General features: G+C 34.5%; 4 protein-coding genes and 1 long non-coding RNA gene across 7 annotated transcripts; 1 reads left to right on the forward strand and 4 right to left on the reverse strand.

Moving 5' to 3' along the window:
* Window positions 1–9564: 9564 nt before the first annotated feature.
* LOC108483124 (uncharacterized) lies at window positions 9565–14986 on the reverse strand. The gene is made up of 2 exons (XR_001871013.2): window positions 14196–14986; window positions 9565–9942 (listed from the first exon to the last, which is right to left on the reverse strand). It is a non-coding gene; the product is annotated as an uncharacterized LOC108483124 (long non-coding RNA).
* A 2321-nt stretch (window positions 14987–17307) lies between these two features.
* On the forward strand, window positions 17308–20149 carry LOC108483123 (uncharacterized). The gene is made up of 2 exons (XM_017786344.2): window positions 17308–19864; window positions 19942–20149. Exons 1-2 carry the CDS (start codon window positions 19543–19545, stop codon window positions 19989–19991), a joined length of 372 nt encoding a protein of 123 aa, XP_017641833.1. The 5' UTR covers window positions 17308–19542; the 3' UTR covers window positions 19992–20149.
* A 21-nt stretch (window positions 20150–20170) lies between these two features.
* On the reverse strand, window positions 20171–25753 carry LOC108483122 (transcription factor TGA2.3-like). Of its 2 annotated transcripts, none has more exons than XM_017786342.2 (12): window positions 25207–25753; window positions 24411–24522; window positions 24094–24200; window positions 23899–23972; window positions 23592–23786; window positions 23309–23383; window positions 23167–23226; window positions 22388–22465; window positions 22136–22193; window positions 21068–21339; window positions 20722–20967; window positions 20171–20648 (listed from the first exon to the last, which is right to left on the reverse strand). In XM_017786342.2, exons 2-12 carry the CDS (start codon window positions 24476–24478, stop codon window positions 20502–20504), a joined length of 1380 nt encoding a protein of 459 aa, XP_017641831.1. In that variant the 5' UTR covers window positions 24479–24522; window positions 25207–25753; the 3' UTR covers window positions 20171–20501. The 2 variants fall into 2 exon arrangements, with proteins under 2 accessions (XP_017641831.1, XP_052878638.1); XM_053022678.1 differs by having other exon boundaries at window positions 20171–20449; window positions 20524–20648; window positions 24411–25753.
* A 1436-nt stretch (window positions 25754–27189) lies between these two features.
* Window positions 27190–31513, reverse strand: LOC108483121 (uncharacterized). 2 transcript variants are annotated; one of them, XM_053022677.1, is made up of 7 exons: window positions 30979–31513; window positions 30063–30520; window positions 29369–29552; window positions 29030–29254; window positions 28807–28854; window positions 28115–28348; window positions 27190–27635 (listed from the first exon to the last, which is right to left on the reverse strand). In XM_053022677.1, the coding sequence occupies exons 1-7, from the start codon at window positions 31039–31041 to the stop codon at window positions 27420–27422; spliced, it is 1428 nt and encodes a 475-aa protein (XP_052878637.1). In that variant the 5' UTR covers window positions 31042–31513; the 3' UTR covers window positions 27190–27419. The 2 variants fall into 2 exon arrangements, with proteins under 2 accessions (XP_052878637.1, XP_017641830.1); XM_017786341.2 differs by having other exon boundaries at window positions 28807–28923; window positions 30979–31512.
* Window positions 31514–46737: 15224 nt separating this feature from the next.
* Window positions 46738–48921, reverse strand: LOC108465753 (protein ASPARTIC PROTEASE IN GUARD CELL 1). Its single transcript, XM_017766138.2, has one exon. The coding sequence runs from the start codon at window positions 48645–48647 to the stop codon at window positions 47160–47162; it is 1488 nt and encodes a 495-aa protein (XP_017621627.1). The 5' UTR covers window positions 48648–48921; the 3' UTR covers window positions 46738–47159.
* Window positions 48922–72089: the final 23168 nt, after the last annotated feature.

The raw sequence follows: 72089 nt of genomic DNA on the forward strand, positions 1-72089 counted from the left end.
AAGAATATACGTAAGTCTAGTTTCATATAAAATTAGTGGATCTTAATTTCGAAATCTGTAGCTCAAGATATAAATAATTTAGTGACTATGACGCAAATAGACAGTTTTGAATATACATATAAATAAATAGTGAAATTATTGATAATGTTACCTATAGCATGTTATATAAATATAGGATGTGGAATGGAGAGGAGGAGGAGAAAAATATGTATGAATATTCAGCTAACATGGCTAATTTGCATGTTTTAGGCTCAGGAACTAAATTGAATAAAGTAAAACTTTATGGGAAATTTTGTAAAAATGTTAGAAATGACCAATTTGCATGAAATGGATTATTTTATTATTTAAAATTACAAAATTGAATGAAATTATTAACTTAGTTCAAGATCGGGGAAAAACATGTTTTAAGGATTAAATTGAAAAGTGTTGAAATTATGGAAAATGCTGATATTTTATAGAATTCATGGGTTGTTATCAATTTGTATGAGAATAATGGCTGGAAAAAAGGATTAAATTGCAAGAATTTTATTTTTTTGAGCCTAAGGATGAAATCGTCATTAATTTAAAAGTTTAGGGACAAAATGATAATTTTGTTTAGAGCATTAATTGAATGTATTAGAACATGAAATAAATGAAAACGACGATCAAATTTATTTATAAAGATCCGGATGACTCGAATACGAGACTTGAACGTAAAAAAGAAAAGATATCGGATTAATGAAATTATAAACATGAATAAGCAACGAGGTAAGTTAGTGTAACTTGAATTACATTTTTAAATGCATGAAATATCGATATAATGAATTATCTGATTTATGTTTATGAAGAAATGGTAAGAGAATGATATTTATCATGACATGTAAATATGTGATTATCTTTGATAGTTGATATAAGGAAATTAAGTATATTGAGACGAGTAATAAATTCAAGTAAAACATGTCGAGAAAAATAAGCAGGTTTAAGGGACAATATGTTTGATTTTAATTGGTTTTAAATATGAACGTTAGATGAAATAAAATATCTGATAAATAAATCGATAACTCCGGTAATGCTCCATAACTCTATTCCGATGATAGATTCGGGTTAGGGGCGTTACATTTAGTGGTATCAGAGCTAAGGTTTAGTCGGTTCTCGGGCCTAATGTAGCACATGTGAAGTCTGGAAATACATTATATAACTTTGTGATAGTGTGATATCTTCCGACTACGATGAGATTTGTATTACTATAATTCAATTTTATTTATTATTAATTGTTATATTTTAATTAAAATGCATGGTAAGTAAAATTAGATAAGCAATTGAAATGATAATATTGATTTGAATGAAATTGATTCAAAAATGTTTATGGCTATTGAAATTGAATTGAACAAATTGGAAATTAAAAGTTATTTAAATTACGTAATTGAATTATAAATTATGTGAATATTTTAAAGCATATTGATTGGAAACTAAAAGTGATTTGAATTGAATCAAATTTAATTAAATAAAGAAAATATGTGAATATTTGAAATGTATATTGATTGAAAAGTAATTAGTGATTTTAAATTTGATTGGACAATAAATTAAAATACGAATTGAATAAAAATAAAATTAAATTATGAATATGTGTAAATATGTGAATTGTGTATTGATTGAAAAGTGGTTGGAATTGAATCGAAGTATGATTATATGTGAATATCTGAAATATGTATTGGTATTGAATTGTATACTGATTAGAAAGAGGAAAAGTGAATTTGAATTGAATTGAATTGAATTGAATGGAATGGAATTATGATTAATTGAAATGTGTATTGGTTGGATATTGAAATATGAGAAATTGTGATTAAATTGAAAGTGAATTTGAAATAGAAAAATGATTTGAATACCCTATTAACTAGTCGGACTGAGTCGGATATAGTTGGCATGTCATAGGATTTGGAAGTGTTCAGGCACTGAGTACCATACTTGTGTGTTTAGTTGGAATCCGTATATCCGCCAAAACCCAAGTCTTGTTAATAGGGGTAAATATGAATATTATGTAAAATTGAAATAAGAATTGAATTCCCTATTAACTTGTCGGGCTAGTCGGATATAATTGGCATGCCATAGGATTGGAAGAGTACGGGATTTATCGGCTTTACCGATCAAGCACTTTATGTGCCGTATTTTAGGCACTTATGTGCGATTCTTTATTACGCTTCGCTATCATTATTCGATTCGGCACTTTGTGTGTCGAATATTGTTACTGTTACCGTTACCGATTCGGCACTTTGTGTGTCGAATATTGTTACTGTTACAGTTACTAATTCGGCACTTTGTGTGTTGAATATTGTTACTGTTACCGTTACCGATTCAACACTTTGTGAGTCGAATATTGTTACTGTTACCGTTACTGTTACCGATTCGACGCTTTGTGTGTCGAATACTATTACCGTTACTATTACAGATTCAACAATTTATATGTTGAATACTGTTACTGTTACTACTACTGTTACTGATTACTTTTTAGGTACTGTGTACCGTTAAGGCACAATGTACCGTACTGGTGTGTTGGTTGGAATCCGTGTATCCATCAAAGTCCGGGTTTGTTAATAGGGTGAATAACTGAAACGAGAAAATTAAATAAATTTGATTGATCGTACTAAATATATATATACATATAAGAAATAAATTATGAGTTAAATTGTGAATTGAATTGAAATGTGAGATTTGAAGCTTGAACTTAAGGTTCATGAATTTGTTAAAATATCGAATTATTGATATTGAAATCAGTTGAATAAATGAAATGAGAAAATCAAATGAATTTGATCGATTGAACTATTGAAAGTATGAAAAAGTGAAATTATGAATTGAAATGTGAATTGAAATTGAGATATCGAAATAAAAAGTGAAAATCGAACGAATTGGAAATAATGAAATAGTGTATGAGTTATTTGCATATAAACTTATGAATTAATTATAAATTATTTAAATTCTTTCCGTTTATGTTCTAGTATATTAGTGATTGACCAAGAATTACTTTGGCACCAAATGTAATATTCCTATATCAATTTCCTTGAGTCGAACATGGTATAGGGGTGTTACATGGTATATGAGATTGAAAGCTTGAACCAAAGGTTCATGATTTGATTAAAGATAATATAGATGATATATTGTAACGCCCTAAATTTCGGTAATTTCGGCTTTTGTGATTGTTGAGCACGAAAATATCGAAACTTTTGTTTTGATTCTTTTTGGTATATATATATACATATATATATGTGTGTGTGTGTGTGGTTTAAGAGGTTATGTGCTTTGGGGTGTGTTTGGGAGGTCCCAAGTTCAAGTTTTAACTTGGGCTAAATTTTGGTTTTATTTGAGTAAAGCCTGACTTTAGGTCAGTGGGCTTATAAGAAATTGATGGTAAAAACCTAACAGAATGGGCATGCTGGTCTAGTGGTTAAGATATGTGTTGGTGTGTTGGAGGTCTGGAGTTTGATTCCCTGCAGTAGCGATGGGATTATTTTTGCTGCAAGTTTCAGTAAAGTGTTGGGTTTTATTAAAATTCTAAGTTGAGGGTTTTAGGAAAAATTAGGGGTTCTCTTATTTCTTTCTTTTTGGTAAAATATTTTCTCTGCCGTTCTTCCTTTTCCAAACCCTAGCTACCGAACTTATCTTCTTCTTTTTCCCTTCTTCTCTGAACTTTTCTTCTCCTTCATTTTCTTCTTTTTCGATTAGTTGTGGCGTGTTGCTAGTGATTTCGTCGGTTCGGTAAGTTTGGTTTTTAGTAAAAGTTAAGGGATTTCCTTAGAGATTGTTTAAGAGGGATTTTGGTTGTTATTTAGGGAATATTCTAGGGTTTGTAGATCATTAATCGAGCTCATAACAGCGACTAATCACCGTTATTCGTTGAAGGTAAGTAGATCTCTCGTTTTAGGATTTGCCTATTCTTAACAATTTGACTTAAGAGACTGATTTTGGGCTCGATAATGTCGATTTTAGCTTTGGAGTGCTCGTGGTTGGATTAGCAGCGAAAACGAACTAGGTGCGTACTCCAATTACGCAGAAAATGAGTTTCAATGAAAGCCTAAAAAGTGACCTGTCGACGCCACACGGGCGTGAGGTCTGCCCGTGTGGAAGCCTGCGTCATGAGACACGGGTGTGTCATTGATAAGCCAGGCCATGCATGCGCCACACGAGCACGACAGACACGGGCGTGTGATGGCTTGTAAGCCGTGTACGAGGCACGGGCTCAGGCAAATGGGCTGTGTGGGCCACAGGGCGTGTTGGCCCATACGGGTGTGTGGGAATCTGGACAGGCTGTGTGATCCATACGGGTAAGGCCAATTTGGGCCGTATGACCCACACGGGCGTGTAGGCCCACACGGGCAAGGCGTACGGGTGTATAAGGCCCTTTAATCTGAAATGTTTTGTAAGGTTGCATGGGTCACCCAAGTTGACTATGACCTGTAGTAGGGTCGGTAAGCCTTATCTAGACTCTTAATTCTGTGATGTATGGGTATGCATGATATACTTAGCATGATTATCTGATCTGTTTTGTTCTGTAAATAAATGTATGATCTGTTTGTCTGCATTATAGCATGCCATACTTGCATGATGCATTGCATCGGGGTGGGTTTGACGAAGTGAAGGGAGTACCTAAAGGGCTTCATAAGCCCGTTATCTGGCAACTAAGCTGCATACTTATGATATGTGATGCATTGCAGTACTTTATGGTGTGTAGGGTTGGATGGGTCGATTATATCCTCAAATACGGTGTGCAGGGATGGGTGGGTCGATTTTATCCTAACATGGTGTGTTAGGTTGGACGGAGATGGTGTGCAAGGTTGGAGGGCATGATATTTCTGTTATCCAATCTTTTATTCATGCGATATTTGTATGGCTAAGGCCGAATAACTGTATTCTGTTATATATTTGTATGCATATTGTTTGTGGGGGTGTACACACTGAGTTGCAAAAACTCACCCCTTTATTTATTTATCTGTTCAGGTAATGCCCAGCATTAGATGGATCGGTGTGACGGAGGGCTCGCTAGTGACCACTGGTAGACATTTACGGATTTTTGAGTAACACATTACGTTGTCTGCTTTATTTAAGTATTTATTTAGGGTTAATTTTGGGGATTTATTTAATTTTTTAAATTATTGATTTATGAATTAATGATGTTTTAGTTTTCGTGTTAATGAAATGTTTTCACTTAATATTTGGAATAGAGATTTCACGACTTAAGTAAAGATAACAAATTGGACGACTTTTAACTTGCTAAGGTTTTTCTAAAAAGCACTCACATGTGACGCCGCCAGATTCGGTCATAGCATCTAGGCCGGGTTTGAGGGTATTACATTCTGTCAATTTCAAGTACCAAAAGAACATTTGAAATGAGTTTGTTACCTGTAGGAGTCCAAATCAGGACATCTCCTTTACCTTTAGCCTTAATAAAATGACCATTTCCAACTTTAACTTTGGTTTTGCAGCTTCTGTCCAATGACTTAAAAATGGCAGCATCTAGTGTCATGTGGTTGGTGCAGGCACTGTCTATAAGCCACCCATTTGAGACCTTCTCTTGAGCAGCTAAGCAAGAGACTGCAAAGCCCTGCTCCTCATGGTCACTGCCTTCTTCAGCTACTCGAGCTTCAGCCCTTGGTTGGTGTTGGTTCTTCCTTGGTCTTCCCTTCTCTTTGTAAAACTTTTCAACATGGTCAATCTTTTTGCAGGTTTGGCACTACAAATCTGGTTTAAACCAGCATTTGGCCTCTGGATGACCAAGCCTCTTGCAATGCCTGCATGGTCTATCCGATCTTCTTGAAGAATCTAACTTTGGCTTGTCTCTCCAAGTCTTCTTGCCTTTGTTGACAGAAGAGCTTGAGGCAGGCTTGGTTTTGACTTGGAAGGCACCTCCTTGGTGCTCCTCAAGCCTACTGGCTCTTCTTTGCTCTTGTGCATAGAGTGCATTGATCAGCTCTGTCAAAGAGATGCTGGTCAGGTCCCTTGAGTCCTTGAGGGAGGATATTTTTGCCTCATACCTCTTAGGTAAGGTAGAGATCACTTTATCCATTATCCTTGCTTCATTGAACTGCTCTCCAAGGAGCCTTATGCTGTTAACCACAGACATAATTCTGTCTGAATACTGCTTCACTGTCTATTCTTCCTTCATCTTTAAATTTTCAAAATCTCTTCTCAAGTTCAACAACTGTTGTTGCCTTGTCCTCTCTATGCCTTGGAACTCCTCTTTGAGCTTGTCCTAGGCTTGCTTTGGAGTCTCACAAGCCATGATTCTGGTGAAGATGACATCTGACACACAGTTTTGGATACAAGACATGGCTTTGTGCCTCTTGGTCCTCTCATCTACGTGTTGCCTGATTTGAGCCACTGTGGGATTGGGTCTGAGTGGAGCTGGCTTAGCATCAGTGTTCACTACTTCCCACAGATCAAATGCTTGCAGGTAAGTCCTCATCTTAACCACCTATATGTGGAACCCTTCACCATTAAAGACTGGTGGTGCTACTAGAGAAAATCTTGAAGAAGCCATTCGATTTAAGGTTCAACTGCAACAGGTCCTCTAAGACAAAAGCTCTAGATACCAATTGTTGGTGTTGGGAGCAAAGAACAAGCAAAGTTTAGCAAAAAAAACTTGAGCAGCAAGGCTTGATACTTGCTGAAGAAACAAGTAGACTTAAAGAAAAGAATTTTAAAGTGAGCAAAGAAAAATGGAGAGATTTTTGATGAAATTTTTTGAAAATTTCATTAACATGAACAATGGAATAAAGCCAATACAAATACCAAATATTTTTTTATCAAAGTAAGGCTAACACCACCTAAACACTACCTAACACCACTAATTACATTGAAAACACAAAGATAAAACTTGCACAACAAAACAAAGCTGATTTTCAGCTCAAACTCTACCTAATTACATCACATATCATACCAACTTGGTTCAAAATAAACTAAATTACAAAATGAAAACTTAAAGTAACTAAATGGAATAGAAACAGCAACAGCAGCAAGGTTCCTCATCTGGTACATGCATGACTCAACAGCATGTGCTGCTTCCTTAGTTGCATGAGCTGCATGGAAGCCAACTTCAACAGTTTCATTTGTACCGTCTAGTTCCCGTCTACATCTTTTGGATTGATGTTTGGTTACAATGTTGTTGGTGATTGTATAAAATTTGAGATTTGGTTAGTTAAAATCCAATCCTCCTTATTTTTTCAATTTCTAAATTATTGTTCAATTATTATTGTCGTTGATAGTTTTTGACAAAATTTATCAATTTAACATATTTATTTTATATCAATCATATGTCACGTCAAATTTGAATAGATTTAATTATAATTTTAAAGATTAGATTGAGATTTTTAAATAAAAAAGTAAAACTTAATTTTTAACCCTTTTAAATATAGAAACTAAATTTTAAATTTTATCCAAGTGTAAGGACTAACGACATGTCTTAACCTCGATATTTCCTTGGTTGAATTAGAAAATTCATTTATTTATTAGAAAATGATTGCATCAAATGAATACTAAAACCGACCTTTGAGGACTCTTTCTAAATATAAGATGTAGTAACAAGTAAGGTCATGCAAATTCTTCGCATTACCTCATGAGGCTCTCAAACTCTAAAGAATGTTTTCGTATATAGCCTAATTAAGGTCACTTAATACACCCCCTTTAACTCCATCCACATTCCACAAAACACATCGAATTGCTTTCACATCATATTTGCCCAGCCATCACAAACACAAATCCTTCAATATTTCAACACCCAAGTCTAATAATAATAATTAAAGAGGCTTTCCTCAATAGGGTCTAATTGATAATTAAGGCGTTCCGAAGCATCATTTGAAAGTGAAGTTTGGAGGTGAAAAGGAAACAGGCAACGCTGATCACTTTTCAGGCCAAGGAAAAAGTTGAAGGTATGAATATTAATTTAAATGCCTCTCATATGCAAATGCAGCAGATTCCAGTAATTAGTATTTGCAAATAATCTCAAATGTGAGATTCATCAATTCACTAATATACCCACAATTAGTCATGCATACAATGACTTGCTGTCGTTTAAGTTTTTGTTGACAGTATGTCTCGGTTCAAAATTAGGCAACTCCTTCCTTTATCTTCGATAAAAAACTTATTAATAAACCAATTAGTGGGTAAATTATAGTAATAAATTATTAATTATCATGTAGGAAAATAGTATTAATAAATTCATCCCTTAATATTTATATATTTTTTAATTTGATTTTTATTATTTTTGAAATTTTAAAAGAGTTAAATTCTGTTGTTAGTCAATATTGCAAAAGCTGTGGGTTTAGTCCATCTACTTTAATTTGATCAATTTTAATATTTCTACATTTTAAATTGATCAATATTAGTTCATGTATTTTTCGAATTTTGAAATCTTAGTCTTAACTTAAACAATAGTAGTTAAATTCATTTGATTAATTCAAATTACTAGTCATATACTATGCATACAATTGTGAATTTAGTCTATATTATCTAATTAAATCATTCCAAGCTCTTATACTTTTCAAATTTTGAAATTTCAGTCTTGACGCAAGGGACAATCATTAATCCATTAATTGTAATTTTAGTGAATAATATGTGAAAAGCTAACTGGCATCACACATATGATAATATATTTTCCACATTAGATCTTGAAAACAATATAATTTAATGAGTTTAACTATTATTATTTGGAGAGGACTGAAATTTTAAAATTTGAGAAGTATAAGGACTAAAATGACCAAATTAAAATATAGAGACTAAATCCACAACTTTTGTAAGATATAAAGAGTAATAGTAGAATTTAACCATTTTAAGAAAAATCGAATTTGACTATCAATCTTTCGAAAAGAGCCGAATTGCTTTTTGGACCAAAAACACGGGCTAAAATATTAAATTTTGGGTTATATATAGTTTAGTATCTAAACTATATCTCATTTCTTAATGTGGTACTTACGATTTTTTTCATTCTCGATTTGGTACCTATAGAATCAATTTACCAACCAATTTATCCCAAACAGTCACAGAAATCCGACGTGACACTAATGAATCAGCCTATATTTGACACGTGTCAACATTTAAAAATAAATAAACCGTGTCATTTTATAATTCCATGTAACATTGTATGTGGATTTTATGGAAATAACATTAAATAAAAAAATATAAATAACATTTTATTAGATAAAAATCAAAACTTTCTCTTCAAAATTATCAAACTTTTTTGAAAGCCAAACACCCTTTCTTCATAATTTTCGTAAAAATTTCATGAATTCTCAAACCAAAAAACGAAATCCACGTGTTCCTTTCCACTTCATTTTCATTTTCTCTTTGTTCTACTTTGTTTTATTAGGTTTTCTTTATTTTATTTTCACTTTGTTCTTGAGTTTCAAAAAGAAAAAAATGATGTGAGAAGAAGAAGGAATTCCACAGAAAAGAAAGAAAAAAAAGCTTAGAGAAGAAAGAAGACTGAGAAATTAGTTCTGAAATTCCATAACCAACAACCAGCATTGATTGGTGCTTAAAAATGGAAAATAACAACCATCTGACAACTGGCATCTATTAGCCTTAGGATAAAACGCACCGTTTCACTAAACGATTTCCCCTCCCCAAAACACAACGTTTTCATTAATTCTAGCAAATTTAAAATGTAGCATTTCACAAGCAAAAATTAAACTAACAACATTAACAGAAATAAAAGAAAAGACACCCTTGCTCCTAATATATTGATGCTCGACCCCTACCAACTTTCATACCAGAACAAATACTCCTCACTTAAAGCAGATCATTGTCCTCAAAGATCAAAAGAAGGATATTGCTGTTGAAACTCTGTCCAAACCTCCCAATTCGAGTCCTCTGGAAAGGTGTCTACCCATTCCACTAACACTTCAGTGTTGGTCTGATTGCCCTTTTTGGTCATCATTCTCTCAAGAATTCTCATTGATTCCTTCAATAATGATCTATCTATAACAACAAGAAGTAGTGTAAGAGAGGTTGTGGTTGTTCCAATGTAGTTTTTCAACTGTTAGACATGAAAGGTAGAATGAATGCAAGCCCCTTCATGTAATCTCAATCTGTAAGCCACCTGTCCAACCTTTGCTTCCACTAGATAAGGTCCAAAGTACCTTGGAAAAAGCTTTTGATTTATCAATTTGCTCAATAAATTTTGTTTGTAAGGTTGAAGTCTTAGATACACCAAATCCCCCACCCACTATATCTAACCTTCTTTTGTTTGCCAATTGCTTCATTCTTTCTTGTGCTCTCTTTAAATGGAACCTAAGTAGCTTCCTGAATTCCTCCCTATGTTGGAGACTTCTGTCAACCTTAGCTACCAACGATGACCCTACTAGATAAGGTAAATGAACTGGAGGGTCATGTCTATATAAATTTGCATTGGGAGTGGTGTTAATAGCTGAATGATAAGTGGTGTTATACCATAATTTTGCAAATAGTAACTAGTTAGCCCATTCAGTAGGTTTATTCCCTGTCAAACATCTTAGATAACCTTTTAAACACTTTTTCAAAACCTTTGTTTGCCCATCTATTTAGGGGTGATAGGTAGTAAACAAATGTAGCTTGGTGCCTAGACATTTGAACAATTCCTGCCAAAATCGACTAAGAAAAACTTTATCCTTGTCAAAAACAATGGACTTGGGGACTCCATGCAACTTGTACACTTGGTCCAAGTAAACCTGAGCCATAGTTGTAGCAGTATAAGGATGTGCCAATGCAAAGAAGTGTTCATGCTTACTCAATCTATCTACTACCACCAAGATAGTGTTTTTACCCTTGAACAATGGTAAACCTTCCACAAAGTCCATACGAACAGCTGCCCAAGCTCTATCAAGTATGGGAAGTGGTTGCAACAATCCTGGATATGCAGCATTATCATTCTTACACTGTTGGCAGATGCTACACTCCCTAACCCAAGCCTTGAAATCTTTGGTAAACCCTTCCAGTAAAGCATACTTGCTATTCGATGCTTGGTAGCATGGACCCCAAAGTAGCCACCAATTGCTTCTCCATGGAACAGAGCAAATATGGTTTTCCTCAATACCAACTTACTCCCCACTACCACTTGTCCTTTTCTTCTGAGAAATTTCCCATCCTACAAATCCTTGGAATGCAATTGTGGCTGCTACTAAAGTTCCTTACACAACTGCTGGATCTTTGAATCCTCTAGCCAAACTACTACAATTTGGTCCCAAAGTTCAAACCAAGTTAATGTCACACTCCTTAAACACTGAAGAAACTAACCTACCTGCTCATGAGCCCTCCTAGACAGGGTATTAGCAACACTGTTCTGCAACCCTCTTCTGTAAACAATAGAGTTGTCATACCCTAGCATCTTAGACACCCATTTCTGCTGGTAAGGTGTGATAGCCTGTTGTTCAGACAAGAACTTCAAACTCTGATGATCAATTTTGATTATGAAATTTTTTCCGATAAGATAGAGGTGTCATTTTTTTACTGTTAACATATCCTTGTCATAGATAGACAAGGCTTGGTGTTTGGCCCCTAGAGCCTTGCTAAAAAATGTCACTGGCTTGCCTCTCTACTGCAGCACGGCCCCAATGCCCAAACCACAAGCACCAGTTTCCACATAAAACATTTTTTAGAAGTCAGGTAAAACCAATACAGGTGCTTGACAGATAGCTTCCTTGAGGTTTTCAAAAGCTCTTTGTACTTCATTAGACTATTGCCACTGAGCTTCATTCTTCAACAATATTCTGAGTGATCGAGCCATGACACCATACCCTTGAATAAACCTCCTATAATAACCTGACAATCCCAAAAACCCCCTTAACTCCTTGGTGGATTGTGGAGTTGGCCAAGACAGAACTTCCTCCACCTTTGATGGGTCTATGCTAACTATACCAACAGAAATGACATGTCCAAGTACTCCACTTGGTTGGTGCCAAAATTACATTTGCTTCTTTTTGAATATAATTGGTTATCTCTTAAGAGCTGAAGAACCTCCTTAAAGTGCTCCAAGTGTTCAGACTAACCCTTAGAGTATACTAAAATGTCAACAAAGAACACTAAAATAAACCTTTTCACCAGTGGCTTAAAAACAACATTAATCAAAGATTGGAATCTAAATGGGCCATTGGTTAAGCCCAAAGGCATGACTAGGAACTCATACTACCCCTCATAAGTCCTAAATGTTGTTTTGTGCACATCATTATCCCACATCTTAATTTGATGATAGCTTGACCTCAAGTCCAATTGGAGAATAAGGTAACTTGGCCTAACTCATCCAACAATTCTTCAGTGACAGGAATAGGGAACTTATCTTTAATAGTCATGTGGTTAAGTTGTCTATAGTCAACGCATAGTCTCCATCTGTCATCCTTCTTCACTATCACAATAGGTGATGCAAATGGATTGTTACTGTCCCTAATGATCCCTACTTGCATCATTTGTTACACAAACTTTTCAATCATCGCCTTCTGAACTGTAGGATTTCTGTAGGGTATCATTTTCACTACCTTTTGTTTCATCAATTAGGGAAATCCTGCGATCTTGTAGTCTAGTAGGTGATAGGCCTGATGGGGCTTGAAATACATCTTCAAATACAACTAACAGTCTTTGCAGCTTTGGATTATCTATGGTAGCTGGCATGGTCAAAATTATCTATTGGCTAGAAGAGAGTAACATGGAGTGATGTCCATAACCCATCATGCTAAAGTATTTGATCAACTGATCACCTGATAGCAACTGTAGACTTTCAGGTACAATTCCTTGAAGGACATGAGTCTGACCAATGTAGTCAAACTGCATGGTTAAGGAAGAGAAGTTCCAAATGATGGAACCAAGAGATAGTAGTCACTAGATTCTCAAAACCAAGTCACAATCTTTCATTGATAAGACTAAAAAGTCAATGATGAACTTTGACCCTTATGCCTCCTATTGAACACCTCTACACAACCCTTGGGTGGATAACTTGACCCCATTAGCCACCATAACCTTCAATGTGCTATCTTGTTCCACTGGTAGGCTCAATCTTCGCACTAATTTGGAGTCTAAGAAGTTATGGGTACTTCATGAGTCCATTAAGATAATCACCTTAACTTGGCCTATCTAAGTTGAAAGTTTCATAGTATTGTGCCATTGAGATCATTAGAGGGTATGCAAGGACAACACTGGTGAAGTAGAGTCTGGTTCCTAATTCCCTAGCTCCAATTGCTCATTACAGTCCTGAAACTCCCCAGAATTGAAGCTTTTAGGTTCAACTTATGGTTCGGCTTGTGCTTCAGTCACCAACTGAAACATCTATGATTTAGCACATTTGTGGCTTAGTGTGTACTTAGTTGCACACCAGAAACATAAACTTTTCCTCATTTTGTTATCTGTCTCTACTTGAGAAAATGATTTAACATGACCTTTTTGACCTCCAGCAGCACTCGAATGACCTCCACTGACAGGTTGAACACTAGAAGATAGTGGTACCTTGGCACTAGGCAAGAGGGATTTAAGTTGCCCCACTAACTTTTATCCAGTGACTTCTTTCCTTGTTGGCCTCAGAAGAATACCTTCCACCTGTCTAGCCAAGAAATAACCCTCTACCAAGGTCAGAGGTTTAAACAACTGTAGGTATTGGCCAATGTCAGGTTTGAGGTTACTTATAAAAACACTCAATGCGTACACCTTAGGTAAGTGAAGTTGATTCAACAAGTTGACAAAACAGTCATGAAAGTAATCTAATAACCCTGTTGCTTAAGGGAAACCAACTCGAACATAGGATCGAGAAAGGTATCCTATCCAAGTCGTTCCTTCAAGCCCCGAGCATACACTTCCCACATCAGCTATTGTAGTCCCCCTTGTCTTTGAACAAAAAAGTGATGCCAATCAAGGGCCTTGCCATCTAAATATAGCATCACCACCCTAACCTTAAACACCATCTCCCACACACTCCGCCTTAAAAATCTCTTCCAACTTAGACCACCAACCCCTAAAATCCACTTCATCAAAACGTAGGCAGTTGAGTCTAAAAGGTTTACTAGTTATGTCCAACGGTGTCTTTCGAGCAGTGGCTCCCACATGCCTTAGATCTGGTATGGAAGATATTGCAAGTTGCTCCTTGAGCAAAAATCCAAAACGCGGACTCCCCAAAATCCCCTTGCCCTTATCCACTCCCACCCTAATGGTACTAGTGGACAATGAGTGGCCAAAATATTTTTCAAACAATTAGTGAAGTTCAGATCTAATCTCACCTTTGATAGTGTCATTGAAGTCCTTCAAACATGAGTCAATCTTTTAGTCAAGGTTTGGTTGCAATTGGGTGAACTGCTGCTACAACAGTCTCATTTTCTTTTGAAGCCTGGTGGTAACTCCTTTGTTGGCCATGAGAATTGAGAGGCTCCGATACCTTTGATGCAAGAAAAAGAAGAAATTCCACAGAAAAGAGAGAAAGAAAGCTTAGAGAAGAAAGAAGACTGAAAAATTAATTCTGAAATTCCATAACCAACAACCAGCACTGATTGATGCTTAAAAATGGAAAATAATGCCCATCTGACAACTGGCACATGTGCACCATTTTACTAAAAGGTTTCCCCTCTCCAAAACATAACATTTTCATTAATTCTAACAAATCTAAAACACAGCGTTTCACAAGCAAAAGTTAAACTAACAGAATTAACAGAAATAAAAGAAAAGACACCCTCACTCCTAATATACTGATGCTCGACCCTTGCCAACTTTTATACCATAACAAAAAATTGCTTTGTTCTTTCTGTAGCCTTCTACTGCACTCAAACTCTCTTTCTTTCTCCTTAGACTTTAGTAAACCCACCCTCAATTTAGCCCCTTTCTCTCTTTCCCTCCCTATCAAGTTGGTGGGTTTTGGTTAGGAAAGTGAAAAGATCAACATGGGGTTTAAAAATGAAAACTATCATCATTGAAATTTGAAAATAGTCGCTGACAAGGGTAAATATAAAAAGAACTTAAGAGAATCAAAATTTAGTATAAATTTTTAAATGTCAAAATATAATTTTAGATTAACATGGAGTTTAAAAATGAAAACTATCATTATTGGAATTTGAGAATAGCCGCCACAAGGGCAAATTTTAGAAAAAAATTAAAATGGGCCAAAATTTAATTATAAATTTTTAAAGGTTAAAATATAATTTTATCATATATTAATTTATGATTTCATCATTTTTTTTAAAATAAATAATTTTTTTTATTTTTGGGGCCAAAATACAATATTGTAATATAAATTTATAAATTAATAATTTATAATGAAGCAAAAATATAATTATAAATTTTAAAGGCTCACCTGTACCATTTATATTCCCCTAGTTTTATTGTCTGAGTTAATGATTTTAAGAACATGAGTAAAAAATAAGAGATTTTTTTGTGTTTTTGAATCAACAAACAGTTAACCGATAATTAAAAATCATGATTTTAGAGAGAGAGATTGGTGTTTCTCTGTAACTTAAACAAGGAAAAAAATTAACAAAAGATGTTGGGAAGAAATGAACAAGAACATAACAAACGGAAATTGAGAAAAAAAAAACTATTCACCTGTAATTAAAAAAGAAATAAAGGGAAAATAAAAAAAAATTAAAATATGATGTCATGTGTCAAACCGGACTACTCCATTAGTTCCACATCAGATTTCTATAACGATTTGAGGTTAATTGGTTGAGGGAATGATTTTACAATGAGAATGAAAAAAATTATAAGTACCACCTTGAGGAATGAAGTATAGTTTAAGTATCAAATTTTATATTAAATTTATAAATTTTTAAATATAGTAGTCAAATAAATAATTCACGATATTTTATATTAATTTTCTAAAAAATTATGAAATTTTTATGATTTTTTAAACTTTTTATAAGTTTTAAATTATTTGTTGATGTATCATATAAAAGAAATAATATAATGTCCGCATGAAGTACACGTGAATTTCTATACAACTTGTCATACCAACATTGTTAAAAGATTTAACTCACAAATTGATACCTGAACTATATTCATTTTCCCATCTTAGTTCATAAAATTTTTCTTTTTTTTTTTTGTCACAAGTAGTACATAAATTGCTTTTCCCCCCAAGTTGGTGTCTCATTTAGTCAAATTGTTAATTCTATTTTTAAAAAAAGGCTTAATTCATAAATTGGTATATAAACTATGTCATTTTTTCCCATTTGGTACCTAAACTATTATTTTCCCAAGTTGATTCATCTATCGTTAGTCAAACAGATAAGCCTATTTTATATATAAAAATGTAACCAATTAAAATTACCATGTAACAAAAAAGACAAAAAGTATTATTTTCTTTATATATTTAAAATTATTAAAATTCATAAATTTCTTCCTTTTTTAAAAATAGAAAGAACTAATTCAATTGGCTCAATTGGTTTTTTTAGCTCTATTCAACTAATTTTTATTGGTTCACGAGTTAATCAGTTCAACCATAATTTCGGTTTGATTTCCAAATACAACCGGTCAAACCAGTCTAGTGCCAAAAACATTGATTTTGATCGAGGAAAGAACTTTTTCGATCCCGTCAAGTCGAGCAAGTAAGTGGTGAAGTTTAAAAAAAAAATTAATCACCAATGTCTCAATCTCGGGAGGGCCAATTTTGAGCATTTTTGGCATTACCAATCATTATAAAGGAAGAAGAAAAAAAATAGAAAAAATATAAATAGGGGGAAATAATGTAAAATAAAATAAAAGAACTAAAAATATTTTTTAAAGTTTATATGTTGTGACAGCCTATTATTGGCTGAATTTTTTTTAGCAAATATAACATTTTTGTGTAAAATGGGTAAAGGAATAATAGTTTAAGTATCACTTGTGACCAAAAAAAAATTAGGTCTTAACTTGATAAAAAAGTATTGTTTAGATACTAATTTGTGAGTTAAGTCTTTTTTTTTAAATAGACTTAATGGTTTGCTATCAACTTGGGGAGAAAATGTAGTTTAAGTACTACTTGTAACAAAAAAAAAAAGTTTAACTAACAAGATGGAAAAAGGACATATTTTAGGTATTAATTTGTGGATTAAGTCTTGTTAAAATATTAATGTTTTTAGTTAGCATTTCTATTTTTTTAAAATTAATTATTTTTAAAGATTAATGATCAAATTAACTTTAAAAATAAAAACAAAAATAATGACCAAATTGATAAAAATATATAAAGATTTTGGGTTGCATATAAAAATGTAGTAATAAATTATTAATTATCCGAATTTCTATCACTCAAACATGCGTCTCTCCGTATTAAAAGGGCCGCATTCATCGGTATAAGCTACAACCCAGGGCCTCCAATGGAACGGTCCACCGAAGCAATCATAAACTATATACATGCAATATATTCAGGGAGTAAATTAAGAAGGGTGTTTTCCTTTCTGCTAATTGGTTGCATTTTAATTTAGCCTTTCGTTAAATCATGTTTCTGTTTGTAGTTTACAATGTAGATATCTGCAGTTGCATCGCCATTGATGATAAGAATAATAAAAAAAACAAACATTTCAATGGAATCAGTTATTCAATTTCTTGATTAAAAGGAGGGTCCGGGTTTTGAGACAAAGAAAAGAACCCAGATTTTGGAACGGAAGAAAACATTGCAATAATGCTTTTGAGAATCCAGTTTTTAATGTGATGTAAGTGATTGGTTTGTACCGATTTATGTTATTGTTTGGAGCAGAGAGCAGCAATGTTTCTTCATAAACCCGAAACTGCAATCCCAGTGTTCAGACCAGACACTGAAGATTCGCCATTTCGAGCATACATGACGACGCAGTTGCCGGAAGGGTTGTGGACAACCGGTCTTTGCGAGTGTTACGGAGATGTTCCTAATTGTAATCGAAAAAGGAATTCGTAAAATCTCTTTATTCCTTTTTTTTTTTTTTTAAATTTATCTTCTGTATTTAATGTCTGGGTTGTATTTGGTTTGTTGAAGGTTTGTTTACAAGTATATGTCCGTGCATCACCATGGGACGCAATTCCGAGATTATCAATAGAGGAGAAATATGTAAGCCAACTCTTGTTTCTATCAAATTTGGTTCTGGTGTAATTTTACTTTAGTTCGATAATTAGCAGATTGAGTTGGAATTTCAAAGTGTTGATGCAATAATCTAATATGCGATCATTTTCCTTATTATAAGTTGCATGAGCAGCCTGCAGATCGGCCAGCCTCCTCCACCTTGCTACAGGGGTTGTGCTTTTCGGATGGATATTTGGGTCGAAAAACCGGACCAAGTTGAGGCAACATTTTTCATTGCCAGAGTCACCCTTACCAGATTGGTGCGCTCACCTGTTGTGCATGTGGTGCACTCTTTGTCAAGAACACCGCGAACTCCGAACCCGCGGAGCCGACCCCTCCTTAGGTAAATGATATAATATCAAGATTGGAAGATTTCAACCCTATTCTTTGAATCAGGGATCATAAACCAATCACCACAAATCCTAATTGTTTTGAACAAATTGATGCAGAATTAGATCTAAATTAATTGTGGATGCAATTGTATCCCAAAACCTTATCAATTATATAAGTTGTATTTTTTGTTTAATAGGATGGGAGGGCAATTTGTCTAAGTGGCTTAAAGATGGACTCACTCCTCCAATTGTGGTACCACGCATGGTAACGTCAACATTAAAAATAATTGATTAATTTAGTATCATGAGTTAAATAAATGAATTTATCAAAATAAATTAAATTAAACATCTTTATTTTAGATCTATTAATGGAACTTCCTAATCACTGCTATGTTTTGTTGTGCGTGGTTTTTCAAACAAAAAATATTATATGCATTTCCATGTATTTAGTATATATGGTTTTGGTTGTTTTTATATTAAGGAGACCGAAGCTTGAAAATAAGAGAGGAGATTGAAGATATTGAGATTCAACTTCAAATGTGTTGAATGCCAGAGCAGCTACTAAAGCAGTTGGTGTAAACTATAAATTTGTATATGTATATTATTTTTATAAATCTCAAACAAGTTGAGCTTGTAAGAGACTATAAATCCTCGTTTTGTACCTTCATCTTCATCCAATCCATTATTTTGTGGTTTTTAACTTATATGCATTATTTTCTTCCTTGTAAAGGGGTAGGTTAATAGGGGTTGATCGACTTTGGGGTCCCAAATCTTCAGGTTTTTATGGTCTAACCACTCAACTGATAAGCAATCTAGTCTACTTAACCTGCTGGTATTTTGATACCCTTATTTATTGTTTACCTCTAATTTTAAGCAATAAAAAATGAATCCCATACACAATGTATGAACCTAAACTCATTTTTTCAGTAAAAAAAATGGATGTTTCTGAAAGAGAAATGCTTGAAAAATAAAGGTCCAAGTTGTTATTCTAATCCACTTTGTTCAACAAACCAATCCTTGAATATTAAATAAAATAAAATAAAGGCAATAAAGAGACAGACACGAACTAATGTACAAAAAGAGAGACAATTTGGTGGAGACAATTCAAGTGGTCTTTGGACCTCAAAAACATATATTGACCCTAAACAATGTAGTTTATCCTCCAGGTTCTACTTTAAATGTCCCACCCATGGAAATGGGAAACCAACCTTTTCCACTTCCTAAGTTTTTCTTATTACCATGGACATGAACAAAGACGACCACGTTTATGAACATGACGAGATTGATGAAGATGATGTTTTCTTTGCTGATATTCAAAGACAGATTCTACTTTTAACAGCAGATGACGACGATCATCAAGCTGCCGGAGCTGGTGTTAACAAACCGGGATCAAGAAGAAAAGCTGTTGAGAATCTCTCTTCTTCCTTCCACCATGGATGGTATTTCAGCTGTCCAGAAACCGACTCAGTACCAACTTGGCTTGCTAATCTATGGAGAACTGGCAATGGAACGGGTGTATTCATTCCCCACATCACCAAATCTACAAGACGCCACAGACCAGGTATCATTTCGAGTAAATCATTTATCTTCTATTTTTGTGCAGATTTCAGTGACTAACATTAACCCGATATCTTGCAGGAAGGAAGGATAGGCGAAAAGTTTACAGGCCAGTGGAGACCAAACATTAATGAACAATCCAGATGCAAAATCAACTGCCTGGGAGTTCAACATCGTGGTTCAAAATGTCTTGTTTCTTGTAAAAACTTTTGTGGATCATTTCCATCATTGATTACATTAGACATTGTAATATAGGGATATAGCCAATTCAGAGAAAAATTGATGCTAATATGATATGTGGATGGTTAAATACTTGGAAGCATTGAACTATCTAAGTTAGCATTGCACATAAGGTGATTACAAGATGGTCAAAGTTTTTGAAGATTTGCCTCACATGTGAGATTACTACACACAATCACAAACACATTCTGCTCAGATCCTACTTAATATACAGCAATCGTCTAAATTACTGCCATTTCCATAGGCCAGTGAGTGTAAACGACAGCAACCAAAATTTACATTTCACATTATGCTTCACCATCCAAGAATCGTCAATGGGTGTACCAAAAGGTGAAATAGGGAGTACACTCTGTGCAAAGCATTAATGCAGTCAAGTTGAGCTTTCATGAAATAAAATAATATCAGTTTCTAGGTCTGGCTAACCATAAGGAGCTAAGTGCCCGGAGCCGAGAAGTGTAATCACTAAAAACTAGAAGGGCTCGGGCTGCTTGGCGTGTGGTCAAAATCCGATGCATTTGTTGCAGAGTTTGCTGCCTCAAAAGGTCAGCCTGGAAATTGAAATGTGACCCTTGTAAGAACCTGTTAAGCACATAATTTCATAGTTACCGAATGGGCAAGTACCTGGTGAAGAAAGTTTTCCAATGTGGCAAGTTTGCCCATTGCAATTGCCATCTGGCCCATGTAGTCTGCAACATTTCCAGAGGCAGAAGGACCCAGAGATGCAGATGAAAGGGTGTCTACTAAAGATTGTTGCAAAGCTTCCATTCCTTGTGATAAGGCATCTTCAGCCTGTTGAGACGACTGCTGCAGATTACATATGCCCATTAATTGTTGGTCTGTCAAAGGCTCTAGGTGGTTTCCAAGGATCTAAGTTTGAAGATCAAAATGTCATCAACCAAAACAGATAATATTTTTCAAAACACATTAAATTATGATAATAGAATGAAAATATCCAATAATTGATCACCTTCAGAAGTTCAGATGAACGAAATCCTCCCAACCACATAAAGCACCTCTCTGCAGGTGTTTTCCACATACCAGATAGCATGTGAAATACATCTGCCTTGGCACCAATGCTTTTTAGCCTGAAAACCTCATCATAATGAGCCATGACACCCCCAACAAGAATGCACAATTCATTATCCCCCATATGAGAATTTACAGCTGATCTTAAGTCATTTATCAGTCGTTGATGTTCATCAAGCCAGCGTCCATATTCCATGTCAAATGCCAGAGCAGCTGGAAGCACAAATAAGGATTACCCACGTAAGAAAATCATAATTCAAATGAACAAAACAAACATGTATTCTCCATAGTAATCCACACACTAGCTTCCAACAATCACTAGAACTTATAGCAACCATAAACACTAACAAGACCTAAGATACAGAAACTTTGGCCATAACATTTATGAGCCAGCTACCAATTACATACATTCGAACAAAAGGTAAAGGTATTTGTGCCTTTTACTGAAGACAAATCAAGCTTGAAATGCAAGCAAAACTACAGATCATAACAATCGACAAATAAAGTATCTTTTATAAGCAATTTTCTTTGTCTACTACAATCGAGCTCCATCATTTGTGCCACTCAATTACTTCAGTTTTGCTATAAGCCAACTCAATTGTCTATCTTTTAATATCCATATGAAGAACCTTAGCCTCATTCAATCAAATTGATAACAATCAAATCTTGTGTAGCCTGCAACGACTCTTATGCAAACACGTATCTTAATTGGGTTAACCAGACTTCAATCATTAATGAACAGTATCAATCCAAGTATCTCCAAATGACCAGTCATATGCTTTCTCGAGTTATGATGCCAGGGACCAGGTAATTATAAATTATAATTGTAGGGAAATTACATATTTATGAACTGCAACAGAGGGAAGGTTGACGCCACAACTAAATAATTCTATCAACCTTAAGTACCCTGAATCACATTCTTTGGGGATACTTTTAGAGGTGTAAATCCAAAACTAGTCAACAGTTAGAACTATGACTCGACAGACAACAGTATCTAAAATCTCCTCACCATTTCCCGCAACTGTATGGCCATGGTCCCCAGAAAGTCCAGATGCAATAAAAATACCCTACATTAGAAAAAAAGCTGATTAGGAACAAAAATACTTTGGTTTAACCACCAATAATAAATATGTCAACCTTTGAATCTATGCCACTGGATTAACAAAAACAATAGAAGGAAAAGAAGGTGCACCCAGAACAAGAGATCGTAAATTTCCACTCTTAAACCACAACCTTCAATAAAAAGAATTCATCATCATACCTGCTGCCGTGCCCTTTGAAGCTCTTGCTCTAGTTCTGTAAGCCTGAGTCGACTACTCTCAAGCTGCTGGACATAGGCCTATCCAAAAGGAGGTAGAAGAAAACTGAAAATTACATATACCGAAAGCCAAAAATAAAGGTAACAAATGAAAAAACAATGAGAGGAAATAAAAACAAGTGCTGCATTTCCATAAACATCACTAGAGTCATGCATTAGTAACACCAATTGATAAGGGGTAAAGTCACCAACACTTATTTCTTTCCTTTACTAGCCATATTCTAACCAAGATGTAGAATATGCAGAAGATCAAATATAACCTTTATATATATGCATAGAAGGACAATTAAATACATTTTCACAGAGAGAAATTACATCTGGTAACTTCTACTCATGGTATATTCCCGATGACTTAAGCCAATAGGGTACGTACTCAGCCACCTCAGTTAGATTGTTTACCTACCATTTCAGATATATTTCTAGTCGGATTTAAACACTAAAGAGCGCACTTAGGAACCGGCCTTGCTTTCAGACATAATGCACAAATGAAGCACTGAAACTGAATGCAATGCATCCTACCTTTCCCCTAGATTTATAAGGCATCAACTTTTCAACTCTTTGATAAAGTTCATAGGAAGTTAAAACACTACAAAGTGTCAATGTTATTCTCAGCTTTCATGGTTCACAATCAAGGCCTATCAGACAGCGCATGTATCCCATTTATCAAGCATAGATAAGAAAAAATACAAACAATAATAATAAACAAGAAAAATACACATTACTTTTTTCCTCAATCTACTCTTCCTTGCAGCTTCTCGATTCTGAGCAAGCCTGCGAAGTGTCTGAAGGGAAAAACAAGTAAGAAGTTGCACGGATGTCAAATAGTAAAATTGACTGCACAACAACTTTAGTAATTTTAACAACCTTTTGATCACCACTTTTTGACTTGGATTGATCCACCGAATCCACCATTACAGCTGCATTTTGAACTCCATGAAGCTATAACACCATTAAGAAGTAGCAATCATTATCAGAACCCAGATTTAAGAGGCAATGCCCTATGACAAATAATTATGCTTTGCAACCATTCTTTTTTATCGGATTTCTTTGGTCAGTTAACAAGTTCGAGCCAGAACATTTTCAAAATCAGTTGGAAAGATTGATCAGTGTCAAACCAGATTTGGGGTAGAAGAAACAGAGACATAACCTGGTTTTTATGGTCAGTGTCAACATCAGTAGAAGTGTCAGTCTGTTGGCTATTATCAGCAAGGCCAGAGTCAGCCCAGTTCTCAATATGGCCATTTCCCAACGAGGCACCAAATGTTGCGCCCTTCTGGTACATGAACTGCCCTGTATCCAAACACCCCGTTCCACTTGAAACTATCGCTGTTGCACCAATGCTCTGAGGGAAAGTAAAACCATTTGCAAAGAGCGTCATCAAAACTATACGAAATATATGCAGCAAAGGCTTATCACTTACGTTCAAAGAGATAGGTTGGTAGAGGGTTGAGTACCGTGTTCAAGGCGCCATAGTGCAAGCAATTAGCAACAACACCAACATTGTTGGATTTTAAACTAAAAATGGAGCCTACAAGGAATTATATAAACAGACAAGGTAGTTAGAGAGGCTTAAAATCCCATAGAGTAGTTAAGAAAAAGGGAAAAACCCATATTTATATTTATATAGATATAAAAAGAAGAAAGTATACTTGGGCTTAAATCAAAAGCATCATCGTGATGAAAAGCAGCAGCGGGATGATCAAGCTCTCCAAGATCCGGGAAACGCGTCTGGTTACGGCTATTACAATCGTCTCCTCTGTTTCCAATTGAAACAGACACCCAAAAAGTAAGAAGAACAAAGCATGTTTCTTTCTTTGTACTACGACAGGGAATATAAAGCAGCCACCTTTCCTTTCTTTTTTTTCTTCGACATACATATAAAACTATAACAGTATAACCATTGCCTTGTAATCAAAGACATGCCGGTTCAACCCAAGACGGTGACTTTAAGTGAAAGTAAATATACCTGAGAAAGAAAGAAGAGTGGCAAAACATGTCTGGATTAGTAGTTGCGGCAGCTTTGAAGCTCTGCATTTTTCCTTCCCTCTTTTTCTACAAAGTGTGACTCTGTTGCGTTCCTATGAAAGGAAGGTAGAGAGAGAAAGAGCGAGTAAAAAAGACAATGAATGAAGTGGGAGAAAATCTTCGTGAGAAGGATCTTTAATGGAGGAAGGGGATATCGTATCAGTACGGGTTTTTCTTTTTTAAATTTTGGTTGATATGAGTTTTAAGAAACACGTCAGGGTCTTTTTTTTTTAAATAGAGTTTCAGAGTTGGCATTTTAGCTTCCCAATAAAACCCCACCGTTTTCCTGCATCATTTCCTCATTCTCTCCTTGCTGTGCGTTTGCTCCACTCTCCCTTTCGTCAACTTTCTATAATTTTGCCTCTGCCAAAATACTTCTCTTACATGCTAAAAGATTTAGCAGCAAACAGATTTGTCTCAATTTCAGTTCATTATTGTGATGCTTTTGTATCCATTCATAAAGCTAGTGACTTATTCATTGTCAGAGTTTTAGTTAAAGAGGGTTACTTAATCCAATATTTTTGAATTAGTAGCTTAGAGTCATTGTTCTTGGCTTGATATACAACACAACAGTTATCAAAGTAGATAAAAATTCATGATCAAGAACCGAAATTTGAACCCTGACACTACAGTGTGAGGCAGTTGGGAAAAGCTCCCATACAACAGTGACCTTACTCTGAGGGAAAACGCTAGGCTTAATTTCAGTGTTGAGTTGTACAAATATTAAAAGTACTTACATGCATGCACCAATAATACTATAGTAAAGACTAGCAATGCATTTGAGGCTGGTGTCGTGATATTCATTTTTGCACGCTCTGTACGTACGAGTGAGTAGTAAAGAAGCCCACTGCCCAAGACAAGAAACTCCCCTCTCCCAAAAGGCCAAAACCCTTGTTTTCTTTCTCTCTCTATGCCCTCAATTGGTCATCTCTCTGCCGGGCATATGAGATGATTCTTTCTTCTCTCTAGACTTGATGAAGAGGAAGTGTGTGCAATGCGGCTACTGGCTGTTTTAGTAGTAGGCTCAGGGAAGGGAAGAGCTAGCTACGGCTGGGATTCCTTTTCTTCTATTATTATTATATTCTTTTTTATCTCTCTCTACAGTAAACGACTCTTCTTAATAGCCCTGGGGAAGAGTGTCTGCGCGGCTTAATGATGTGACGGTGATGAGATGTCATCCAATAATTTAATTCCGCCTAACAGTACCTTCTTGGTCTTTTCCTTCTGAAATTGAGAAAAATATAAACATGAACTTTAATGAGGAAGAAGGGATTCAATTCCAACAAGGGGGTTTGCTTGAAAGCAACAACTTGGTTTATTGTATTGAAGGGACCAAGCCGCCCCCGCCCCCCTTCCCCCAAAGGCAGAAGAGCAGGCTATATTTATTGTTTATCTATTGATAAGATTTTGTTGTCTTGTGGTTGTGGTTATGTTAATAAGTTTATACGAAAAACATAATAGTAACGTTTCATGATCTAATATTAATGTGATTCTGAGTTCTTCTGACAGTGATAGAAGAGAAAAAAAAAACATTGTGAATTTATGACGCATCTGATACGGCAATCATACAGTTATGACGTGCTTTGGTTGGGTTACTTTCTTTGGGGCGTTTTATTTATGGGATTATGTTTTGATGTACTACAAAATGCAGAGTTTAAAAGAGTAAAAAACTTTTCAGCCTGGGTCTTGTCATGTATGTATGTATGTGTATTGTCTGTCACGTGAGAGAGACCAGCCAAGGAAGGGACTAGGGAGGAGCTTCCTCTCCTTCCCTTTGGGAATTATGTGAATACCTTCTGATTAACCTACACCTTCATTGTCTAATTCCCATATGCAGCTACTGTTTTAGCACTCTGTTTAGTTTCCATTTTCTTGCTATTTAATTTGTACGTAGGATAAGGATCAGTATCATCTTTACATTACACTGCTTAGTTGAGTGGTGCTTGCTTTGCCTTGCCCAACTTCTTTCACTCGTTTTTCTTTTTCAATTAGGACTATAAATTTAGGGGTGTTATTACCTTTTCTTTTCTGGAGTTTAGTTATTACTCTTCTGGTTTATATTTGGGTAGACAAAATCAAGCCATACAAAATGAGTTTTGCTCATCCAAAAATATGAATGCACTCTCCTGACATGGCTGATGATTATCCAAGTTTGACAATTAATGCAAAGTAAAGAAAAAAGAGACATATCATAACAATATTGAGTGTTGAGGTGTGGTTTAGAATGAAGTTTTAACAAAGTAATGAATTGATCTCGTAACATTTATTAAGAGAAATTAGTAATGAATAACTTAACCTTCTTTTAAAGTCGTAGTATCCAAAGCAAAGCAAGGGTGATATTAATAAAAGAAGCACTCTCCTCAAAGTATGCGTAGAAAAGGAAGAGGCGTGAAAGCAAAGGAATAGGAAGCTGTATTTGTTGGTTAACCATCATCAGACCAATTGGCACAGCACTTCTGCATCTAAACGATGGTTGAAAGTCATGGATCCTCACAATTCATTTTCTCTAGTGTATACAAAAGGTAAGCTTGTGTTTCGCCCCAATATCTGTGCATATCCAGCCCCAGGGTTCAGCTCCTCCACTTTTTTGCATTGGTATCCAACTCCTATCTGAGTGACGCATGACATGAGCCTTGACCTTCTGACTCCTAAACATAGCCGAGCCTTTAATCGAGTCCCTATCAAAAGCATTATCTGGAACATGATAAAAACATAAGGGCTTTGTTCCCTTGGCAAGTGAAAGGAACTTCTTTGCATTTTTATTAGGACCATTTCCACCCATGTTCTCTCTACAATATTCAATGAACTCCAAAAATATAAAAATAACCTGCTGGAACTTGCAACAAATATTGAAGAAAAAAACCATTTGGCAAGTACACTATTAAACAAACTCATCTATATTTGGAATAGTAATTTTAGAGTATGAATTACACTTGATATAGGTAAGTTTTCAAAGATGGAATGTATCTTGCATGTGGCTGTCAAGCTGGTTCTGAGTCAATACTTCCCTGGCTCGTGCACTCCTATGTTGCAGACGCTGGTGCAGCGTCTCCGACATTTGGTTAAAGAACTGAGGATCCCATCTTCGAATCAAGGAAGGGTCTTCTGCATAACAGATGTATATAGATGTAACAGCACTTTCAACAACCACCATTGCAAGTCCCACCTGCACCAGGTATTTTGCATATCTTAATCTCCAAATAACAAAGGAAGTGAGAATATAATTGATCCTAAAGATTAATTATTAGCAGTAACATAGCTTAAGTACATAGTTTATAATAATCAGTTTGTTATTCATACACATGAAAAACCAACAACTCAAAGAAAAACCAATAATAACTTGAGCAGAAATTTCCCATTGACTAGCATTCAGTATTTCTTATATTGAAAGAGGACTCTGCTATCTTATAGGAGTGAAGTCACATACAAACTGCAAAAAGACACTAGAAGAGGTGCGTCTACTTTAGAAAGAAAGAGGAGTCAATTTATCTAAACAGATAAGGTCATTTTTACTGCAAAACAAGGGTGAAAAAGGGAAAAAGAAAACATTGCTGAAGATTAACCCTAAACCAAAATAGGCAACTAGGATCCTGATTGTATTACCAATAGGAACACATATAGTTGAAGAATAGAAAATGCACTAACCAAGACCATTCCCATCAACATTGCAGTTGACCCCACCATAATCACTCTGTCCCTCCAAGTAATCCAAGTCCAAACACCAGCACAAGTTCCAGTGATAAGACCACCCAAGATAGTACCCATCAGCAGAACAGCACCCGAACAATCATAGGCAACTAGTGCTTCAACTCCAGTTGACTGGAATAACTCCCAGGCATCCCTTGCCGATCGGTTAAACCCTTTCCCATAAACAGCTATCTGGTAGGACCAGAGCATGCAAAACCGTACTATGGTAATGTAATATTCCAGGAACTTAAAACAAGAAGCACTTTATATAATATTACTATGTATCATGCGAAATCAACTGCTCAATTTTTTTTTTTTAAAAGAATCTCCTTTGTGGCTAAACATGTCATCCACCATCCAACTACACAACGAAAACAAAAAATTCTCTTGCCTAGAAAATTCATGGGATAAATGGACACGTTTCAAATTTCAAGAATCACATGCAACAAATTGACCTAAAACCCTTGGATACCCCTTCACTCAAAAAAGTAATGTCTGAGACTCTAAGTTACAATTCTGATGTGCCCCTAAGATAAACAAATGCCGTAAAAAAGTCGATATCCGTGCTAAATTGAAAATGTCGCTACAAAACGGACAAAAGAATTATCATATACATAAGAGAGGTTCCCAAGAGAAAGGCATAAAACTACCTGGACGTAGGCATACTTGTTGAAAAATCGAACAAGGGTCTCCACAAGCTGAAACAAAAAATCAACGCAGCAAAGCAAGCATTCATTGTTGCCAATTTTGGACCGGAATCCCCTGATCTAAAATGCATTTGGAAATAAAATGATGAAAACCGGAAGCATTCATTTGATTCTTGAGTATTAAAATAGTGAACCAGTTGAAAAAAGTAAATGCTGGTGTGCTTACTTCCCATCGCAGAGTCCGAATAGCAGCTGTGAAAAGTGACCCGTAACAAATGCTTCCAAAGGATGTTGTTACAGCATATCGTAGGGATTTCATCAATGAGTTGGGAGGCATTGATGAAGCATTTCGACCGCCATGAAGAAGCACGAGAAACACAAGCCCGGACACTATAACATGTACAGTATTGCAGAGGACAGCACCAGTCCAAAATAAGCTTACAGAGAGAACCTGCAAATATCGGTGGCACATTACTAGCTTTATTAAGACTTAATTGACCATTTTTCTAATAATAATCATTGCAGCAACAGCAGACAGAATTAAGGGCAAAACTTGCCAGCTCACCACAAGAAGCCACCAGCGTCCTAGGTCACCCCTGCTTGAAGCCACAACACCAGCCGCTCCAAAAGACCATATGCCCATCCATAAAAGCATGACTGCCATAAATGCATATGCTACTCTTGTAACTTCAGGAAGACTCCATACCAGTTTAACAGCTTTTTGCAAGACCAGCATGGTGAATGGAAGTCTGTCAAAAGATAAAGGGAAAAAAAATCTAGTCAAAGCAAACTTCATAAGATCTGATTAGACATATTGACTCCTCTTTCTAAAGGGAAAAAAATCTAGCTTGTGTGGACTCGGTTCAGTGACCCTTCTCCTAATTCTACTACAGGTTTCTCAACTATATAAACCAAGGCTCCAGTGCATTATTAGAATTACCTACTTGTTGTCAATACTAACTATCAAAAAAAAAATTTAACATTTCAAATTTGTAAAAAGGTAATTTCAGATCTCAATAGAACCGAAAAGTTGCTTCATATGAAGATTGATCAATTTATTCAATTTTCCAAAAAATGGAGTAACTTCTATACAAACAAGGAAATATTTCAGTCAACAGATGAAATTATTAACAGTAATTAACAGATAAAGACTTGTAACCTGCTTCTTCAATCTTTATACAACATACAAGACCAAGAACCAATAAGTCCTAGAAGAAACATTTCATAATTACCAAAAAATTAGTAGTCCTAGTTTATACCTGTCTATAACTGCTATAACATACAAGAACTGTAGCGCAGCACCAGTTGCAAAGGCCACGCCCCAGAAAAATTGTTCGCACCAGAAACATAAAACACTAATCACAGCAAGGTATGTTGTCAAAATATGAACCGAAACCTTCATCATTTGGTTAGCGCGTGAACCAAGCAACAACAACCAAATACATCCAAGACCGGTACCAACCCCACCGGCAACAGCATACTTGGGCCAATAAGTCTCCGTCAATCCGTTATTATTCTCCCAAAACCCTTCAGTATATCTATCAATGTTTAGCCTATCTGCTGTCTTAAACCTATTGAGTCCAAAAATGGCGAGCAAAACTCCTAACACAATCAAATGAATTATGAATATTGCTAACCAGAAAACATCACGCCAATGACGCAACTCTGGAGAAAACGTTTGATCAGCATCTATAATTCTTTCATTCCTCCCTACATTCTGAAACCAAAAAGAAAAAGGCAATAAATTTAGAGTACACAAATTTTACCAGTGATTCAGTCATTGACCTTAAAAACCAACAAGGAAAAAAAGAAGTTTCCGATTATAAACATATTCAGACTCACGCTGAACAATTAAAATTGGTAGAGCCATTAATTGATAGAATTTGAGACTTCAACATCAACATAAACCATTAATTATTAGTCTATATCAAAACCAAAACAAAAAACTAGTCATATGACGAAGGAAAGACAACGTAATTGAACAACTAAAGATCACGATTTTACTTCAGAAAAAAAAAAACTTGGGAATTCAGATTATTAGTTTGTTGTACAAAATTGAAGTCAACAAGAAATATAACTACTCCGTGAGAAAGGAAAAAAAAAAAGGTAGAATGTTTGACTAATGGGACAGAAAATTCGACCAGAAATGTAGTGAAATAAATGGTTGAGGAATACCTGATCGACGGTGGCGATGGATGCAGAATCAGAGGAAGAGGAAGAGATGTTAGAGTCGCTCATGGAGGAGAGAGAGGAGACAAACCCTTTCCTGGAATGGGATTAGAGCATTACGTTTTGAGTCAATTCTGAAAGTTGAAGCAAAGGTTTTGAGCTTTATATATATATATATATATGTGTGTGTGTGTGATCAACTACAACTCAAGACTTTGTCAAAGTCGAGGAAGAAAATGTGAAGAAGGTGGTTTGAAAACAACAGTGAAAATAGGAGGAAATGTGAATGGGGTAGATTAGGGTTTCTTTTGTGAAGAAATTTGGGAAGGATTGGGAGGAAATGGAGGAGGGATAGGATTATTCGTGGCTCTTGCTACTAATAACTAATTAAATTATTAATAACTGAAAGTTAATGAGAAAGTGAAGAAGTAAGAAGTTGTTGATGGCGGATTCGCCTGTTTGTAGTTCTTTGCGTTGCGTTTGGCGGTTGCGGCGCTCTTCTCTCTCCCTCTTTTTGTTAAAATATGTATTACACATGCTACGTCAATTCGTAAAAAAAAAAAAATTAAATCAAACGAATTTAATTAAATTAAAAAAATGTATGTATTAAATTTAACTAAATTTAAATATAAAAATAAATAATATGTATATACAAAAACTAATATAGTAAAATTTGACCATAAAATAATCACCTACTACCCACAAAAATATGTAAATGACGTGGACTAATCATTATAAGAATATAATTATTTTGATATTGAAGTTAGTATACTATAGTATCATTTAAATCTTTGTTTAGGTTTGGTTAACAAGTCAATTAAATATTAATTAATCATTATAGGATTTTTTTTATATTTTAATAAAAATCATTAATAATATTTAAACTATCTATTCAATTTAATTAAAAATTTGTGTTGGTATTTTTTTATTGTTTAATATTATTACACAAACTTTTCACTTATATTATTTATATATTAATAATATTGTTCATTAAGTTGGTATCTACTTAATCAAAAGTAATGAGCTTTTCTTTAAGTAAGCCATCACTCTCCTATATTCTAATTGTTAAATTTTTTTATACCTTTACTTTTAATGTTGAATTTTTTCACAAACATGATCACATGTTAAATAATGCTAACTATCAATATGATATTTTAATATGTTATAAAAATGACAATGCAATTACAAAGTAAGTAAATTACATTTAATTTTTTTAATTACATATATTTACCTATTTGAGTTTACTTTTTGCAACAATTTAAACTAATTTAATTTATTTTAAATTAGTATGCATTGATTAAACTTTGCGTTGGTTTTCCCATAAAACCACTAGTATTTCTTTGTTAGAGACCATATGAGTTAGTTTAGGGTGCAGTTAGTTAGTTAGCCAATACAGTTAGCAATCTGTTGAAGAGCAGTTATTGAAAGTTCTACATATACTCATTGTTAAGAATGTACAAAGATAAGACAGATTCGCTAATTCATTTCAGTTTATTTCCTTCTATTGTTGAATATTACCAAGACTTGTACCTAGTTCTTTACATGGTATCTTTCGCCAATTGATTCTGGACCTCTGGCTATCATGACTTCAGCAAATTCTGCTTTCGGTGAGCCTGGTTCCACTGTGTTCGCTGGTGATTGTGTCACTGTCGTGTTTTCTCGACACAAGGTGGTCAAGCTTGATGATGATACATATCTTCAATGGCACAAACAAGTAAAGTTAATAGTTGATAGTTATGGATTAACTGGTTTATTAGATGGTACCTTACCTCCGCCGTCAAGGTTCGTTCAAACGCAAAACGAAAATTTTGCTCCAAATCCGTCGGCCCTAGTGTTCACGCAACAAGATAAACTCCTGACCTCGTGGCTCTTGTCCACTGTCAGTCCTTCCCTTCAGCCTTCCTTCACCGATGCTTCCACTGCATGCGATGTTTGGACCACAACAATAAATATATTTGCGGCTAATACTAGTAAGAAGCAATCGAGGATCCGTTATGAACTCCACTTTTTAAAAAAAGGTAATCTTTCTATTAAAGATTATGTCGCACAAATCAAGAGTTTGTGTGCTCTTTTAGAAACCTCTGGTTCTCGAATCTCTGAGGATGAAAAGATTGAAGTGATACTTGCAGGGTTACCACCAGAGTTCGACGTTGTTATCTCCTCCACCTCGCTCTAGGCTGGTGTTCTGTCATTCCAAAGGTTGGTAGATACGTTGGTCGAGTGTGAATCTCATCAAGCTCGTACGATTCAAGGGTGGCCTTCCATGCCAATCTTGTTGAGAGTGCGTCATTCGCGGTGGGGACCATTCGTGGTGGCCCTAAGTCCGCTCGTGGTCGTGAGCGAAGCTTTCGATCTCCCCTCCAGTGTTAGATCTGCAGTCGCTTTGGTCATATGGCCCAAAAGTGTTACTATTGATACTATCGAGAGGATAGGTCACCGTCGGGAGCTCTGGCTGTGCATCAAGGAGATCCATTTGTATTTGATGGTTATGGTCCTTCTCCGATACCTGCGTCTGGTTTTGGCATGGTTGCACCGTATGGAGAAAGGGTACGTGAGGAGGAGCCTAATCTAGTGAAGTGCCCTAGGTTTAGCTCTGGTCGAAATCAATTTGCTGATGGTCAAGTTCCATATACTACTGGTCAGAATCTATATGCTGGTGATGAAGGTCAACATTACTTGATGGCCGGCTATTGTAGTAGACCTTTGGCACATGGGCCGAATGTGACTTATGCTTCGCCTGAGCCGACCACAACTAGGCCAAATAGTGGGCCACATGTTTCTATACGTGGTTTTAGAGTATCAAATGCTGCTGGACCGTATGACACTACTAAGCCGAATGCTCATCTTTTCCAAAATAGGTTGAATGCTCCTCTTTTTCAAAATAAGTCGAATGTTCCTTTCATTCCAAATGAGCCGTCATCCAACTATGTTCAAGTTGGTCCGTCTCCTAGTTCAAGACTGAATGTTAGACCGACTGGTGATGGTCCTGTTCTGTAACCCACCAAACCACGAGCTCGTGTATACTCCGAGTCTGATCCATACATTGAGCTTCCTCGAGTAGGCAATTTGCATGCATCTGATTATTGTGGGTCTCATATCTATACTGCTCAGGTAGGGTCCAATAGTGGTGACAATGATTCATACATTCCAATGCCCGTTGGTACCATATCTTGGTATCCTGACTCTAGTGCGAGCAATCATGTCTGTCATGACGCGTCAGCACTACGTGATGTCACACCGTATTCAAGCACGTCTTCGCTTTTAATCAGTGATGGGTCTCTGGCTGTGATTTCATCTGTTCGTAATGGTGTTTTACCTGCTCATTCTAAATTGCTACGTTTATCTAATATTTTGTGTGTGCGGAGTATATGGAAGAATCTCTTGTCTGTGTCACAGTTTGCTTATAATAATGGTGTGTTTTTTTAGTTTCATCCTACGTATTATGTTATTAAGGACGCCGTGACTCGAGAAACTTTGCTGAAGAGTCATATTCGTGTTGGACTATATCATTTCCCTGTGCCAGTTGTGTCTGCACCATCTACTGATGTTTCGTTTGCTGCTCATTTGAAGTTTCCAAATAAGACTGAGAATTGACCTGTTTTTGCTTTATAGCATAATCGTCTTAGTTAAGACTGCTCTAAATAAATGTAATATTGTTTCTAATAAATATTGTCTTAATGATGTATGTACTGCGTGTCAAAAAGGGCGGTCACATAAATTGCCTTTATCACTTTCGACCACTGAATATATTTCCTTTGACTTGGTTGCTTCTGATCTTTAGGGACTCGAGTCTGTTGCCTGTGATAATAAGTGGTATTATATTTCATTTATTGATATGTCTACCAGATTTACATGGGTTTATCTTCTAAGTCAAAAGTCTCAGGCGATTGAATGCTTTACTCGGTTTTAGCAGCTAGTCAAAACACAATTTGGCAAGTCTATTAAACAACTCTAGAGTGATTGGGACAGAGAGTATCAGACCTTCACGTTTGTTTTAGCGTCTCAAGGGATTGTGCATCGCTTGACATGTCCTTATACTTCCGAAAAAATGGCCTAGCTGAGCGGAAACATCGACACATTGTTGCAATGGGACTTATGTTGTTAGCTCAAGCAAGCATATCCATGGAGTACTGGGGATATGCATTTTGTTATGCAGTTCATCTGATCAATCATCTTCCCACTGCTGTTTTTCAGGGACAATTTATGTTTAAGGCTCTTTATGGAACTGATCCCACCTATGATCATCTATGGGTTTTTGGTTGTTGTTGTTGCCCTTAATTACGTCCATTTACAACTTATAAGTTAGAGTTTCGATTCCAATCTCCTACATTTTTGGGTTACGGTTCTCAATGCAAAGGGTACCAGTGTTTGATGAAAACAAGTTTCTCTTTGCTGTTGCGTCTGTCTTCGAGGGTTCTGTCCCACAGTCTAGTAAGTCTGTTACAACTGTTATCCCTTTTGTTCGGACAGTCTCCTCTCAACCTCTTGAGTTTTCTATGACGTCACCGTCTGTGCCAGTCTCTTCACCCAATGTAAATTTTGTTCCATCTCCATCTGCCACATTTCAGGAAGGACCTGGTTTTGCTCATGATCCTCATCACTTGCCTGTCTCAAGTGATGATGCTCAACCTGTCCTGAGTTTCTCTGCTCATGATCAGTCGGTTACCAGGTTCTCTAAATGTTCCACGTCATCTGTTAGTCCAAATTGCTCATTACCTGTTGTCAATACTCACCCAATGGCGACTCGGGCTGAGGCAGGAGTTTTTAAACCCAAGGTTTTGTCTGTTGAAGCTATGGAACTGTCTACGATTGAAGAATCTTTATCTACCTCTAAGTGGCAGGCTGCTGCACAAGCCGAGTATGTTGCGCTTATTCATAATTCTACATGGGAGCTTGTTCCACTACCCCCTAACCGTAAGGTCATTGGGTGCAAGTGGCTATTCAAAATCAAAAGGAACCCTGATGGTACTATTGCTAAGCGAAAGGCTCGGTTAGTGGCCAAAGGTTGCTCCCAAGTTATTGGGTGTGATTTCAAGGAAACGTTTAGTCCTGTGGTGAAACCTATCACTATTCGTGTTATTTTATCTATTGCTATTTTCAGAGGATGGCCACTTCGACAGGTGGATATTAATAATGCCTTTTTAAATGTTGATCTTGACACTGAAGTTTTTATGCAACAACCTCTAGGTTATGTTCAGTTCGATTTGACTGGAAAACCCTTTGTGTGCCGTTTGAAGAAAGCTTTATATGGTCTTCGTCAAGCTCCCCGTGCGTGGTTTGAGAACCTGAAATATTTCTGGTCTCTGTTGGGTACGTTGTATCCAAATCTGATGCTTCCTTATTTGTGAGAATCAAGTCTAGTTTAACTCTCTATGTCCTTGTGTATGTCAATGATATTATTTGTAATACCCCATACCCGTACCTGAGACCGGGATAGGATACGAGGCATTACCGAAATTTTCAGAATAATTTCAATTAATTTATATTATTTAGTATTCATGTTTCATGTTTCATGTAACATCCTTTTCATATATTCAATTCAAAATATCATATAAAATACAATACAATACTTAAATTGTTATATTTACATGCTCATTCAGGGTATCCAAACCTACCTGACTAAATTGCAGAAATACCAAGATTTAGGGGCATATTAGTAATTTACCATTTTCCCAAATTTCACCCAATCTTAAATTGATAATTTCATTCAATTTATTAATTTAGATAATAAAACAATTTATTCCCTTCAATTTAGTCATTTTTGACATTTTTACAAAATTACCCCCTAAAGTTTTACTTTTATTCAATTTAGTCCGTGAGTCTAAAACATACAAATTAGCCATGCTAGCTGAATATTCATACATATATTCCTCCTCCTCCTCTCCATTCCATATCCTTAATTTATATAACATGCAACAAGTAACATTATCAATAATTTCACTATTTACTTATGTATATTCAAAACTGTCCATTTGCGTCATAATCACTAAATTATTTATATCTTAAGATACAGAACTCGAAATTAAGATCCGAAAATTTTTCCTGAAACTAGACTTACTTATCTTATTACCATAAAATTTTCAGAATTTTTGGTTTAGCCAATAAGTACAGTTTATTCTTTAAAGTTGCCCCTATTCTGCTGTCTGACAGTTCCGACCCTTCTTCACTAAGAATTAATTATCTCATCGTACGAGATTCGGATGATATTACTGCTTATTTATATTGAAAATAAACTCTTTAAGGATTTTAAACATATAAATTTAATCCCTTAATTATTTTTCTCCAATTTTTTATGATTTTCCAAAGTCAGAACAGGGGAACCCGAAATCATTCTAACCTTGTCTCACAAAATTCATTATATCTCATAATTTACAAATCCGTTGCTTACACTGTTTCTTCTATGAAAAACTAGACTCAATAAGATTTAATTTAATATTTTATTCATCTTATAATTCAATTTCTACAATTTATGGTGATTTTTCAAAGTTAGTCTACTGCTGCTGTCCAATATTGTTTTAGTTCAAGATGTTTATTACCATTTTTCCTCTAAATTTCACAGGTCATACAATTCAATCCTTGCTCAATTAGCCCATCTATTAAGCTAATTTTTCTCAATTAACATTTTATTCCATCATTCTAAACTATTACACAACCTTTGTAAATCAGAATTTTAACACTAAACCCTAATTCACAACTTTTTCACAATTAGGTCCTAAAATCAATTTCTATTGAAATTACTTGATAAAATCATCAAACAACAAAATCGAAGCTTCAAATTCATTTTATTTCATCATAAAAAGCTAAAACTTATCAATGATAGCTTTTAATTTTGTTCATAAAATAGAAAACTAATGAATTAAACACTTGGACCTAATTGTAAAAGTCACAAAAACATAAAAATCTCAAAGAAAATGGCAAGAATTGAACTCACATATGTCAAAGTATGAAAAACCAGTAGCTTTCAGACCTCCCATGGCGTTTTTGCTGAAGAAAAATGATGATATCTCTAGATTTTTCAAATTTGTCTTGTTTTATATGTTTAATTTGCAAAATTTCCCATTTTGCCCTTGTTTCTCCTTGTCTTTTTTGCTGATTTTCTTGCCCAACCGTCCAGCCCATACAATTTGGGTCCAATTTCCTTTAAATCCCTCCTTTTTAATCACTTAAACTATTTAATTACAATTTAATAAATTTCGCACTATTTTCAATTTAGTCTTTTTTAATTAATTGACTAACCAAACGTTAAAATTTTCTAATGAAACTTTAATACTAACTTAATAACACTCCATAAATATTTATAAAAATATTTATGGCTCGGTTTATAAATCTGAGGTCTCGATACCTCGTTTTCAACCAAATTTACCTGATTAATTCTTTTAAAATCGCAAAATTCACTAATTAAAAATAATTCTTTTAAGTTCACACTTGGCCTATAATTATTATTTGTTAAAATTTCTAAACTTACTCATCGGATTTAGTGATCTCGAATCACTGTTTCCGACACCACTGAAAAATTTGGCTGTTACATTATTATTACTGGAAGCTTGTCTACCTTTATAGAGTGGTTTGTTCAGCTTTAAATGATGAGTTCTCGCTTAAGGATATGAGCGATCTTCACTATTTCCTTGGGATAGAAGTTACTCATTCCTCATCCAAGTGCCTTCATCTCTATCAAATAAAGTATATACGGGATATTCTTGACAGGTGTTCCATGACCAATGCAAAGAGTGTTCATACACCAATGGTTAGCTCGTCTACCATGTCCAAAGATGATGGTGAGCGTTTAGAGGACCGGACTGAGTATAGGAGTCTTGCTGGTGCATTGCAGTATGTTGTTCTTACTAGGCCTGATGTTGCATATGCGGTAAATTGGGTCTGTCAGTTCATGCATAATCCTTCTACTATTCATATGGCTGCCCTGAAATGTATTTTGCGATATTTATGTGGCACGTTTAATTTTGGTATTGTTCTTCACCCATCCACTTAGTTGTCTTTGGTTGGATATGTTAACGCCAACTGGGGGTTAGATTTTGACAATCGGCGATCAACCACCGGGTATTATGTTTATTTTGGTCACACTCCCATATCTTTATGCTCTAAGAAACAACAAATGGTTTCTCGGTCGACCGCTGAGGCTGAGTATAGGAGTCTTGCTGCAATCACCAGTGAGGTTACTTGGTTGGTGTTACTTTTTCAAGAACTGCATGTTCAGTCTCCCGATACTCCTAATATTTGGTGTGATAATTCTAGTGCGGTTGCTGTCGCAGCTAATCTTGTCTTACATTCTAAGTTCAAGCACGTTGAGTTGGATTTGTTTTTTGTTCGTGAAAAGGTTGCTGATGGTTCTATTGTGGTTGGAGAGGTTCCTGCCTGTGATTAAGTTGCTGATATTCTCACCAAGCCACTTTCAGTGTCATATTTTACTCGGTTTCGAAATATCCTTCGGGTCTTGCGCGTCGAGAAGATGGATGAATGTTAGAGATCATATGAGTTAGTTTAAGGTGCAATTAGTCAATTAACCAATACAGCTAGTATTGGAACCCACCCATTGTTTGAAAAGTCAAAAAAAGGGTGGGCACCGAAAGTAGAAAGTAAGATTGGTTGGCAAGTTAGGTTAAAAGTTGGCATGGGATAATTGTAATTTTGGTCCCTAATTGTATAGGGACATTGCAAGTTGATCCTTGAACCTCAACTATAAATAGGCCTAACCATTTCTTACTTTCTTCATCCCATAATTGCCATTCTCTACTTAAGGCATTATTCTCTCTCCCTATTTGTAAATTTCACTTGTAATTTTTGGAGTGAAATATATTTGGTAGTGCCTGAGGACGTAGGCAAAATTTGCTGAACCTCGTTAAAATTCTGGTGTTCTTTATTATTTATTTTGCATATTTTGTAAATGTGATTGTAGTGATTTATTGTGCTATTAAATTACGATAGAGGGATATTTTGGCTAGGAAAGACTTGGTATTTAAATGATCTTCGTGATCTACCTCTCTTTCCTGGGAATTGAACTTAGTGTGATTTTTCAGTACAATATTTTTACTCTTTCACACGCTTCCGCGCAACAATTGGTACCAGAGCCAGATTCGTACTTGGGGAATACGACCGTTTACGGTACTATTTATGTATATGGTACTATTTATGTATACGATACTATTTACGTATACGGCACTATTCACGTATACGATATTGTTCACATATACAGTAGTTGGGATTGAGGAGAAAAATGGCGCAAAGATCGTCATCGCAAGGACTCTTGTGACAAATGCAAAATTTGAAGTAGAAAATTTGACGGTACCAATAATTTTGGTATGTGGCAATGTGAGATCTGGATGTCTTATGTCGCAAGAGCTAGATATAGCCCTTGAAGAAAAACGACAAGATAGATGACAAGGAGTGGGCCAAGATCAATAGACAGCGTGTGGTACAATCCGCCTATGTTTGGCCAAAGAGCGTAAGTACTCATCATGAGGGAGACATCGTGAAGAAGCTATGGGATACACTAGAAGAAAAGTTTCTAACGAAAAGTCTTGAAAATAGGCTTTATATGAAAAAGAAACTTTATCGATTCACGTATGCACTCGGTATGTCGATGAATGACCATGTAAACTCATTCAATAAAATTTTAGCAGACTTGCTAAATTTGGATGAGAAATTTGAAGATGAAGACAAGGCATTATTGTTGTTGAATTCCCTTCCTGATGAATATGATCATCTTACCACCACATTGCTTCATGGGAAGGACACGATCACATTTGATGCAGTCTGTAGTGCGTTGTATAGATCTGAGAATCGAAAGAAAGATAAAAGAGACCACAGAGATACAACTGCAGAAGTCTTAACAGTAAGAGGTCGTTCACACAGTAGCAAATCTGGTAGAGCCACCCCTAACCACAACTCATCCACTGATTCTTCAACATCAGTAGGTTCGGACCTCCACTTAGTTTCACCCAAGCTTCATCCTGGTCATGGATAGATCACCTAGGTTCGGGTCCATAAGCAGTGACAATTACCCTATGAAGACTCGCTTTCACTCACTCGGTGGGTTCCCTTAACCAAGCCATCGCCTATGAGTCGCGGCTCATTCTTCATCAGCACGCGGTCGAGCCTGGCTCCTCCCATGCTTGGGAGCTTATGGTTTCATGTTCTATTTCACTCCCCGACGGGGGTTCTTTTCACCCTTCCCTCACGGTACTACTTCACTATCGGTCACCCAGGAGTATTTAGCCTTGCAAGGTGGTCCTTGCTGATTCACACGGGATTTCACGTGCCCCATGCTACTCAAGTCAGAGCGTAAGCTAGTGATGCTTTTGGCTACTGGACTATCGCCATCCAAAGAGAGACCCGCCAAAGATGAATGTGCCTTTTGTCGTGAAAAAGGGCATTGGAAAAAGAATTGTCCTAAGCTACAAAAGGGCAAGGCTATTTCTAATGCATGTGTAGCGGAGCATGATGAGGAGTCAGACTTTAGCTTGGTTGGCATGGTAATGGCATGTCAAACGGATGAGTGGATTTTGGATTCAGGATGTACTTACCATATGTGTCCTAATAAGGACTGGTTTCTAGTCTTAAAGAGCTAGAAGGTGGAATTGTTCTTATGGGCAATGATAGTGCTTGTAAGACAATGGGAGTAGGTACAGTCCAATTGAAGAATCACGACGACTCAATCCAAGTCTTGACAGATGTTCGCTACGTACCTAGCCTGAAGAAAAACCTCATCTCACTAGGGGCCCTAGAATCTAAAGGGCTCACAATCACTTTGAGAGATGGATTACTAAAAGTAGTAGCTGGGCAATTGACGGTGATGAAAGGCACAAGAATAAATAACTTGTACTTTTTAAATGGAAGTACAGTTATTGGATCAACATCAACAGTTTCTACAAAAGATGTAGATTCAGAGGTTACCAGATTATGGCATATGCGATTGGGACATCTTTGGTGAAAAAGTTTTGCGAGACATTGGCGAAGCAAGGCTTGTTGAAAGGTGCAAATTCTTGCAAAATGGAGTTCGTGAACATTGTGTTCGGGCAAGCGAAGAGGGTAAAATTTGGTCCAAAGAATTCACAATCTGAAAGGAATTCGGACTACGTTCACAGTGATGTGTGAGGACCTACCAAAGTGGCTTCTTTGGGAGGTATGCATTATTTTGTTACTTTTGTTGATGATTATTCAAGAAAAGTATGGGTGTATCTAATGAAAAGAAAAAGTGAAGTTTTGGATGCATTTCTGAAATGGAAGAAGATAATGGAGACTCAGATTGGTCGAAAGGTCAAACGACTTTGATCAGATAATGGTACTGAGTACAAAAACGATCCATTTCTACAAGTATGCCAAGATGAGGGCATTGTGCGACACTTCACTGTTCGGGATACACCACAGCAGAATGGGGTGGCAGAACGTATGAATCGAACTATATTGGAGAAAGTTTGATGTATGTTGTCCAATGCTGGATTGGGCAAGGAATTTTGGGCTGAGGCAGTTACATATGCGTGCCATCTAATTAACCGTTTGCCATCAGCTGCAATAAATGAAAAAACTCCTATGGAGATGTGAACTGGTAAATCTGCTACTGATTATGATTCTTTACATGTATTTGGTTCCACTGCATATTATCATGTTAAAGAATCTAAGTTAGACCCAAAAGCAAAGAAAGCATTATTCTTGGGTATAACTGATGGAGTAAAAGGATATCGTCTCTGGTGTCCTGATACAAAGAAGATTGTTTTCAGTAGAGATGTGACTTTTGATGAATCAACCATGTTAAAGTACAAGGATTCACAAAAGGATGACAAAACCAGTAGTACTTTACAGCAGATGGAGCTTGAAAATGTTAACGATGATCCAGCTAATATTGGAGGGACAAATGATGAAGAGGTTCCTACCCAAGAACCTCTACAGCAACAAGATTCAATTGCATATAGAAGGCCAAGAAGAGAGATTCGTAAGCCTGCTCGCTTTGATGATATAGTGGCCTATGCACTTCCAATTGCAGATGATGATGTTCCTTCTACTTACACAGAAGCAATAAGTAACCCTGATGGTGTAAAGTGGAAGCAAGCAATGAATGAAGAAATGCAGTCTCTTCATAAAAATAAGACCTGGGAGTTGGTGACACTACCCAAGGGAAAGAAGGCAATTGGATGCAAATGGGTATATACAAAGAATGAAGGATTTCCTGATAAAAATGAAATTCGATACAAGGCTAGATTGGTAGCAAAGGGTTACGCTCAGAAAGAAGGAATAGACTACAATGAAGTGTTTTCTCCTGTTGTGAAGCATTCGTCTATTCGGATTTTGCTAGCCTTGGTTGCGCAATATGATCTTGAACTAGTTCAGTTTGATGTGAAGACCACATTTTTACACGGTGATTTGGAAGAGGAAATCTATATGACTCAGCCAGATGGATTCAAGGTTGCTGGAAAAGAAAATTGGGTTTGCAAACTGACAAAGTCGCTTTATGGATTGAAGCAATCTCCGAGGCAGTTGTACAAGCGATTTGATCAGTTCATGAAAGGGCAAAGGTACACAAGAAGCAAATTTGATCATTGTATGTATCTTCAGAAGCTACAAGATGGAACTTTCATATACTTGCTCTTATATGTTGATGATATGCTAATAGCATCTAAGAGCAGAGTTGAGATTGAAAGATTGAAGACTCAACTCAATCTCGAGTTTGAGATGAAAGATCTAGGAGAAGCTAAAAAGATTCTCGGCATGGAAATATGGAGAAATAGAGCTCATGATAGAGTTAGCTTGTCTCAGAAGCAGTATTTGAAGAAGGTACTACAGCAGTTTGGCATGAACGAGCAGACAAAACCTATAAGTACCCCGTTGGCTTCTCATTTCAAGCTTTCTGCACAACTATCTCCTTCGACGAATACGGAACGAGAATACATGTTGCAAGTTCCGTATTCTAATGCAGTGGGTAGCTTGATGTATGCAATGGTGTGTACAAGACCCGACATTTCACAGTGCGGTTAGTATAGTGGCGGTATATGCATAATCACGAAAAGGACATTGGCAAGTTGTGAAATGGATTCTACGGTATATTCGAAGACCGTAGATGTTGGATTACTGTTCAAGCGAGGATAATACACTTGGTAAATGTGTTATTAGATGCGTTGATTACGACTATGCGGTGATTTGGACAAGCGAAGATCAACCATCGGTTATGTGTTTACACTTGCTGGAGGACCAATAAGTTGGAAGTCTACATTACGATCTACAGATTGTTGTCAACCACGTAAGCCGAGTACATGGCATGTAACAGAGGTCAGTAAAGGAGGCTATTTGGTTACAAGGTATGGCTAAAACCTTGGGATTGGTTCAGAGCATATTAACATGTATTGTGATAGTCAAAGTGCTATTCATTTAGCAAAGAATCAAGTCTATCATGCACGTACAAAGCATATCGACGTCGATTCCATTTTGTGCGGAAATTATTGAAGAGGGAAAATTTGTCTTGAAGATCAAGACTGCAGATAATCCCGCAGATATGATGACCAAGGTGGTAATGACAACCAAGTTCGAACATTGTTTGAACTTGATTAATATCCTGCAAGTTTAACAGTTGAAGAAGGCACTATCAAGTATTGTTGTCAAAGCGCGAAGAATTGTGTGAAGATAAGATTATCCTAATCAAATCTTCAAGGTGGAGATTATTGGAACCCACCCATTGTTTGAAAAGTCAAAAAAAGGGTGGGCACTGAAAGTAGAAAGTAAGATTGGTTGGCAAGTTGGGTTAAAAGTTGGCATGGGATAATTCCAATTTTAGTCCCTAATTGTATAGGGACATTGCAAGTTGATCCTTGAACCTCAACTATAAATAGGCCTAACCATTTCTTACTTTCTTCATCCCATAATTGCCATTCTCTACTTAAGGCATTATTCTCTCTCCTATTTGTAAATTTCACTTGTAATTTTGGAGTGAAATATATTTGATAGTGCTTGAGGGCGTAGGCAAAATTTCTTGAACCTCGTTAAAATTCGGTGTTCTTTATTATTTATTTTGCATATTTTGTAAATGTGATTGTAGTGATTTATTGTGCTATTAAATTACGATAGAGGGATATTCTGGCTAGGAAAGACTTGGTATTTAAATGATCTTCGTGATCTACCTCTCTTTCCTGGGAATTGAACTTAGTGTGATTTTTCAGTACAATATTTTTACTCTTTCACACGCTTCCGCGCAACAGCTAGCAATCTGTTGAAGAGCAGTTATTAAAAGCTCTACATATACTCATTGTTAACAATGTACAAAAATAAGACAGATCCACTAATTCAATTCAATTGATTTCCTTGTATCGTTGAATATTACCAAGACTTGTACCTAGTTCTTTACATTCTTAAATATTAGATGATTATATTTCAAATTTAGACATAAAAGTATTATTATGGTGAAATTATAGAATATTAAGCAGAAAAGATGAAGAAATGTTAAAAGCATGTATTCAGGTACAGCGAACGCCGTAGATATTAATTGCAAATAAGAAAAAGCTGATTTTCTATTTATCCAATATATGATCTTCTTTCGTTTTGTCCATTTGGCAGATTGTCCATCCCCGTGAAAGGCAGAGTTTACAAGTGTATTTCCGGGAGAGATTTGGGCTGTTTTTGGAGTTGAGCCCTCTAGCCGACAAGAAGCAAACCCATTTGTAAAATAGATGAGAACAGCACAGAGTATCCCAAATATTCCCTATTTCCCATGCGAATTATTTATTAATTAAAAAAAAAAAGGAAATAAAAGGCAAAAGAGAAAATGTGGTTTGGATGCTACTTTCATTTTTTCTTTCCACCTTAAACAAATTTACGTTTTAATTAATTTCAGGATTCTCTTTGTCCAACCCTTTTTGCCCTTTCAATATTTTGCAGTTGTCTTATCCCTTTTTTTCAAACCATGCTTGTTTGTTTCTGCAAAATTTTATCCCATTTTATTCTTAATTTTGAATGTTATACCATTTAATGAAATTGGAGTAAACTGAATTCCAACGTAGGTTGGGTGTTGAACATATCGGATGCCAACAATTTAGTAACATACATCTTATGAGCAAGTGGTTAAGTTTTTTTCTAAATGCTTCCCCAGTCAACACCAATGTCAGTCATCCACTTAACCATAAAAAAAAAGTTATATTCTTGTATTACTCTCCGTACTTTATGAAATTTGTCCTTGCATTTTAATTTGATTATTTTTAATTCATGTGTTTTTAAATTTTAAATTTTGAATTTTCACATGATAATAATTGTCAATTTGATTAAGTTAAGTTCTATTATATTCATAATCTAATGTAACAAACATATTATCATATATGTAATGTTATGTTAATTTGTTATTTTCACATATTACTCATTAAAAATCTAGCTGATGGATTAACAAATGTCATTTTTATTGAGTCTAAAACTTCAAATTTTGAAAAATATATAGACTTAAAATAATCTAGTTGGAGACAATTCAATTGAAAATTATAAACTAAATCTATAATTGTACATATAGTATAAAATTAATAATTAAATTAAATTAAATTTAAAAATATAACAACTAAAATTAACCAATTCAAAAAACAAATGAATTAACAATTTAACTCCATTAAAGAATATTAACAACACTTAATACACGATGAGGAGTTATAAGATGTTTCCTCTTTTGGACCCAAATACTATGGGGGTGCAATTCGAATAATTGTACTCATAAGAAACCTTAAAAAATTGAAAGGAAACCATAAATCCATCAATGTTTGAAGGTATATAAAAAATAAAAATTTGAAGTCAAGCTAAAAATCCTTTCTTTTGTTTAATTATGAAAAAGATAAATATTTAAAACAGAAAAAGGCATCCGATGCAGCCAAGTAAGCACTGACACCAAAGTAAATTATGTTTGATACACCAAAGCGAATCTTTCTTCTAATAAACAAACTATGTAACGGTCATATCAACGATCTATTAAGTCTCTACTGTTGGCCCACTGTTCTCCTCACGCATTCAATGAATTTACTATACATGCCACTACTGCCGACATTGACAACCTCGCCGCCTACTCCGTCAGTCGCGACGCTAATCTTAACAATTATTGAGAAATTGAAATGGACACACCGCCCAAGCGGTAAAAATCTCTTTTTTTCTTGTCACCAACGTGAAAATCGTAAATAAATCACAACTAGTCCAAATATTTCCAATAACCTAAATTACTTTTAACATTTGTTGGGCACGAATCCTACGCGGGAGTTGCCCAGATCGAAACCGACACGCGTCCCCTGTTGTTGCACGTTCCCAATGATTGACAACGACGAGGACGTTGGCGCAAACGCGAAACAGAAGGTCCCAACGGAATCAACCGGTATCATGTAATTCTTAGCCGGTAACGGTAAAACTTTACCCTCTGGGAAGTGCAATGACAGCGTTGGCACATCCACGCTACTCTTCGTAGACAAATTGTAACACGTGTCAAACAACGCCACGCTATCAGCTGACGGTAAGTTCTTTGTCCCTTTAGCGAACGCATCACGGAGAACATTATAGGTGTCGCTCTGCAACCGTGTCACGGCGGTTCCCGAGTCGACGATAATCCCACCATTACCTGATTCGTCCATTTGGAATGCTGACTCAGGAATCGGGAGCAACTCGCCACCCACACTGATCCCGGTTAAACCAATATAATAAAACGTGTCTAGCTGGTGGTTACGAATTAATGGAGCTGTAATGGTGTTAGGAGGGAAAGACGAGTCGAATTCAAGAGTGGATGCTGAGTCAGAGTCACGATCCACGAGACAATAGGAGAAACTACTTGCATTAAGCTGAGAGGTAAAGGAGAGCGGGCCGCCACCGAGACCAAGCAAGCCTCCCGCTCCAACAAACAACCCTTCGTTATTATGGCCACAACCAATGGCTACATTGTTGACAGAATCCGAGCCGAGGGTGATGGTTTCGGTGACAAAGTCACCCACAGTGTAAGACCCGTCACCGTAGGACACCTCGTAGACGCATGTACGGTCATTTCGACATTCGGAATCGTCAAGGTACTTGCATTGTTGGGTGTCGCACTTTAGCGGAGAGTAGGAAGACGACAAAGATGGCTCGAAGATTGGGTCGGATTGTTGGTAACAATCGGCGCAGGGTGCGCATTGTACCCAGTTGACGTCACTGCCCGTGTCGAGTACCATGTATATTTGACTCGGTGGTTTCCCGATTCCAACTCGGGAAAAGTACTCACCACTTCCTTGACTCGAACCGGACACAATCGGACCTTCCAGATCCTCGGCTCCAAATTCTAATCCCGTATCAAGGGGTTTGAGAGCTGACCTTGAAATCCCGTTGACAGCCAGATTCAACCGAGTGACGAGCGAACTGACTCGAGCTGAGTCACGCTGGAGTCGGGATAAGGTTAGCGCTTTGTAATCAAGGTGGGAGCTTTTATGAATAGAAACTCGGGGATGAATTTGAAGGGAGATGGAAGACGGAGAAGAAGATGGAGATGAAGCTGAGAGGCTTTGGTCCAGTGGGGTAAATGCTGGCTTCTTGGTGGGGTCGAAGGAGATGACATTTTTGGTCTTCACAAGAGCTTCAGCGACGTCGAGAGCTGTGGTGGGTTGAGGAGTTTGCAGCAAACTACGAGAGCAGCCAACAAATGGAGCTGTAAAGAAGAAACAGCCAGCGAAGAGAAGAGCAAAAAGAAACCCCATTTGGTAAAAGCAAGAAAGGAAGTGGGAGGTAATAGGAACTGGTGATATGGTTGGTTTTTATTGAGAATAGAAAAAGGATAAAGGTTTGAGTGGGAGCTAAAGAGAAAGGGTGTGAATTAGTATTTATCCAACCAATGCAAAGCTTTGATTTGTTTTGACAAAGGTAATTTTAATTCATGAGGGCTGGGGCTGGGGCTGGGGCTGGGGGCTCATTACCTTTGCGTGGTTAGCAATGTTGATTTTTATCCCGCTTAATAAGCAGGATTTAGAGGCTTTTATTTACCATCTCCAAAAGGGGGAATGCAATAATCCATGGCATTTGCTTCTCGATGTCTGCATCCATCACGGCTTGGTGGACCACTGTTTCTGTATCAATCAGGTCCGTGAAACTTCTGAAAATTGATAGCTAAAGCGAATGAGGATGGCGTCCACAAAGTTTAATTTTAAGTTCTAGTGTTGGGATCTTAACACTTTCTCAACAATACTTAAAGTAAATAATATGCTATCATCAGTTGCTTTAAGTTTATGAAATGTGATGATATTCCCGTGCATTCCATGCTCATGATTAGGGTAGCATCATTTAGTCCAAACTAACTTTTCTCTTTTTTGGCTATCAAACACAGGAGCAGTGGACCACCCGCCCTATGCCTTCCCTTCCCGACGGGTTATTAGTGACGGGGACGGAATGTCACGTGAAGTTTGCATGTTACCAATTTTTTCATTACATTTATTTATACGCCATATTTTTTCTTAAACATGGGATTACCCATTTTCTATTAAAATCGACAAAATTTACTAACCCAACTCAATTGTTTTAATAGATTTTGGTTTGTACCATTTTTCAGTTATGAGTTCAGTTTTTGTTGATTATTTCTATCTGTTAATGATTTTTAATTTAAAATTAACTTGACCGAAAATTCCACTTATTTTATTATTTTTAAATTATTTAAAATATACTTATAATATATAACATGTAAAATAAACATATAGTATTTCAAGCCCAATAATTCAACTTAATAATTAAAATCGGTTAACCAATTAAACCAAACGCTCTAAAGTTGATTCGGTTATATCGATTCTTAGGCTCTAATTGGTCAAATTGATTTTGTATATTATTGTCAACTAAGTCAATTTAATAAAAGAAAATAGTCAAACCAACCAAAAAAATCAAATGCTCTCCCACATCAAATATAATTATCAATGAAGTTTTTGCTTAACTAGTGTTGTTGTTGCAACATTTTAAAATATGAAGACTAAAAAGCGCTTAAATATGTAATATTTCTTTTAAAGCAATATATTTTACTTTAAGGGTTGAGAGTTATTTAGTTTAAGAACGGTATCAAATAAATAATAGAGTTGGTGACACTAATCAATTTAAAATCAACTCATTTGGAACATAATTAAAATATTCCTTCTATTTAAAAGCAAAAATATATATTATGAAGGGTTTTTAAAAATATTTTTACATTTTATATAAAATTTGTAAAAGGAAAACAATATAAACTCAAAACAAATCCACTTTAATTATAACGATTCATATTTTAGTAGTGTCAAAAATTTAGTTTTGAGGTTGAACAACTAAAGTCGAGTTAATTCAAAAAATTAATCAAATAATTAAAAATATAATTAGCTACTAATTAATTAAATACATTACTTAGTATAATGTCGGGACTAAGTTGTAAGTGATCTCAACTATTAAAATTAGATTAGAGTTTAATCAAGTCCTTAATATAACAATCCGAAAGTCAATGATATCGGAAATTGTAACACCCTGAATTCATTTTTGTAATTGGATTATAGAAACATTTAACATCATTAAACAATTCATATATTAATTTAAATATCAATAATCAAAACTAAATATTATTCTTAGCATAAATACATTTACTGTAACAGCTCGATTTTTAGTGGTGTCGGAAACAGTAGTTCGAGACCACTAAATCCGGTGAGTAAGTTTGTAAATTTATTATAATATTTACGAGTCAAATATAGTATTAAAAAGGTTTTTGAATTGGTAATTTATATTTTATAATGATTTATTAAGTCAAGTAGTATTAGAAAGTGAGGTATCAGGATCTCGTTTCTATAAACCGAGTCATAAATATTTTATAAATATTTACGAGTGTCATTAAGATGGCATTAAGATTTTGTTGAAAAATTTTAACGTTTCGATAGTTAATTAATTAAAAGAACTAAATTGAAAAAATAAAAACTTTCTAATTATAATAATTAAGTAATTAAATGGACTGATTAATAAAAGAGAGAGAACTTAAGAGATAATTATACCTAAAATAAAAAGATGAGGCGGCATAAGGAAAGAAAATAATAAAATAAAGCCATTTAATGGCAAAATGGTAATTTAAGTAAAATTAAAACAAACAAATAGAAAATTCTAACAGTTTCTATTGAATTCATCTTCAATTTTGGTTCAAAAACAAACATAGGAGAGAGCTTAAGCTGGTTCTTCATATTTTTGCTTCATGTGAGTTTAATTCTTACTTTAATTTTTATATTTTTGAGATTGTTATAATTAGGTCCAACTAAATCTTACATTAATTTTTACTTTATTAAAAATTTTAGAAGTTACCATTGATGAATATTAGATTTTTATATGAATAACATGGATTTAGAGCTTTGATTGTGTTATATGCTGATTTTATAAATTGATTTTGTTAAATATTGATTTTAGGATTAAACTGTTAAAAGGTTAAAATATTAGGGTTTGATAGTGAATTTTTGGTTTATTAGGGGATTTATAATGGCTTAGAATATTTTAATAATTTATTGATTGAGGAAAATGAGTTAATTTGATAGATTAACTAATTAAAGGATTAAATTGCAAAAATGTAAAAGTTTAGGGGTAATTGTGTAAATTTGAAAAATAAAAGAGTATTAATTGTGAAATGAATTGGAAGTGAAATAAATGCTAATGAATGAGTACTTTTATATTTTAGATCAAGATCTCGTAGAAACTCGTGAAAAAGGAAAAATAGCAGAATAGTCATTGAACTTCTGCAATTGCTACAATTCAACCCAAGTAAGTTCGTACGGTTAAAAAAATTTAATATTTTGTATAAATTGATTAATGGTATTATTTATTTATTATATTGTTGGAATTGAATTATTTTTGGAATTATAATATTGAATTGGATTTCGGTTTAAATGGAATGCGAGATTTGAATACATTCGTATTTTAGTGTACAATGGTATTGGAAGGAGACAATAGCATTTTTACCAAGTAAACTGGGGTTCAGCATTTGTTGCGAACTCTCGTGTTTTACTTTCTGTTCAACTCTTACAAGCTTCTGTGCAGCTCTTACGAGCTTCTGTTCAGCTTTCGAGCTTTTGATTGGCGTATTTGGGAAGCCCAACTCTTATGAGTTTCTGTTGACGATGTACTCTTATCTGTAAGTCATTCTTCGATTTGGGAAAGATTTGGTAAGGTGATTTATTTATTGAAATTGAAAGACATGTTATTTACTTTTGGCTACGACTTGAAAACGGATGTATTCATCGATTGAAGTTGTAATTGACAGGGAGCTATCGTGAATGATTTTTATTATTTGATTTATTATAGTTAGCTCGGTAAGATTTTTATTTATCCCGTCGAACTTACTAAGCTTCATTAAGCTTATTTGTGTTGTTTAATGTCCTTGTAAATTTTCGGAAGGTTGGACAATCGGATCAACACTCATGACACACTGTCCAACTTATTTCGGTAGTTTTTGAAACGTTCAATATGGTTTATATGGCATGTATAGGTTTTTTTTACGGTTTAGTCAAGGCTTAGCTTGTGAAAATATTATGATAGATATTTTGTTTAAATAACCAACTTACATATTGGTATGAGAATGAGGTATATTGTGATATGAGTATGAGTGTTATATGTATGCATGTAATTGAATTATAGCGAACTTTGTTAACTTGGTTGGGTAAATAATTAGGTAAGTTTGGACATTTTTTTTAAAGTTATCATTTAAGGTACTTAATGGCATATTAGTTGTAAATGGTGATAATACATGTTTAAGACATAATTTTAGCTTTTGTTGAATGCCTTGTTATGGCTTGTTGATGTGAAATTTGTTGAGGCTAAGTTGGTGTCAATTTGGGTGAGAAATGTGGCATAGAAAATGGTCTATTTTTGTCCACACGGGTAAAGACACGGGCGTGTGTGACATTTACGGGCCTAAAATCAAGTTTATGGGGCTCTAAAAATAATTTGGAAACATTTGGGGACTAATTTGAATCAAAATAGAAAAAAATAAAAATTTTGAAAAATTTTGGAAACGAGTCACACGGCCGTGTGAAAGAGACTAGCCCGTGTGGCCTCAAACATGATCGTATGGCTACCCCACACACCCATGTAGCTAAAATTAGTAAGGCACACGGTCCTGTGGCTAGGCCATGTCTGACACACGGTCGTATGATAGCCTATATCCCATGTCGTGTGCATCTTAAAAAGTTTCCAAAACAAGGCCAACTTTCATCCAACACTTAAATACCAAGCCAAATCAAAATCAACCATTTTCATATTTTAAAAACACATTCCAACAAGCCTAAAACATGCCAAAAATATTTAGCCTAAGTGCCTAACCAATGTGTCTTTATTGACACCACAATTCAATTAGCAAACTAAATATACATTTCATACCAAACTAATTTGCAATCAAAGTTCTCAAGTCCAAACATTAAACACATGCCAAACTCACCATAATTCAAACACTTTAACAAAGTTTATACCAAAATAGCCAAAAAAAAATTACATGAACATTTACTTTTACCCAAAGCCAAAGGCACATACAACTTTATACCAACCTAAGGTACATCATTTGAACTAAGCATTCCAAAACTAGACAAAACACACCTATTATGTAACGACCCAAAATTCACGGGTATTGAAAAAGTACATTTTCGGGTCTTCGTTTTTGTAAAACGGATTCGTAAATATTTTTAATAAATATTTACGAGGTTAATTGTGTGGTTAATTAGGTTTTGGTTAGGTGAATTAACTTGAGTTAAGATTAATTAGGTGAAAGGATTAAATTAAATAAAGTATGAAAGCTTAATTATAGAATAGAGAAAAGTCAATGGACTAAATAAGCAATTAAACCTAAAATTTTACAAGTGTATGGTATAGGAAATGACATTTGTGGTATTTATGTACATATACTTGTACAAATTATATACATTACTTATTATTTAAGAATTATTATTATATTATGTTATATTATATTAATTAAAACATAAAGTAAATAAACAAAAGCATAAAAGAAATGAAAAGAAAGGATAAACAGAATAAAAGAAAACGAAACAGGGAAAAAGAAAAGAAAGAAAGAAAGAAAGGAAAATTTAGGGTTTTAAGGTTCAAAGTGTGATTGGTAAGTCAATTTAATCCCTTTTCTTTTAATTTTAATGTTTTTAGAATCCTAGAACAAAATACTATTTGATTTATGTTGAAATTTTAGAAGTTAGTGAATTTTTAAAAGTTGTTCATGTTGAATAAATTAAAGAGTTATGGGTTAAATTGATAGAATTTCAAGTTAGAAGTGGAAAAGGGATTGAATTGTAAAATAAATCAAAAGTTTTAAGTAATAGGGACTAAGTTGAGAGATTTTCAAAATTAGCGATTCACGGTGAAATTAGAGAGTTAAATTTAGTTTTAAGTGTTAATTGAATGAAAATAAAGAATAACATTGTGAAGAAAATAATGTTAGATTTGATTAATGATCAATTTGGAATTTAGGCAAAAGTTGTGTATAGATTGAAATATTCAATGTTAAATTGTGTTGTATTGATGATTTTTAATTGTTTTAATTCCGTAGCTAACATTGAGCAGGAGACCTCGGCTAAGAAAGGAAAAGACAAGATTAACAAGGAATAGCTCGAGAATTCTGGTTTGTATTTCTATAATCCTAATTTAGTAACTTTTATTTGTTGTATTTTAAATTAATATGTATGGTAAGTAACTAAGGTGAGTGTTGTTTGTTATTATCTTGATATTGAATTGAAATTATATGAATTTGTGATTGATGAAAATATTGATTGTTGTTGAAATGTGAAAATATTGAATTGAGATTTATGTGAATTTTGTGATAATTGAATATTGAATATTGATTGTTATTGAAAAGTGAATTGAAAACTCTTTTAACTGTATCGGGCTGAGTCAGATATAATTGACATGCCATAGGATTGAAAGTGTTCAGGGATTACTTTGACTTCGAGTCGATGAGACACTGGGTGTCAAACTATTACTTCGGATAATGAGGTACTGGGTACCAACTTACTTCGGCATGGTCGATGAGACACTGGGTGTCAATTATTACTTCGAATTATCCGATGAGGCACTGGGTGCCATACTGGTGTGTTTTGGTTGGATTTGTGTATTCGCCAAAGTCTGAGTCGTATTAATAGGGTTAAATAAATGAATTGACAATAAGATTGATATTGAATGTGAATTTGAAATTTAACATTGAATTGAATTGTGCAAAAGAAATACATGAACCAAGGGTTCATGAAAAAAAGTATTGTTATTGTTAAATGTCATGTGAATCAAAGTGGGAAAAGCTATTGAGATATTTATTGATGATAATTGTGACAGCCCGATTTTTATCCTAGTCCGAACGGTGGTTTCGGGACCACGAATCCGAGTAAAAAAAAGTTATTATTTATTTATTATTTATCTATGTTTTGAATACATGAATTTGGTTGGCGTGAAATTTTATTTTAAAATTTGCATCATTTGAATGCCGATTTATTGAATAGGGTCTAAATGCATAATATTAAAACTTAATGAGTTATTTGGTGATAACCAAATTATGAGGACTATTATTAGTGGAGGGATTTCATAGGAAATTTTGCCATTTCCAAGTGTAGTGGACGGCACTTGTTATTGTTATTAGTTTTATATAATGAATATATGCATTTTACCTATTAATATTATTATATTATATGAAATGAAAGTAATAAAAATAAAAGAAAAGGAATAAAATAAAACCACTTGCCTTGTTCTTGTCGAAATAAAAAGAAGAAGAAAATAGAAAAGAAACAAGACATTCGGCCTTCCTTGATTCAAAATTTAGGTATGTGTTCAGCTTTAATTTGAAATTGGTTGCATTTTTTAGATGTTAGTTGTCTTTTGATCATAACCCATGAATTTATTTTCCTAATTGTTGAACATTGAATGTTCGGTCATGAGGTTGATATGAAGAAATGCTTTAGTTCTTTGTTGAATGTGTTAGAAAATAAGAGTTGGTGTTTGATTATTGAGGTTTAAATTTAGATGTTAGGTGATTTTGTGTTTATGGTATGAAAATGAAATAAATTGTTAAATGGGAAGTTAATTGCGAAATGAAGATATGTAAGAATTCATATAGGCATATGGAGCATTCGGTTATGGTACATTGAAATAAAGAATTGATGTATTTTAATTATTAAATACTTTAGACTATTTAGCAAATGTTGAATACCATGAGGAGCGAATAAGTAAACTTATTAATTATGCATTAAGAATTGATTTGTTTATAAATTAAATTGAATGAGTTGAAATTGAAATTTTAATTAGATCAAGAAACGAGGAGATCGGAAACGGATAAGAGAAAAGCGAAATTAATTGAATAGCTGAGAAACTTAATCCGTCGATAATCGAGGTAAGTTTTAAGCAATTGAGTTGATTGAATTTAATTATAATGTAATTCATGAATTCAATGGAAGTACATAATTATATATGTATAGTTTGGTATAATCAAAAGTGAATACATATGTATGGTTTGATATCACCGAAGGTGAATATATATATATATACATTTATTTGATCTAGCCGATTGTGGTAGAAGTATGTGTATATATATTCAAAATGGTAGTAAGCTTGAGATGAGCACTAAGTGTGCGAAGTGAAATTGGTAATGAGTACTAAGTGTAAAAAAATTGATCATTTTGCACTAAGTGTGCAAACTGAATTTATACCGAGTACTAAGTGTACGAGATCAGTTAATGAGCACTAAGTGTGCGAGTTTATCTTTACGTATCAAAGATGGATTAAGGTGAATAAATGTTTATTTGTTTGTTTGAATTAAGCTCAAGAGAAAAAAGAGCTAAATTCGGAAAGGGGGAAAGCAAAAGTAGTTGATTAATCAATCCGTAATTGTGCAATGACATTCAAGGTAAGTCCTTAAGTAATTAAATTTAATTTGCTGCGCGCTTAAGATTATATAATATGATAAGAAATTATTTGACCTTTACAAGTTTGATTTGCAATAAGTATATTGAATTTAGGCTATAAAGCCGAATATGAAATGGATGATTTATGTATATAATGTGGCCGAATGACTATTAAGTAATGATGTGAAAGTGTGTAATATGTGTGTACAATTTTACTGTACTTGTTTGTATAAAGTCGAATGTGAATTGAATAGTATATATGTGGTGACCGAATAGCTATTATGAAACAAAGTCAAAGAATGGGATATTTGTATAATTGATGAATTGTGACTATTGTTCCTACTTGATCGAGGTTGTGTGTGAAATAATTTGTGAATATGGCATATAGCCGAATGGTTATTAAAAGTGAAACTGGGATAGTGAAAAGATTATGTGTTCTTTATGTATGATTATTGAACCAAAAGTTAAAGGGTAGGTGTACATTTTGTGTTTATATTCGAATGAAGCAATTGAATTACTAATGTGATATGTTATGTGAAATGTGTTAGCATGTGAAATAAAATATGCAAGATACTGGAAATGTATCCGGGCTAAAGTCTCGCAGGCTTCGTACTGGAAATGTATCCGGGCTAAAGTCCTGCAGGCTTCGTGTTGGAAATGTATCCGGGCTAAAGTCTCGTAGGCTTCGTGCAGGAAATGTATCCGGGCTAAAGTCCCGTAGGCTTTGTGCTGGTAATATAATTTCGGGTTTTATACCTAGTAGGCCAAGTGCCGATGAATTTGATAAAAGTATACAATTACAAGATCCTACACTAAGATGACAAATTGAAAGTGTATTACATATTAAGTTGGCCAGGTATGTATCATGTACTCGTATGCGATTTTGATTTGAATTAAATTATAAATGTATAAAGTGATGCATCTGTGAATAAGTGTTATGACTATAAATGTGATCGTGATACATTCGGTAAATGTGTGAAGTTATGTGAAGTGATTCTATGTTTATATTCAAATATAAACACTTGGTCCTTGTGGAAAGGTTTGTGGAAGTATATGATTTTATTTTTAGGTGATTACGATCATGGAAAATTAAATGTGAATATGATATTGTATTTTATTCTTTTCAATTGAACTAAAGTTGATAGTGAAGCATTTTAATGCCTATGTTATATGAGTTCGATCTTGAATGACATGATATACATGTTTAAATAATTTGAATGCAAGGAATGTGTGAAAGAGCAAATTTGTAATAAATCTGCTTGGGACAGCAACAGTAGCGTGATTTTGGACAATCACTATAAATTGTGGAAATTGAATTAGAAGCTGAATAAATTATGTAATTAAAGCTTAATGAGTCTAGTTTCAAATGAAATAAACGAGAATATATTTTGAATTCTGTACAATGAGAAATCTGATTTATAGTGAAGAATGGTCAGAATAGTCAAACAGTGAAACAGGGGAAAATTTAAGAAAAATCTGGTATTGATTGGTCAAACTAAAAATTCTAAAAATTTTAGAGATATAAGATATATGAGTCTATTTTCAGGGAAAATTAACAGCACATGATTTGGAGTTTTTTAGCTCCAGCTATAAAAAAATTAGTGACTGCTGCTCAGCAAGACAGCTTGTAGTGATTATGTGATTATGTTGTGAACATTGAATAAACTTGGTCAGATGTATGTAGTCCATGTGAAAATGAGACGTGATAAATAACAGATAAATTTATGCTATATGTGCTTGACATGTGACCTTGTGGTTCCATGAATCAAACATGGAAAAATATGACATGTTTTGGTTGGTATGTATTGGATATGTGCAAGTTTTGTTCATACGAATGAATTGACAGTTATCACACGAATTTAAAATCATAGTCATAAGTTATTTGTAAATATAAATAAGTGAAGCTATTTAATAAGGTTATATGAACTTAAGAGTACTATGAATGTATATACAATTGAGATTATTTTTCAATTCGGATTAGTGATATGGAATTTTCATAATCATTGAAATGATTTATTTGCTTAAGGCTTACTAAGTTTCAAAGCTTATTCTGCGTGTTTTTCCTATGTCTATAGGGCTTCAGAGAAATTGCTTGGGTTGGAAGTCGAGGAGATTTCATCACACTATCGAGTTATCATGTGAGTAGATAAAGTTTGTATATCATTAAGGTTTAAGGCATGTATAGAATAGACTAATAGTGGAAGGATATTTTGGTTAACGTATTTAAGCCATGCGAATATGGCATCTTTTGGATGTTTAATTTTATAAGTTAGAAATTCGATCACTGGTTGTGTCTAGCATTTATATAAAAAAAATCTTTATTTCAAGAGAATGTTCAAAATTTTACTGTTAAGATCTGTTTTCTGATTTCCGGTAACGCCTTGTCCTATTCCGGCGACGGTTACGGGATAGGGGTGTTACAATAATTTAATGTGTGATAATTATTTATATATATAAATTGATTACTTGAATAGATTTGGAAATTGTATAAATTAAATATGCATGTTTAATTATTTTGTTTTAAAGTATTCGGATTATAGAAATACCACCGAGTTTATACTCAGCATACGGTTTGCTTGCGTGTGCAAGTTAGGTTTAAGTCAGATCACCGAATCAGCATCTAAAGCCAATCCTGAACTCAAAGTGGTGAAGTATATTTTCTTTTGGTAAATGGCATGTACCTAGAGTGTCACATGTTTGACATTTTGGAAAATGATTGTAAATGTGTTATAAAATGATATTAGATACTATGTATATATAAAAATATGTATGACAAATTGAAGTATAAAATGATATGTTTGAGTTAATGTATATATGAGTATGCAATAAGTTAAAAATTTAAGTTAAATTGGTATGAAATAGTAATTAGTTAGATTGATAACTAGTTGAATTGTTTTGATAATATGAGTAGGTTATCAATAAGAGTACTTTGATTAGGTTCTTAGATTGATGAATTTGGCATGTATTAAAAGTATTTGAATGTGTTTTAGATTGGTTGAACATTTGGTTATTGAATTGCTTGTGGTGTAAGTTTGCAGGGATTGGTAAAACTTGATGTATGAGGCTCATTTTGAGTCCACACGGCCTGACACACGGGCGTGTGACCAGACCGTGTGAGACACATGGCTTATACATGGGCGTGTGGATAGGCCATGTGTCCCCTGTATCTTAAAAATTTGAAACAGAATGCTCAGGTATTACCACACGGGCAAAGACACGGACGTGTGTCTCAGCCGTGTGAGGAACACGGCCCAGCACACGGGGGTGTGACTTGGCCGTGTGAGGTAAGTCAGGGAGTTACACGGGGTAGGACACAGCTTGAGACAAGGGTATGTCTTAGGACCACACGGGCGTGTCCCTTAATCACACGGGCGTGTGACCCCTGCACTTAGGAAAAAATTTTAAAATTTTACAAAAAATTTCTGAAGTACATGATTAAGTCCCGCTTTGTTTCTAACACATGTTTTGGGCCTCGAAGGTTCATAAAAGGGACTATATGATGTAATTATGATGTGTATGTGTGAATTATTATGAATTGTTCGTATTTGTTTTTAATGTCCGATAATGCTCCGTAACCCTATTCTGGCAACGGATAAGGGTTTGGGGGTGTTACATATTACATGCCATATAACCTTGAGATAAACATGTCAAAAGCTATCGATAGGTATCTGGATAGTGTGACCTTAGGTTGATTCGATCACCCGATTCCACAAAACATTATTTATAAAGAAACATGAACAATGACACAAGTAAGCTTCAATAGAGTTTAGTAAGTTCAACGATATAAACGATAAAACTGACCGTATACACATATCAAACACCTAATAATAGTTAATAAACAATAACATGTCAATCACAACCATTCAACGTGTGAGTCTTTATGTTTATACACATGTTGTATAACCTGATCAATTCTACTAAATCAATCAATACCAATTCTCACTTTATACATTCAAAAGATAATGTAAATATTTATAAAATTAAATAAAAATCATGTAACCATTGAAAACCTACCTGATGAATGATATAAACAGATTTGGATACGCGTTTAACCATCCAGAACACACCATAACGCTCAAACAAATCAGATCAATCGAGAACACACCTAAGCACTAAATGCCTAGTCCGTAGGCTAATATCCCTCCAAAACACACTTGGGCACCAAGTGCCAAGCTCGAAAGCCTTACATCTACCCCTAGTAACACCAGAACCACTATAAATATAACACGGCAGTCCGCAACAAATGCTGAACTTCGATATATTCAGTGGATAATAACAATTCACTTCCTCACATTGTAGCAATTTGCAACAATTCAAATACATATATATATATATATATATATATATATATTAACATACCACAATTCAAAAAATCAACATAATGTTACCAATTATACCAAATTCAACTGTATGAACTTACCAGGGTTAAATTGCAGAGATAGCAAAATTCATGGACTAATAAGCAACTTTCCCTTTTCTACGATTATCTACTGGTTTTTTATCCATATATAATAGTTAAATTCAATTTATTAAATTAAAATACTTTATCATATTCATTTTTATATATATGACTTATAATTTCTATTTTACAAATTTTTCCTAAACTTTTAGATTTTGTTCAATTTAGTTCCTAAAACGGAAAATATTAAAAAATTCACATTTAATCCCCAATACACCTAACTGATTGTAATTCCATCCATAATCAGCCTTCAAACACTTTAAAATTACAATATTTTCATGCTATGTTTAACATTTTTGCATATTAGTCCTTAAATACAAAAGTAACGAAATTCGCTTAACAAAATAGTCCTTTAACAAAATAGTCCTAAAATATTTCCAAGCTTTAAAATCTTCCATTTAACATGAAGGAAATCCAAAAATCATCAGTGGTAATTTTAACAAATTATAACAATTTTGAAAACTGAGATACTGGTTAGCTAGACCTAATTGCAACGATTTCAAATATATAAAAATTGCTAAAACTAGGATTCAAAAAGACTTATATACATAAACATAAACTTGACCAAACCTTAGAGCATTCATCCATGGTGCATTCGGTCTTGAAACAAAAGAAACAAAAGAGAAGATGATACTTTTATCTTTTACTGAATTTTTACTTAATTATCTAATTACCATTTTTAACCTTCAAAATAACCAAAAATTTCATACGTCCACTAGAAAATTTATATGGTATAATTGCCATTTAAAACCTTCAACTCATGCTTTTATATTCATTTGACACAATTAAACCTATAACAACAAACTTCAGCAACTTTTATGATTTAGTCATTTTCATTTAATTAACTATATAAATGTTAAAATTTTTGGACCAAATTTCAATATACCTATTTAGTAACTCCGTAAATATTTAATAAAAATATTTACGGGCTCAGTTCACCGAAACGAGGTTCTAATACCTCATTTTTCGAAATCACTTGAGTTTAAAGACAACACACTTGTACTTAACTTTCGGTCAAATAGCAAAAATTATTAGATCAAAATTCTATATAATACTATATTTGACTCATAAATATTAAATAATAATATTTACAGACTCACTCGTCATATTTGTGATCTCAAAACTACTATTTCCGACACCACTGAAAAATAACTTTTACACAATGAACTTAATATTCTTGACAAGGAGACACTTGTGAATGAAAATAAGTGGTGAGCAAGTGAAATGAATATTATTTGATTAGTTGAATGGAAATTATGTCTACATGCAAAATGATGTGCTCAATGCAATAAGCCAAAAGAAATAGAGAATGATTTTCTTGCGAGTTACATGAAAGATATGTATTTTGTATTAAGTTATGACTTGTAATCTATGAGTTATGGAATGAGACACGTACTTGTTAAAATTTATATATGTTCGTAAATGGTAAATATTCATGTAAACTTCGTAGAAAGGTTAGGATACAACTGATATGGCAAAAAAGTCGTATGTGCATTTCTTTAGGGGTTTGATAGTAATGCGAAGATTATGTTATGTCATTATATGATTCAACATTTATTATGAATCATTGTATATGCACTGTCTCTATGGAAATCTTGGTGTGGGGGAGGGATGCTATAACACCCCTAACCTGTATCCGTCGCTGGACTAGGGTTAAAGGCATTACCAGACGAATCGGAACATTTAACTTTCATTTCATAATCATCAAAGCATCAAAGATCAACATCAATATAGAATCCCTTATATAGGTCTTCAAGACCTTAAACATGCGTCAGAAAAATGTCGGGACTAAACTGAAGACATAAAATTTTTCCAAAACTTAAACATTTTTCAAACAAGTACAGGTCACACGCCCGTGTAATCAAGTCGTGTGCCTTACACGGCATTAGACACGCCCGTGTGTCTAGGCCATGTTAAAACAGGGCATACATACTGACTTCCTCACATGGCCATAAGACACGCCCATGTGCCTTGGCCGTGGTTGAGACTGACTTGGACTATACTGCTAGCCACACGCCCGTGTGCCTTGGCCGTGCTCGAGTCTGACTTACAATTGTAGGGTACCCCAGGGGACACATGGCCGTGTAACATAACCGTGTATCGCACATGGCTGAGACACACACCCGTGTCTCTGCCCGTGCGGACAAAAATTAGGCCATTTGAATAGCTAATTTGCCACCCCAATTTGGGTCAACCTACAAGCACCAAACCAAACATATATGCACAACCATTTCAGCCAATATCTATACCAATCCATTCATAATACATGCTACAACATTACCAACCATTTCAAATCTCAATTCATCAATCAATTCATACCAAGAACATCATCTAAAATCATACCTAAACATATGATCAATACCTCATTCAATCAAATGCTCAAAACTTACCAAAATTTCTCAACATTGACCATTTCTTTTGGTCAACAAAAACATACCAAAATTTCACATAAGCATCACATATCATATACCATTATCAAACTATAAGTTCAAACACAACCTAGGCATATCACATGGCTAAATATATACATCACAAAACATAGTTTAAACATTTCTAGCCTATTCATGCCATACTTTAATATATACATTTTCAAAGTACCAAAATAAGGTTCGATAGTATGGTGATGATCCTCAATGATCCCCGAGCTCACAGTAGCTTCGATATCTATAAAACAATGCAAACAAACACAAAGTAAGCTTTCAAAAGCTTAGTAAGCCATATACAATTAAACTTATCATTCAAAGTAACTAAATATCATCAAATCATTTATACTTTGTATACCAATGCTAACACAAATCTCATATTCAAATACTTACCTTTCATTCTCACATAGGCTATACAAAGTAAACATACCTGAATCTGATTTGATTCCACAAGTTATTCATTTTATCGAAATTCTAGTTTGAACCGTTCGGAAACAAAAGGATACGCGGATAGATCAGAAAGTAAATACAATGCCAACGTCCCAGACGTGGTCTTACATGTAATCAAACATCGATGCCACTGTCCCAGACAGGGTCTTACATGAAATCATATACAAAGACACTATCCCAGACATGGTCTTACACGTAAAACAGAAGTCGATGCCAACGTCCCAAACGTGGCCTTACACGTAAAGCAGATATCGAAAATCCTATGTCATGACATATGTATCCTAACTATTCCTAAGGTTCGTACGAGACTTTTCAAACGTCGAAACTTTGTTGATACTTTCTCAAATAGCACATGTTTAGCTTGAGCATTCATTCATCACAATTCAATATCATATGAATAATAAGAATTCAATTCAAACATGTTTATTGTATATCGACTTACCTTGTAGAGATTCGGATAGATGAAATCTGTTACTCAACGACTTTTAACTTTTCCCGATCTAATTCTGTATTCTTTAGTTCTCGATCTAAATCAATTAAAATTTAACTTATTCAATCAAAAAATCATTCAAAACAATCTATATACACACAATTAGGGAATTTTTCAAACTAGTCCTCACATTTTTACATTTTGACACTTTAGTCCCTAATTCACAAAATCACAAAATACACATAATTTGCATATACTCATGCTTGGCCGAATATTCATAGCTCTCATACAAGTCCACACATTTCAGTTATTTCACATTTTAATCCCTCAAAATAATATTTTTACAATTTAGCCCATTTTACTCAAAATTATCAAAAATCCAAAAACAAAACATATAAACCCAACATCAAACTTTCATATTTCATCATATAACAACATAAAGCTCATGAATTCATCCATGGCACATTTAAAAATCATTATCAAAATCAGAAATTGAGACATGGGCTTGATAGTGTTCGAAGCAACAATTACAAAAACGTAGAAATTATCAAAAATCGATCAAAACACATAATTTAATTGAGCTTTAACTTAGCCAAACCCTAAATGCTTTTATTTCTTCTATTTTTATTTGAATTTCAGCAAGTATGGATGAATAATTCATCCACTAACATGTTTTTTTTTATTATATTAAAATTAATAAACATTTTACCATTTTGTCCTTTCATTAAACATTAATAAACCATTATATACAAGGTCATTAAGGTCCATTAAAGCTTAAAATGGTCAAATTACCACATAAGGACCTCAAAATTAATGAGAAAAATCAAATAGGAACTTTTAAAAAACAGCAGGCAACTTTTACATTTTACGCGATTAAGTCCTTTTATCAAATTGAGCACACAAACAGTTAAATTTTCATAGGAAACTTTCACACATGATCATTCACATATCATAAACAAGAAAAATAATATTTAAATATTTTTTTGACTCGGATATGTGGTCTCGAAACCACTATTCCAATTAAGATCTAAACCGGACTGTTACATATGCATTTGTATATGTATATGCATTTGTTGTCTATGGCCTTTACACTCATGTGCTTTGGTGTAGAATAGTTCATACTCTTTTGAGCTATCTAGGGTGTGGTGTAGTTTACATGCGTGTCCAAATCCGTTTTTACTAAGGTTGCATCAGGCGAACTGTTAAATTAAATATGAAGTTGAGTAATGAAAATGAATTTGATATGCCACGCTATAAATCTTTGTAAATATAGTTATTATGGAATAGATAAGTGGTTTAGCATTGGCTCACTGTTGCAATAATGTTTAATAGCGTAGTGAGAAGGAGACGAAAATAGCAGCTAGCATAGGTAAAAAGAAGGTCCTATGATACAACTAAAGGAGTTCTGTTCCATTACCAAATCAGTAAAGCTTATGAGAAGAGAACTCCAAAAAATTTCAATTTGTTTGGTCTGAAATTAGCTTTTAACTATGACTTTTTATATTGATAATTGGAAACAACTGGTTTAGGAAGCTTGCAAAGGACTATTTACATTGTATGGATTTAACACCATTTCATTAACGCAAAGCATGAATCTATCCATCAATATAAGCACATAGAAAATTGTTGGAAATTGAAACTAAATAGGAGGAGACCATCATCAATATAGCTTTTGCTTTATCTAATATCTAATATGTTATTCCTCCGTACGTAGATTTTTTTGTTATTAGCTGAGAGGCAAGAAGGTTTAGTAAATTCAGCCAATCAAACAAAACAAATAGCCTCAATCCATTCGGCAAATAGATGAGATTAACGAACAGTTACTGTTTTGTGATTATTAGTAAAGAAAATCTATATTTTCATATGTTCAATTTAATTTGAAACAACTAAATTCAATAGATCATTTGGATTATTCAAAGATGAAGATTATAGGTTTCCACATTCGGCCAAGCTTGCTGGTCTGGTCGAGGACAACGGGAATTAGGGTCAATTTAGCATTGCTTCTAAGAAGCGATTTTGAGATAAATACATTGCTAAACAAGATGCTTTTGAACTTTTTAAAAATACTTTCAGGAAAAAACACTTTAAAAGCACTTTTTTTGACCAAAAGTAGAAGTAGAAAATTTTAATTCTACTAAAAAATAATTTTTGATCCAAAAGTATTTTTGATAAATAATGCTAAATTGACTCTTAGTCTATCCACAACCTCCATAAGTGTAAAATTAAGGTATTTCCTTCGTCTCCACTTTTTTACTGTTACTCTGCCAAAGCTTCCTTATTTCCTCTTATTTTAACTATCACAATTCGAAATTCAATCTTTGATGCCTCTCATATTTCACCATATTCTTCTGTAACTCTTAAACAATTTAGGTCCCAACTCCATGTTCACTAACGAAACTCTTATCTTTAAAACTCTTAGTATTTATTTTTCCATAAAAGAATTTAATAATTTCACTAAAAAACTACTATTATGTAATTTTTTCACCAATCATTGAATTTATCAATATAATTTTAATTGTCATGTATGTAAAATTTTAAATTAATCGATATATGTATCTTGTTGAACTAAAATATTATCTACATTAATATATAATGAACAATTGAAAGTTTTATTCATAAAATAAATAGTCGAGATTTTCAATTTACACCAAACTTGACGATATGATCTACAATATTGAAGCATGAAATACGATGGTTGGATTGTTAAAATATTAATCGTACGCAAAACTATTTTAGTTTTACACTAAGTCTCTTTTTGTTTCATTAAAAAAGATTTTCAGAAAATAATTTTTAGAAAATGACTTACTTTTATGGAAAAACTAATATTTTCGATGTTTGGATGAATCATGTAAAATATTTTTGTTGTTTGACAAAGTTTCGAAAATATTTCATAAAATCTGTTTTCAATAAAACAAACAATCATTTGGGATTTTATTATCTTTCCATTATTTAATTGAGTTTATTTCATAAAGCTTCTTTATATTTTAATTAATCATGTTTTAGTTTTAATCCATTTAAATTTACTTAATTAAGCTTAATTGTCAATTTCGTGCATTAGGGAATATAAATTTATGTTTAATTAAGTTGAAAGTGATAAATATTTATTTTGAATATTATTTGGAAGAATAAGTTGAAAATTGATTTAATTTAATAAAATTGACGTAAGGACCAAATTCTAAAATTTATAAATTTTTGAATTATAAGGGTTTATTTAGGAAATCAAACATTGATGTAGTAACTAAATTATATGATTATGAAATATGAAAATTTGGAAAGTTGAGCGTAAAATAGTAAAGTTTGAAACTATAGGAGTTAAATTGTAAAGATTTCAAATTTTGAGTTTTAGGACTAATTTATGTTTGAATTAAGTGACCGAATCCTTATTTAAATAAAATAAGTGGTAAAATAAAATAAAATAAGAATCCATATAGAATTACACTTCTTTTATTTTATTTTAGAATAAGGTTTTTTAAACCTTATTAAATTCCATCTATTTAATATTGATTAGAATAAGGTGTTTCAGTCTTACTAGAATTTGGCTTTACAAGCCTATAAATAGACATAATCTATTACTCTTGTAATTCATTCGAATTCGACAAAGTGAATTTTCTTCTCCTCTGTCCGTGGTTTTTTCCCGAAAGGGTTTCTACGTAAAAATCTGTGTGTTCTTCATTTTATTTTATTTTGTTTTTTTACAAAGTGGTATCAGAGCTTCCGGGTTGTTCATCTCGATCACGGTAATGGCATTTTTGAAGTTTGAAATTCTGTTGTTGGATCGCAACACCATATTTGCATTGTAGCAGATTAAGATGCAAGCAGTTCTTACGCAGATGGATCTGGAGGATGCCCTGCTAAGGATAGATAAGATGCCTTCGACATTAATAGATGAAGAGAAGAAGCGTAAGGATCGAAAGGCGTTAACATAATTACATCTGTATTTGTCCAACGAAATTTTGCAGGATGTGATGAAAGAGAAGACCGTCATTGCATTATGGAAGAGGCTAAAACAAATATGTATGTCGAAAACTCTAACAAGCAAGTTGTATATGAGCAGCGTCTTTATGCTCATCGTTTGGAGGAAGGTGCGTCTGTCACGAACACTTAACAGTGTTTAAAGAAATTCTCTCAAACTTGGAGGCCATGGAGGTTCAGTATGATAAGGAAAATTTAGGGTTGATTATACTTTGTTCGTTGCCCCTGTATTATTCAACCTTTAGAGACACGATTTTATATAGCCACGAGTCTCTCATAGTTGATGAGGTTTATGGTTCTTTGACCTCGTATAATAAGATGAAACATCTTGTGGTTAAACTAGACTCTCAGGGAGAGGGTCTCATTGTTCATGGGAGAGAAGATCGGAATGCTGATGATGATTGTGGAAGGACAAGGAATGGAATCCTCATGGTAAATCTAAGGGTAAAACTTGTAACTTCTGCAAGAAGAAATGGCGCATTAAATATGAGTGCTATAAGCTACAGAATAAGATTAAAAGAGAGGTTGCGAATCAAAAGGGAAAACAACTAGAAAATTCCGGTGAAGCTGATGTTGTATAAGACTACAGCGATGGTGATCTTCTAGTCGCTTCAGTCAACAATTCTAAAGTAAGAGAGAAGTAGATACTTGATTCAGGCTGCACTTTCATATGAGTCCCAATCGGGATTGGTTTACAACTTACGAAACAGTGTCTGAATGTGTTGTTTTGATGGAAAATAATGCTTCGTGTAAAATCGCAGGTGTTGAAACAATTAAAGTTAAGATATTTGATGGAGTTGTCAGAGCACTTAGTGACGTACAACATGTTCCAGAATTAAAAAGAAATTTAATTTCTTTGAGTACTCTTGATTCAAAAGGGTACAGATACACAGCTGAAAGTGGGGTTTTAAAAATTTCCAAAGGTTCCCTTTTTGTGATGAAAGGACAGAGAAAGACTGCCAAGTTATATTTTTGCAGAGTTCTACTGTTACTGGTGATGCAGCTGTCGCTTTCTCTTTCTTTTCAGATGATGATATTACTAAATTTTGGCATATGCGGCTAGGGTATATGAGAGAATAGCATGGCAGAATTGAGAAAAAGAGGATTTCTTGATGGGCAAGGAATTTGGAAACTGAATTTCTGTGAGCACTGTGTTTTTGGGAAGAAAAAGAGAGTTTGATTCACTAGAAGAATCCATAACACGAAGGGAACGTTGAAGTATATTCATTCTGAACTGTGGGGGCCATCCAGAGTGCCTTCGAGATGTTGAGCTAATTATATTCTAACCTTTATTGATGATTTTTCTAAAAAAGTTTAGGCATTTTTCTTGAAGTAGAAAAGCGATGTGTTTTCCGCATTTAAGTCTTGGAAAATTATGATTGAAAAACAGACGAGAAAACAAATAAAATATCTCCGCACAGACAATGGCTTAGAATTCTGTTCTGATGAGTTTAATAGATTGTGCAAGTCAGAAGGGATCGTGAGACACTTGATAGTTCGCCATACTCCATAGAAAAATGGTGTTGCAGAACGAATGAACAGAATGATCATGGAGAAGGTTCGATGTACGTTGTCAAGTGTCAATTTACCAAAGTCGTTTTAGGCCGAAGTAGCCTCTACTTCATGTTTTTTGATCAACCGATCCCCATCCGTTGCCATTGAGAGAAAGACTTCACAAGAGGTATGGTCTGGTAATCCTGCTAATTATTCTGATTTAAAGATTTTTGGGTGTCCTGCGTATGCTCATGTTAATAATGGAAAATTGGAACCGAGATCAATTAAATGTGTTTTTCTTAGTTATAAAGCTGGTGTAAAAAGGGTATAAGTTATGGTGTCCTGAAAATAGAAAGTAGAGATGTTGTCTTTGATGAAACTGCTATACTGCCTAACTTATCTCTTAAAGGCTCTTCCAATAAAGAAAATCAAAAGTAGGTGGAGTATCAGATTAACACAGAGTCGACTCCTCAAGCCAGTACAAAAATTGAAAATAGAGTTGCCTTTTCACCACAATATTCTATCGCCAAAAACAGAACTAGAAGAGAAATTAAACCTCCAAAGAAGTATGCCGAGACTGATCTAGTTGCTTATGCTTAAAATGTGGCTGAAGATATAGATGCGAATCAAGAGCCATCTAATTATTCTGAGGCGGTTAGCTGTGAAGACTCAGAAAAGTGGATGTTTGCTATGCAAGAGGAGATGAAATCACTCCACAAAAACAGAAAATGGGATCTTGTGAAACTTCCTAAAGGTAAAAAGGCTGTTCGTTGGAAATGGGTGTTTAAAAAGAAAGAAGGGCCTCTAGGAGTTGAAGAACATAAAAGGTTACAGTCAAATTCCAAGAGTGGACTTCATAGATATGTTCTCCCCAGTTGTTAAGCATAGTTCGATTCGAGCTTTGCTTGATATTGTGGCCATGCATGATTTGGAGCTTGAGCAGTTAGATGTAAAACTTGCATTTTTGTATAGAGAACTTGAGGAGGATATTTACATGCAACAACCAGAGGGTTTTACAGTCTTAGAAAAAAAAGACTATGTTTGCTTGCTGAAAAAGTCCCTTTACGGTTTGAAATAGTTACCAATACAGTGGTATAAGAGGTTTGATTCCTTTATGACTTCTCATGATTTCAAAAGAAGTAATTTTGACAGTTGTGTTTACTTTAAGAAAAACAGTGATGGTTCTTTTGTGTATCTACTTTTTTATGTTGATGACGTGTTGATAGCAGCAAAAGATAAATGAGAGATAAGAAAGGTCAATGTAATATCCCGATTTTGGGCTTAGTCGGAACAGTGGTTTCGGGACCACAAATTTGATGAGAAAAATTTCATTTTTATTATATTTTTATGGTCTACGATTTCACGAAATGATTTCGTGAAAATTTCGTTCGAAAATTTAGATGTTTGGGCACTCAATTTAGTAAAATGGTTTAAATTGTAAAAAGTACAAAAGTTGAGTTTTATATGTTAGAGGTGTCTAATTGTCATAAAATTTTAAATAGGAGGTCCTTAAATGATAATTAAACCATTGTATTACTTTTTGGACAAAAATTTTGTGACCCGATTTTGCATGTTGTAAATGTTTAAGTCCGGTAAAGTCTCGAACCCTGTCCCGGTGTTGGATACGGGTGAGGGGTGTTACATTTAGTGGTATCAGAGCTATGGTTTAGTTGGTTCTCGGACTAACCTAGCATGTGTAAGAGTCTAGCTATACATGCCACGGATCCGTGATAGTGTGATGCCTCCCGACGCGTATGAGCACCATCTTGTTTAGATAGATGTACTCTCTAATCGAGCTGCACTGACCATATTCAATGTGATGCGAAGGTGTTTAAATAAAATTACGATTATGTTGAGTATCGATTCAGAAAAGTATGAATAAAAGTTTATGATATTTATATGTGATAACACGTGAGATGAAAGTTCATGTTGTGATAAATATCCATACTTGCTTGATGCTCATATGATGTAGTGCACTTGGCTTACTTGATAAGATGAACGGGATAAATAGAAATTCGTAGAGTATGAGTAAAGGTTCCTAATATCATGATATGAAT

The sequence above is a fragment of the Gossypium arboreum genome, chromosome 12, assembly GCF_025698485.1.
Source record: "Gossypium arboreum isolate Shixiya-1 chromosome 12, ASM2569848v2, whole genome shotgun sequence".
Lineage (NCBI taxonomy): Eukaryota > Viridiplantae > Streptophyta > Magnoliopsida > Malvales > Malvaceae > Gossypium > Gossypium arboreum.

Excerpts from the sequence above, each read along its gene's own strand:
- LOC108483123 (XM_017786344.2), top strand. The coding sequence starts at position 19,543 with ATGGACATGAACAAAGACGACCACGTTTATGAACATGACGAGATTGAT. Across the intron at positions 19,865-19,941 it reads TACAAGACGCCACAGACCAG|GAAGGAAGGATAGGCGAAAA; the intron begins GTATCATTTCGA and ends GATATCTTGCAG.
- LOC108483122 (XM_017786342.2), bottom strand. The coding sequence starts at position 24,478 with ATGCAGAGCTTCAAAGCTGCCGCAACTACTAATCCAGACATGTTTTGC. Across the intron at positions 23,973-24,093 it reads TGCTTTTGATTTAAGCCCAA|GCTCCATTTTTAGTTTAAAA; the intron begins GTATACTTTCTT and ends AATTCCTTGTAG. Across the intron at positions 23,787-23,898 it reads ACTATGGCGCCTTGAACACG|AGCATTGGTGCAACAGCGAT; the intron begins GTACTCAACCCT and ends ACTTTCCCTCAG.
- LOC108483121 (XM_017786341.2), bottom strand. The coding sequence starts at position 31,041 with ATGAGCGACTCTAACATCTCTTCCTCTTCCTCTGATTCTGCATCCATC. Across the intron at positions 29,553-30,062 it reads GTTATAGCAGTTATAGACAG|ACTTCCATTCACCATGCTGG; the intron begins GTATAAACTAGG and ends ATCTTTTGACAG. Across the intron at positions 28,924-29,029 it reads TTCGGACTCTGCGATGGGAA|ATCAGGGGATTCCGGTCCAA; the intron begins GTAAGCACACCA and ends AATGCATTTTAG.
- LOC108465753 (XM_017766138.2), bottom strand. The coding sequence starts at position 48,647 with ATGGGGTTTCTTTTTGCTCTTCTCTTCGCTGGCTGTTTCTTCTTTACA.